The sequence below is a fragment of the Carcharodon carcharias genome, chromosome 31, assembly GCF_017639515.1.
Source record: "Carcharodon carcharias isolate sCarCar2 chromosome 31, sCarCar2.pri, whole genome shotgun sequence".
NCBI classification, from domain to species: Eukaryota; Metazoa; Chordata; class Chondrichthyes; order Lamniformes; family Lamnidae; genus Carcharodon; species Carcharodon carcharias.
In genome coordinates, this window is record NC_054497.1 from 16,810,469 (window position 1) to 16,871,364 (window position 60,896).

The 60,896-nt window shown below is 48.2% G+C and overlaps 1 protein-coding gene across 2 annotated transcripts; it reads right to left on the reverse strand.

Annotated features, from left to right (window-relative positions):
* Positions 1–2,347: 2,347 nt before the first annotated feature.
* LOC121271796 (sodium-dependent neutral amino acid transporter B(0)AT2-like) lies at positions 2,348–33,195 on the reverse strand. Of its 2 annotated transcripts, none has more exons than XM_041178078.1 (12): positions 33,053–33,195; positions 20,239–20,478; positions 17,727–17,884; positions 13,909–14,035; positions 13,599–13,774; positions 12,150–12,260; positions 10,403–10,644; positions 9,797–9,977; positions 9,305–9,506; positions 7,671–7,830; positions 6,237–6,399; positions 2,348–3,077 (listed from the first exon to the last, which is right to left on the reverse strand). In XM_041178078.1, the coding sequence occupies exons 2-12, from the start codon at positions 20,423–20,425 to the stop codon at positions 2,724–2,726; spliced, it is 2,061 nt and encodes a 686-aa protein (XP_041034012.1). In that variant the 5' UTR covers positions 20,426–20,478; positions 33,053–33,195; the 3' UTR covers positions 2,348–2,723. The 2 variants fall into 2 exon arrangements, with proteins under 2 accessions (XP_041034012.1, XP_041034013.1); XM_041178079.1 differs by lacking the exon at positions 33,053–33,195 and adding an exon at positions 29,498–29,518.
* Between the last annotated feature and the right edge of the window lie 27,701 nt (positions 33,196–60,896).

The following is a 60,896-nucleotide window of genomic DNA, read 5'->3' on the forward strand; positions in this document are numbered from 1 at the left end:
CTCAAACACAATCTGTAACCTCATGGCCTGGCATATACCCCCCTCCACCATTACCATCAAGCCAGGGGATCAACCCTGGTTCAATGAAGAGTGTAGGAGGGCATGCCAGGAGCAGCACCAAGCACACCTAAAAATAAGATGTCAACCTGGTGAAGCTGTAACACAGGACTACTTGTGTGCCAACCAGCATTAGCAGCAAGTGATGGACAGAGCCAAGGAATCCCACAACCAATGGGGGTCAATCTAAGTTCTGCTGTCCTGCCACATCCAATCATGAATTGTGGTGGACAATTAAACAACTCACTGGAGGAGCAGACTCCACAAATATCCCCATCCTCAATGATGGAGGAGCCCAGCACATCAGTGTAAAAGGTAAGGCTGAAGCATTTGCAAAAATCTTCAGCCAGAAGTGCTGAGTGGATGATCCCTCTCAGCCTCCTCCAGAGGTCCCCAGCATCACAGATGCCAGTCTTCAGCCAATTTGATTCACTCCACGTGATATCAAGAAATGGCTGAAGACACTGGTTACTGCAAAGGCTATGGGCCCTGACAATATTCTGGCAATAGTACTGAAGACTTGTGCTCCAGAACTTGCTGCACCCCTAGCCAAGCTGTTCCAAGTACAGCTACAACACTGGCATCTAGCAGGCAATGTGGAAAATTGCCCAGGTATGTCCTGTTCACAAAAAGCAGGATAAATCCAACCCAGCCAATTGCCACCCCATCGGTCTACTCTCGGTCATCAGTAAAGTGATGGAAGGAGTCATCAACAGTGCTATCAAGCAGCACTTGCTTAGCAATAACCTGCTCACTAATGCTCAATTTGGGTTCTGCCAGGGTCACTCAACTCCTGACCTCATTACAGCATTGGTTCAAACATGGACAAAAGAGCTGAACTCCCGAGGTGAGATGAAATTGCCCATCCTTGACATCAAGGCAGCATTTGACCGAGTGTGGCATCAAGGTGCCCTAGCAAAACTGAAGTCAATGGGAATCAGGGGGAAAACTCTCCACAGGTTGGAGTCATACCTAGCACAATGGAAGATGGTTGTGGTTGTTGGAGGTCAAGCAACTCAGCTCCAGGACATCACTACAGGAGTTCCTCAGGGTAGTGTCCTCAGTCCAACCATTTTCAGCTGCTTCACCTTCCTTCCAACATAAAGTCAGAAGTGGGGATGTTGACTGATGATTGCACAATGTTCAGCACCATTCACAACTCTTCAGATACTGAAGCAGGCCATGTCCAAATGCAGCAAGACCTTGACAATACCAAGGCTTGGGCTGTCAAGTGACAAATAACATTTGTGCTACACAAGTGTCAGGCAATGACCATCTCCAACAAGAGAGAATCTAACCATCACCCCTTGACATTCAATGGCATTACCATCGCTGAATCCTCCACTATCAACACCGACACACAGTAGTAGCAGTGTATACCACTTACAAGATGCACTGCAGGAACTCACCAAGCCTCCTTAGACATCATCTTCCAAATCCACAGCCACTACCATCTAGAAGGACAAGGGCAGCAGACACATGGGAACACCACCACCTGGAAGTTCCCCTCTAAACAACTCACCATCCTGACTTGGAAATATATCGCTGTTCCTTCACTGTCGCTGGGTCAAAATCCTGGAACTCCCTCCCTAACAGCACTATGGCTGCAGCTACACCACATGGACTGCAGTTGTTCAAGGTGGCAGCTCACCACCGCCTTCTCAAGGGGCAATTAGAGATGGGCAGTAAATGCTAGCCTTGCCAGCAATGCTAATATTCCATTGAAGAATAAAAACAAAATAGGGTTGAGACCTCCAACTCCCCCCACCCCATTACGGGGGGAGGGGATGGGGGTGGGTGAGGGAGACATCCACCTCCCAGCTTTCCCATTATTGGGGGTGGGGGTAACCTCTCATGAGACATCCACCACTCCCACCCACCCCCCACCACCCCAGGCCATTGACATCATACCACTATCTTCAAGGACCTGTTACATTGAGCCACCCTGAACAATGCTCACAGTTACTCCCTCTGAGTCTGTTATTTCCAATCTACAGATCTAGAACCATATAGAAATTTGTTGCTTTCTTCTTCTCTCAACCTCCTATTCCTTCATGTGTCTGAGTCCCAGAACATCCCTTACATCCTGTTGCATGTGGAAGACAATTGTTTACTGAAATTAACATTCTGCTCGAGTGTCATAATTGAACATCCCAGGTATTTGATCAGAATGGCTCTCATTTTAAAGTGTTGCTATAATCCTCCCATCATCCTCACTCCCCTCCCAACCCTACCTCTCCTCCCCATCCCCACTCCCCCAACCCCAACTCCCCATTTCCCCAACCCCCCACCGCAAATATAACTCCCAACTGATTGTTAACATTATTTCTTGGTATTTGTTCCTTTCTGATAGTTTGTGACATTGTTCACATTGTGCTGGGATTTTTTTGCATCATTGGATTATTTTGAAAAATACAAATTCATTCCAGTTGGGGTTTTGCAGTTTTCAAACTTTTAGTAAAACCAGAGCCTGTTAAACAGCTGAATGTTCAGTGAGGGTACCGTGAGAAAGACGAGGGTCCAGTGAGACAGACGAGCACCCCATTGACAGAGAGTGACCACTCTCTACTGAGTTTCTTGTTAAAATTGTTTTGCAGCATATCTTTTAGAACGTTGAAGGCCCGAGGGCAGAGTCTAAAATGGACAAACAAACTCCACAGGAGTTACTAAACCTTGGCACTTAATTCATCTTTTTTGTCCTGTGACATGTCATCCATTTCAAAGGCATCCTCCTCTTCTGCCAGCAGTTCTGCCCTTTCGAGCCCTTCGTCGTCTGTATCAACTTTCAGGTAGCCATTTCTCCCAGGTGCCTCTTCCTCATTCTCATTCATGGGGACAGTGGGTTCATCACTTCCATTACCCCTGATGTAGACACACGCCGAATATGCCGGGTGCCTCTCCAGCCTGTCCTGCACCATCTGCTGGATGTACATCAGAGGAATGGGCAGACAAGCAACGATGATTAGGAGGATCATCAGGGCCAATGCCCAATCAGGATACTCCAGCAGCACCTCCTCTGCCTAGTGGAAACACAGAAAAAGTCAACTTAAGAACATAAGAAATAGAAGGACTAGGCCATTCGGCCCCTCAAGCCTGCCCCACCATTGAATAAGATCATGGCTGATCGGCCCCAGGCCTCAACTCCTCTTTCGTGCCAGCTCCTCATAGCCCTCAACTCCCCGATATTTCAAAGATTTATCTATCTCTGCGTTAAATACTTTCGGTGATCTAGCCCCCCCCAACGTTCTGGGGTAGAGAATTACAGACATTCACTACCCTCAGAGAAGAAATTTCTTCGCAACTCAGTTTTAAATGAATTATTCTGTAACTATGTCACCTAGTTCAAGATTCCCCCACTAGTGGAAACATCTTCTCAACATCTACCCTGCCAAGCCCCCTCAGAATCTTGTACATTTCAATAAGATCACTCCTCATTCTTCTAAACTCTAATGAATAAAGGCCTAACCTGTTTAGCCGTTCTTGATAAGTCAACCCCTTCATCCCAGGAATCAGCCTGGTTAATCTCTTTTGAACTGCCTCCAATGCCAGTGTATCCTTTCTTAAATATTGAGACCAAAACTGTACACAGTACTCCAGGTGCGGCCTCACCAATACCCTGTACAGTTGTAACAGGACTTCCCTATTTTTAAACTCCAACCCCCTAGCAACACAGGCCAAAATTCCATTTGCCTTCTTAGTTACTTGCTGCACCTGCACGCTAACCTTTTGTGTTTCATGCACAAGAACATCCAGATCCCTCTGTGCTGCACTTTTTGGAGTCTCTCTCCAATTAAATAATAGTTTGCCTTTTGATTCTTCCTACCAAAGTGCATGACTTCACAATTTCCTACATTAAACTCCATCTGCCAAGTTTTTGCTCACTCACTCAACCTATCTATATCCCCTAGCAGATTCCTCATGTCCTCATCAGAACATGCCCTCCCATCTATTTTTGTATTGTCGGCAAATTTGGATACATTACACTCTGTCCCCTCCTTCAAGTCATTAATATAGACAGTAAATAATTGATGTCCTAGGACTGATCCTGGTGGCACTCCACTAGTTACATCTTTCCAAATTGAAAAAGACTGATTAATCCTGACTCTGTCTTCTGTGTGCTAACCAATCCTCAATCCATGCTAATACATTACCCCCAATACCGTGAGCTCTTGTGCAATAACTTATGTGGCACCTTACTAAATGCCTTCTGGAAATCCAAATACACCACATCTACCGGTTACCCTTTATCAACTCTGCTTGTTATATCCTCAAAAAACTCTAACAAATTTGTCAAAGATGAATTTCCTTTCACAAAACCATGTTGATTCTGTTTGATTGTGTTAAGCTTTTCTAAATGTCCTGCCATCTCTTCCTTAATAACGGACTCTAGCATTTTCCCAACGACCTTTATTAGGCTGACTGGCCTATAGTTTCCTGCTTTTTGTCTCCCTCCCTTCTTGAACAGGGGCTTCACATTAACGGTTTTCCAATCTGCTGGAATCCTCCCAGAATCCAGACAGTTCTGGAATATTTCGAACCATTGCCTCCACTATCTCTGCAACCACTTCCTTTAATACCCTTGGATTCAGGCCATCAGGTCCTGGCGACTTGTCTGGCTTTAGTCTCATTAGTTTATCAAATACTTTGTCCCTCATGATAGAGACTGTTACAAGATCTTTCCTTTCATTAGCTCCTTGCTTCTCTGATATCTTTGGGATATTTATAGTGTGCTCCACCGTGAAGACCGATGCAAAATATTGGTTTAAACTTATCTGCCATTTCCCTGTTCCCAGTTATCAATTCTCCAGTTGCATCCTCCAAGGGTCCCACACTCACTTTAGCCACTTTCTTTCTTTTTATATACCTGTGGAAGCTCTTGCTGTTTGTTTTTATATTTCTTGCCAATTTACTTCATAATCAATTTTCTCCCTCTATTAGCTTTTTAAGTCATCCCCTGCTGGTTCCTAAAAAATTCCCAATCCTCTGGCCTACCTCTAGTTTTCGCCATTTTTTATGCCTTAGATTTTGATTGGGATACTCTCCTTGACCACCTTTGTTAACCACGGGTGGTTCATCCTTCTCATCGAGTCCTTTCTGGACAGGATAAATTTTTGCTGAGCGTTGTGAAATATCTGTTTAAATGTCTGCCACTGCTCATCCACTGACTTTCCCCTTAGTCTGTTTTTCCAACCTGCTTTAGAAAATTCATTGTTCATACCTCTGTAATTGCTCTTATTGAAGTTGAGGACACTGGTTTGAGATTCGAGTTGCTTGCCCTCAAACTGAATTTGAAATTCTATCATGTTGTGATCTCTACCCCCTAGAGGATCCTTAACTATGATATCTCACCTTAATCCCACCTCAAGGAAGTCTTACACTGAAGTCTAAATAAACTTCAAGTGGAAGCAACATCCAAGACATCTAATTTACATTCGAGGCAGAAGTACAGCCCCAGCCATCACCATGAGGTTTCAGGTTGCTAATATCCTGTCTCCAATGAACACAAAGTAAAACAGCACCAACAAGCATCAGGTATAGTCAGGGAGAGGATCCCAGGTGTGGCACACTTCTGCCATAAGGAGTACTCATTTGGGAGCTTTACTCTGAATCTAACCCCGTGCTGTACCTGCCCTGCGAATGTTTGATGGGGACAGTGTAGAGGGAGCTTTACTCTGTATCTAACCCCGTGCTGTACCTGCCCCGGGAATGTTCTAAGCACACTGGTATGTCAAAGAGAGGAATTGCTCCAGAGTTTTTTCAGTAACATTCATATAAATTGTAAAGATTTGAATCTAATCTATGGTATGAGGCAGTAAACATCTTGGGTTAGATATTAGGTTTCATCAGATGCCTGTGCACCACATTGCCTATACATGGACTGCAAAGGCTCAATTTACCTTTCCCACCTTTCTAAAGGCTCAAGGAGCTTTGCTCCCTGCCCCACCCAAGCAGTGGTGCACCTGTGTAAATTTCACCAGCGCAGCGATGTTGCTGTTTCACCCTCCCCACACCCTGATCAATGTTGCTCTGCAAGTTGCAAAGAGCAAGGAATCCAGCTACTCTCTGATAATCAGGACTCTCAACTTTATCTGCATTAAAGACAACCCATGCTGCACTGAACATTCCCCGTCATCTGGCTTAATGAAAATAATCTTGAGATAAGCTGCGATTGGTCTCACCTTCTCTTGGTTCCATGCTCGATATTGTGGATGCTTGATGCACATGCGGATCAAACTGGCTAGAAGTAGAGCCACCATCATGCTGGGACAGAGAAACTTCCACAGATACTTGTACAGAACAACAGGACGATGACCAATCATAGCCTGGATATCATCCATAAACCTACAATAAACAACATCTGTTACAACTCACTCAGAATTTCCGTCCAGAGTTAGTGGCTGGAGGAATAACAAAATCATCTCCATCACTATCCAGTCACAATTCCTATAAGTGTTTAATGGGGACAGTGTGGAGGGAGCTTTACTCTGTATCTAACCCCGTGCTGTACCTGTCCTGGGAATGTTTGATGGGGACAGTATAGAGGGAGCTTTACTCTGTATCTAACCCTGTGCTGCACCTGTCCTGGGAGTGTTTGATGGGGATAGTGTACAAGAGGATATTGAGTTTGTCATAGAATGTTGATTCAGTTCCCAATCTTTCTTTGCCAAGATCTTCATTCTGGAACCACCTTCAACCCATGAAAAGCTCTTACCCCCCATCCCTCAAACATGGCATTAAGCAAATGGCAAGTGATGGTCGGTACCAGGAGTTGATGCGAGGTACTTTGAGCAGGACATCTCACCCTGAAATGTGGGTGCCCAGAACCTAACCACAGCAGCACACACGTCCCCACAGCCTGTATTCCTCATAAACACCAACCCTAACCACCCCCCGCTCACCACTTTCACAACATTCCAGCTACTGTCCCAAGTGCCAGAATTTCCTCGCCACAGACGCTGACCTGTGTGTGGTACAAGGACTGACGCAGGAAAGTTTGTGTCTTGTTCACCAACTGAGATTCTAATGTCAAAAATTCCAGAGAGAAAGAAGGAACAGGAGAGAGGAAGAGAGATGAAATGGATAGAGGGAGTGAGTGACCCAGACATGATGAATAAACAAAGTATCGGCCGAATCTTCCATGGAGTGGCAATCATCTTCGGATTTTGCGAAGAGAGTCGGATCTGTCCGAAGTCTCCAATTTAAATCGGAGTTTCAGAGGATTCCAGACGCAGGGTAATTGCCCAATGACGGTGAAACTTCCCAGGCAAATCCCATGTAATCCTAGGGTGGGGCTTCAGCGGGGAGGACCCCCAGCACTTCTTCTGGGGTTCCTCCAGGGCACAATCCCCGGGAATGGAAGATCTGGGCCATAAAAGCAGCAGCAGCAGCAGGATGAGAGTGAATGACAGAGTCGACATGTGGATAGGGAAGATGTGGTGAAAAAGATAATGATCATCAGGTGGATGATCGGTGTTTAATAATTGGAGTTAGCATAAGAAAGAGCAAAAGGAAACGAGAAAAGAGAAAGAGGGAGAAATAGAAAAGATTGACAACAATTAACAGAGAGAATGAACACTGAAAATGGAGCCTGAGCTCTAAGACTGGGAACTTACCTGTCAGTTCCATAGATCCAAGCCACAGCAATCAATTCAAACAGAACCACCAAGATCAGAGGCAGTGTTGCAGAGTAATCATCAAACATGGTGACAAAGTAGTTACCAGACCGTTGTGTAAAAATCATTCCAATAACAAATGCCAGGATGCAGCAGACCACTGGAAAAAAAGAAGACAGGTGATACAAAGGATCTAGGGGACAAGTGAGGCTTTAAGCAGGTTTGAGGGGCTCAATGGCCTCCTCCTATACCCTTTTCCCTTTTACTGTGCAGAAAAAGCAGAACAGAACAGGCATTATTCTTCATGGTTCAGAGAGATTAAATCAGTGTCGAATTGGGAAGGCACGAAGCTGAATCTGAGCTCAACAACAAAAACTTATATTTATATAGTGTCGTAAATATCCCAAGGCCCTTCACAGGAGCAACTATCAAACTAGAAATTGACACTGGGCCACATAAGGAGATATTAGGACAGGTGACCAAAAGCTTGGTGAAAGAGGTAACTTTTAAGGAGTGTCCTAAAAGAGAGGGGCTTGGAGGGGTTTAAGGAGGGAATTTCAGAGCTTAGGCCCCAACTGCCAATGGGGGAATGATTAAAATCAGGGGTGTGCAAGAGGTCAGAATTAGAGAAGACCAAAGATCTCGGAGGGTTCCAGGCTCGGAGCAAACTACAAAGATAGGGAGGGGTAAGATCAGGCAGGGATTTGAAAACAAGAATGAGAATTTTAAAATTGTGACATTAATGTTCTGGGAACCAATGTAGGTTATTGAGCATAGGGGTGATGGTGAATGAGGCTTGGTGTGAGTTAGGACAAGAGCAACAAAGTTTTGGATGACCTCAAGCTTATAGAGGGTAGATTGTGGGAGGCTGAACAGGAGTATGTTGGAATAGTTGAGTCCATCGATAACAACAGCATGGATGAGGGTTTCAGCAGCAGATGAGCTGAGGCAGCACCCGTCAGGTGATGTTACAGAGTTGGAAATAGACAGACTTAGTGTTGGCGTGGATATGTGGTTGAAAGATTGCAAACCAACTGATTTAATCTTAGACTTTTACCCGGGAGAGGGATGGAGACGGTAGCAGGGGAATAGAGTCTGTGATGAGGATGTCAATGGCTTCAGTTTTCTGAACATTTTGTTGGAGGAAATTTCTGCTTATCCAGTACTAGAGTTGGACACGCAGCACGACAGCTTGGAGAGGCAGTGCAAGGGTCGAGAGAGTTGGTGGTGAGGTAAAGCTGAATGTCAGCAGCGACATGTGGTAACTGATGCTATATTTTCAAACGATCTCACTGAGGGTCAGCATGTAGATGAGAAATAGGAAGGGGTCAAGGATAGATCCTTGGAGGACACCAGAGGTAACAGTGTGGGAGCAGGAGGAGAAGCCATTGCAGGTTATTCTCTGGTTAACAGATAGATAAGAATGGAACCTGGTGAGTGAGTCTTTCCCAGTGGGACAATATTGGAGGATGATGGACTGGTCAAAAAAGGCTGCATACAGGACAAGGAGGCCAACTGAAATGGGGACAGAGGTTTTCCGGGTCCACAGTTTTGAACATTGGTCTCACTGGGTATTTGACAAACAACCTTTCAGCCCCTGCCAGTCTCAATTCAGTCACTCCAGCGCACATTACCTGTGAAAATGGACTTCCTTCTGGACAGACAGGGGAAGTTGTCAAGGAGGGGAGTGAGAATCCCCTGCATGTTCCCAAACATTGTGCTCAACCCCAAGTTCAGCAGCATCAGAAAAAACAGGATAGACCAAAATGGCGAGGCAGGGAAGTGTGTGATGGCTTCTGTGAAAGCAATGAAGGCAAGGCCTGTACCTTCAACACCCTGGGGCAGAGAGAGATTCAACAAATCAGTCAAACTTCATCAAGCAACACCTCATTTTCAGGCAATATCAATTAGGGCTGTGATAGTAATAAAATCTCTCCTCAATCACCCCCATTGTACTGAACCCCAATGGGTTAAACCCCTTCCCCATTCACTCCCATTGTACTGAATCCCAATGGATCAAACCCCTTTCCTTTCATCCCCATTGTACTGAATCCCTAACCGAATCCCAATAGACTGAGCCATTTCCTATTCATTCCCAGCTTGATAAACAGGCAGGAACAAATTACCTTTTGCATTTCTTGTTCGAGTTTGCATTGCTGGACGTGATAAGGGATTAAGTCTGATCTCCTGGAGTCAAACCATTCTCTGTATTGCTTGTTCGACACAGTTGAAAAGTTGAGAGATTCTGGAATTAAACTTGTGTTTAAAACTCCATTATCAATCAAGTCAATCACTTTGAGGCTGTTCCTGAAACACACAATCTATAAATCAATAACTGTAATCTACTAATAATTTACAAATCAAAAGCTACACACCATAAAAGCCTGAACCCGCCACTGACAATCAACTCCCAACGACTCTCATCAACAAACTCAGCACGGTCCAGAGACTGAATGGGAACATTTCTGGATCCCTCATTAAACCTCTCCTACAATTGGCAGAGCATTAACCCACTGACTGTACAATAACTTAAAACTTCATTTACACTTTAAAATCTGTTCACAGAAGCCATTATATAACCCTTTCATAAAGCTATAGATATTCAATTATAATCCCACATAATCGCTATTCAAGCCCCATATTTAACTGCTTCTTTAACAGAATAACATTTTATAAAGGAAGTGACATTGCTCAAAGCTCTCACTATCGCCGAAAGTAAACAGGTGCCAAACCTTTGCACACATTTCTGGGTGAGTACGTTAGCTCGGAATCCCAGCACTGCAAACACAACCAATGTGGCAAACACAGACGTCAGGAAGTTGATGACGGAGACGAGGTAAGCATCAAAATGGCAGTTATTGGTGCGGGTATTGTAGCTGGAATAAGCAATGACACTCCCAAAGCCCAGGCCCAGGGCAAAGAACACCTGGGTGGCAGCCTGTCGCCATACTTGTGTGTCAACCAAAATCTCAAGCTGCAAAAAACACAAACAGACTTAAATAGGGACGGTTATCTGGTTAGAATTTTACAGTAATCATAGAAAATGGAGTCAGGATTTTACCATAATTATCCCTTCACTGGGAACATAACATCACTGAATTTACCTATTAATGTAAAACTTCCACTATCAGATTCCGAGCATGGGGTTAGATACGGAGTAAAGCTCCCTCTACACTGTCTCCATCAAACACTCCCAGGACAGGTACAGCACGGGTTTAGATACAGAGTAAAGCTCCCTCTACACTGTCCCCATCAAACACTCCCAGGACAGGTACAGCATGGGGTTAGATACAGAATAAAGCTCCCTCTACACCGTCTCCATCAAACACTCCCAGGACAGGTACAGCACGGGGTTAGGTACAGAGTAAAGCTCCCTCTACACTGTCTCCATCAAACACTCCCAGGACAGGTACAGCATGGGGTTAGATACAGAATAAAGCTCCCTCTACACCGTCTCCATCAAACACTCCCAGGACAGGTACAGCACGGGGTTAGGTACAGAGTAAAGCTCCCTCTACACTGTCTCCATCAAACACTCCCAGGACAGGTACAGCACGGGGTTAGATACAGAGTAAAGTTATCTGACACTGATCTCTGTAAATCACAGACTCAGGGACAAATCAGTTTGTGCTGTTTATATATTATCATTAAGAAATGGGGTATGAATGTCACAAAATATTTTCACTTTAGACTCCTGTGGGTTTGGAACAGAAGTGTTTTGCTCCTTTCTCAGCCTCACACTGCAGCTCTTCTCAGGAGAGCCCTCAGGGGCACATTCCAAGTAGCTGCCTGCAGAAGCAATGAAGCCTCACCAAGACAGGACAGTGAGGGGTTAGAGGGAGAACAAGCAATGAACCTGCAATTTCTAAACAAACCCAATGGGGAGAATGATTGTTTGGAACTCTGTCAGAGGGCCAGACTCAACCAACTGTGGGACAGGGCTGCAGAGATCAGCTGGTTTTGATCCCCACTGTGTGTGTGTAGATGTAAGTCAGGACAGCAACAGGGAACTCATAATTGGCTCAATACCCTTGAGCAAGACAGGGTAAAATTCAGCCGAGGCACCAGGTGCACATCACACCAAGTGACCTCTGCTGGGAACCAGGGGCCCCTCCCCCCCCCCCCCCCCCCACCCCCCCGTCAGTGTCAGAGTGAAGCCCCTCCCCCAGTCAGTGTCACTGAGTGAAGCCCCTCCCCCAGTCAGTCTCCCTGAGTGAAGAGCCTCCCCCCAGTCAGTCTCTCTGAGTGAAGCCCCTCCCGGCCTGGTCAGTCTCACTGAGTGAAGCCCCTCCCGGCCTGGTCAGTCTCACTGAGTGAAGCCACTCCCGGCCTGGTCAGTCTCACTGAGTGAAGCCCCCTGCCCGCCCAGTCAGCGTCACTGAGTGAAGACCCCCCCTCCCCCCGGTCAGTGTCAGTGAGTGAAGCCCCTCCCCCTGGTCAGTGTCACTAAGTGAAGCCCCTCCCCTGTCTCCCCTTTACCTTCGGAGTGAACATGTAGCGAATTCCATCCAAAGAACCTTCCAGAAGGAGGCCTCGAATGAGGAAGCAGAAAAGGACCACGTAGGGGAAGATGGAGCTGAAGTACATAACCTGCAGGAAAAATGGTGTCGCTGGTGTTATAATAATTCTTAGTGCAAAGCATAAATGCTCAGTAATCATGTGTAAGTGTCTATGAGAAAAAAGACATCATATTTGGAAATATAACCAATCCCAATCAGAACTCAAAGGGGCCATTCAGCCCATCCCAGAACTCCCCTCATTCAAACCTACGTGGACCCAAATCTCTTGTGCCACAACCCATACCCCCAGACTCTCCTCACTCAGCTGAGCTGTTTCCCCCTCCAACACCAAGATCACTTAGTTTCACCCCTGCATTGTCCATCTCTGTCCTGAGACCTCCACCACCAAATCCCTATTTTGTCATTTCCAGTCTCTCATTCCAGATCTCTCTATCTCCACATTCCATAAACGCCGCTGTATCCTGCGTTCATATCCTGCCCTGTACTAAGCCTCACTCATCCAGCACACTTGTCCTGTTAGCTTGCTCTGTGCCCCAACATTCCATTCTAAATCTTTATTCTTGTCTTGAAGTCTTGCTGCAACCTTCTGTCTGTAACCTCCTCCAGACTTCTCATTCCCTCCTGCGGCCTTTAGCTTTCCCACTCTTGTCTTCTGTGTATTTCATCCTCTCCCATTATTTGCAGAACGTAGGACTGAGCAGGAGCGTGCCATTTGACCCTTCGAGCCTGCTCCACCATTCGATAAGATCTGTTAGTGGTCTCAACTCCACTTTCCTGTCTGCCCCCCATAACCTTTGACTCCCTCATTGATCAAAGATCTGTCTATCTCAGCCTTGAATATATTCCATGCCCCAGCCTCCAATGCGCCCTGGGGGAGAGAGTTCCACAGACTCACACACCTCAGAGATGCAAGTGGAACTGCCTAACGCTCTACATTCTGAACCTGACCCCCATCCCTATAACCTTCCCTACATCTCCCTGTAAAGCTTCTCAAATTCCAACTCTTATCCCAAGCCTTTAAACACCTTAAACTCTCCTTTCTAATTCTGCCAAAGCCCTAGTGACATTTTATAACCTAAAGGAGCTGCATCAGAGGAATTTGTTCCTCTCCATAGCAGCCAGCCAATATTCTTATTCAAAAAGGTGCTCCTCTTTTTGACAAACTGATTCTCTCTGGGGGTTCTCTGGGGCAGCAGCTACACTGATCAGCAGCAGGATCACGGTTTACATATTTCCAGATGGGACTTTCATCCAGACATGTCTATAGAATCTGATCCTCTTCCTCCTCAATTAGCTAAAGAAGGAATACTGGGATCCCTTGGACACAGACTGGGAGCCCCACCCGCCAGCAGCCGTTGTCACTGATTATGGAAGTGAAGATACTGAATATCTGAGGGTCACCCATTACCTTCCCTGAGGATTTGATTCCTTTGATCATGGCGAGACAAACAATAACCCAGGCAGCGAGCAGGCATCCAGTCATGGTGAGATCCAGACCTCCATTCTCATCGATGGAGTCAGTGATGTTCAAGGCTTCACGGTACCAAAAGTAGGTGGTGGCGGAACTCTCTAGGCACTCGGTGACTGCAGCAGAGAACAGACAGAAGATCAGGACATTGGCAACGGGAATGTGGAAGGGAGGGAAGGGGAGAGAGGGAGGAAAGTTTGTGAAGAGGTAATAATTGGGGAAGATTGGCTGTGAATGAGCCCCCACGTACCTGCTGCTGTCTGGTTGGGGAGAGAGGGACAGGACTGCCAGGGCAGTGGATACTGGAATGAGTGACCAAAGTAAAAGAGACTCCAGGCGATGATGACATTGTAATAGAGCGAGACAAGGGAACAGACCTAGAGAAACCAGAAACATGGACATCAGTGACCTCAACCTGAACACATTCAAAGCAATATGAGAGAATCCACCACCACTGTCTCCCACCACCACTATCTCCACCCACTGAGGTCTCCACACCACCCCCGTCTCTCCCCAGTGTCTCCCCCACAACTGTCCCTACATCCCCATGTTTCCCCTACAACTGACCCACCTCAGTTCACCAACTATTGTCTCCCCACCGGACTGTCCCCGCCCCAGCACCTTCCCCAGCCCCAGTGATTCCCCTCCCAACACGGCCCTGACAATCTTGCCCATCACAGATTAATCAGTGGAACGTTGTAGCATTGGCTCCCACCATTCACACCCACTCAGCTGTGTAACAAATCTATCCCGCTCTGAAGCGGCACCCCCACATCCCACTCCCCACTCACACTCCTTCCTCTCCAACCCACCCACTCACCCACCCTCTCCACCCCAGTGGACTACTAATCCAGAGACCCAGGGTAATGCTCAGGGGCCCTGGGTTTGAATCCCACCACAGCAGGTGGTGAAATCTGAATTCAGTAAAAATCTGGAATTAAAAGTCTGATGATGACCACAAAACCATTGCCGTAAAAACCCCACTAGTTCACTAATGTCCTTTAGGGAAGGAAATCTGCCATCCTTACCTGGTCTGGCCTACATGTGACTCCAGACCCACAGCAATGTGGTTGACTCTGAAATAGCTGAGAAAGCCACTCAGTTGTAACAAACCACTACAAAGTTTCAAAAAAGGAATGAAGCCAGACAGACCACCCGGCATCGACCTAGACACCGGAAATGACAATTGCAGCCCTGTCAACCCTGCAAAGTCCTTCTTACTAACATCTGGGGGCTAGTGCCAAAATTGGGAGAACTGTCTCACAGACTAGTCAAGCAACAGCCTGACATAGTCATCCTCACGGAATCATACCTTACAGATAATGTCCTAGACAACACCATCACCATCCCTGGGTATGTCCTGTCCCACTGGCAGGACAGGCCCAGCAGAGGTGGTGACACAGTGGTATATAGTTGGGAGGGAGTTGCCCTGGGAGTCCTCAACATCGACTCCGGACCCCATGAAGTCACATGGCATCAGACATGGGCAAGGCAACCTCCTGCTGATTACCACGTACGGCCCTCCCTCAGCTGATGTTGAACACCACTTGGAACAAGCACTGAGGGTGGCAATGGTGCAGAATGTACTCTGGGTGGGGGACTTCAATAAACATCACCAAGTTTGTCTCGGTAGCATCACTACTGACTGAGCTGGCTGAGTCCTAAATGACATAGCTGCTAGACTGGGTCTGTGGCAGGTGGTGAAGGAACCAACAAGAGGGAAAAACATACTTGACCTCATCCTCACCAACCTGCCTGCCACAGATGCATCTGTGTATGACAGTATCGGTAGGATTGACCACCGCACAGTCCTTGTGGAGACAAAGTCCCACCTTCACATTGAGAATACCCTCCATTGTGTTGTGTGGCACTATCGCCGTGCTAAATGAGATAGATTTCGAACAGATCTAGCAACTCGACTGGGCATCCATGAGGCGCTGTGGGCCATCAGCAGCAGCAGAATTGTACTCGAACACAATCTGTAACCTCATGGTCCACTCTACCATTATCACCAAGCCAGGGGATCAGCCCTGGTTCAATGAAGAATGCAGGAGGGCATGCCAGAAGCAGTATCAGGAATACCTAAAAATGAGGTGTCAACCTGGTGAAGCTATAACACAGGACAACTTGTGTGTCAAATAGCATAAGCAATAGCATAAGATAGACAGAGCTAAGCAATGCCACAACCAACGGATTCGGATTTAAGCTCTGCAGTCCTGCCACATCCAGTCTTGAATGGTGGTGGACAATTAAACAACTCACTAAAGGAGGAGGCTCCACAAATATCCCCATCCTCAATGATGGGGGAGACCAGCACATCAGTGCAAAGGATGAAGCTAATGCATTTGCTACAATCTTCAGCCAGAGGTGCCGAGTGGAAGATCCATTTCGGCATCCTCCGGAGGTCCCCAGCATCACAGACGCCGGTCTTCAGCAAATTCGATTCACTCCACGTGATATCAAGAAATGGATGAAGGGACGGGATACTACAAAGGCTATGGACCCTGACAATATTCCGGCAAAAGTACTGAAGACTTGTGCTTCAGAACTTGCTGCATCTCTAGCCAAGCTGTTCCAGTACAGCTACAACACTGGCATCTATGCGGCTATGTGGAAAATTGCCCAGGTATTGCCTGTACACAAAAAGCAGGACAGATCCAACCCGGCCAATTACCGCCCCATCAGTCTACTCTCCATCATCAGTAAAGTAATGGAAGGGATCATCAGCAGTGCTATCAAGCGGCACTTGCTTAGCAATAACCTGCTCACTGACACCCAATTTGGGTTCTGCCAGGGCCACACAGCTCCTGACCTCATTACAGCCTTGGTTCAAACATGGACAAAAGAGCTGAACTCTCGAGGCGAGTTTAGAGTGACATCAAGGCAGCATTTGACCAAGCATCAAGGACCCCTAGCAAAACTGGAGTCAATGGGAATCAGGGGGAAAAATCTCCACTGGTTGGAGTCATACCTAGCACAAAGGAAGATGGTTGTGGTTGTTGGAGGTCAATCATCTCAGCTCCAGGACATCACTGCAGGAGTTCCACATGGTAGTGTCCTTGGCCCAACCATCTCCAGCTGCTTCATCAATGACCTTCCTTCCATCATAAGGTCAGAAGTAGGGATGTTCGCTGATGATTGCACAATGTTCAGCACCATTCACAACTCCAGACACTGAAGCAGCCCATATCTAAATGCAGCAAGACCTGGACAATATCCAGGCTTAGGCTGACAAGCGGCAAGTAATATTCATGCCACACAAGTGTCAGTCAATGACCGTCTCCAACAAGAGAGAATCCAATCATCGCCCCTTGATGTTCAATGGCATTATCATCACTGAATCCTCCACTATCAACATCCTGGGGGTTATCATTGACCAGAAACTGAACTGTACTAGCCATATAAATACTGTGGCTACAAGAGCAGGTCAAAGGCTGGGAATCCTGTGACAAGTAACTCACCTCCTGTCTCCCAAAGCCTGTCCACCATCTACAAGGCACGAGTCAGATGTGTGATGGAATATTCTCCACTTACCTGGATGGGTGCAGCTCCTACAACACTCAAGAAACTTGACACTATCCAGGACAAAGCAGCCCCGCTTGATTGGCACCACATCCACAAACATTCACTCCTTCCACAATTGAAACACAATAGCAGCAGTGTGTACCACGAGCAAGATGCACTGCAGGAATTCACCAAAGCTCCTTTAACAGCACCTTCCAAACCCATGACCTCTACCATCTAGAACGACAAGGCCAGCAGATAGATGGGAATATCACCACCTGCAAGTTCCCCTCCAAGTCATTCACCATCCTGACCTGGCAATATATCATTGTTCCTTCACTGTCGCTGGATCAAAATCCTGGAACTCCCTCCCTAACAGCACTGTGGGTGTACCTACACCACATGGACTGCAGCGGTTCAAGAAGGCAGCTCACCACCACCTTCTCAAGGGCAACTAGGGGTGGACAATAAATGCTGGCCCAGCCAGTGACGCCCACATCCCGTGAATGAATTAAAAAATTTTTAAAAACCCACGCACCCCCCCCCCCCACCCCCGCAACCCACCACACAGCTGGCGAATCCTATTCCAGATAGCCGCGGGTTGATGTGTTTCCAAACTCCGATGCTGCCCTGTCGGATACTTTGTCCAGCTGCCATCTCCAGGAAGAATAGCGGGATTCCCATCACCACCAGCAGAATTAAGTAAAGAAACAGGAAAGCTCCTAGAACAGGAACAAAACAGAAAAATTATTCAAGGATGTTTATAGGATTAGACTGAGCCAGAGTAATTTCAGTTCTGCCGGAAGGGGCAGGTGGAGAGTCCAGAATGAAGCGACAGAAACTTAAAATTGGAGCCAGGTCGTTCAGGTGTGATGTCAGGAAGCATTTCTTCACAGACAGGGGTGGAAATGTGGAATTCTCCTGCGGGACAACTGGAGCTCTCCAGACTGAGGCTGACTGAGGTTATGGAATGGAGATGGATGGATGGAGTAAAAGGAGCTCAGAGAATCATCTAATTGAAAGATGCAACAGACAGAAGGGGCTGAATGGTCTCCTCCTGTTCCTATAAGCTGAAGCTCTGATGGGTCACTGACAATTCAGGTTCTGTACAACTGTTACCTTGCAGCTAATAACTTGGGAATAGCCCCCAGCTCTACTACTGGCTCTGTGGATACATGAATCTCTAGTGGGGTATAGTCAGTGCTGAGAAAGCCACTATCAACTAGAAGGGGCCACAGGGCGTGGGAGAGAGAAATCAGCGATGCCACACCTTAAGGAACTGTCTCTCCCTAGTAACTGTCAGCACCTTCAGGAACTGTCTCTCCCCAGTGAGCGTCAGCACTTTCAGGAACTGTCTCTCCCCAGTGAGCGTCAGCACTTTCAGGAACTGTCTCTCCCCAGTGAGAGTCAGCACCTTCAGGAACTGTCTCCCCCCCAGTGAGTGTCAGCACCTTCAGGAACTGTCTCTCCCCAGTGAGAATCAGCACCTTCAGGAACCGTCTCTCCCCAGTGAGTGTCAGCACCTTCAGGAACCGTCTCCCCCCAGAGAGAGTCAGCACCTTCAGGAACTGTCTCTCCCCAGTGAGAGTCAGCACCTTCAGGAACTGTCTCCCCCGCAGTGAGTGTCAGCACCTTCAGGAACTGTCTCTCCCCAGTGAGTGTCAGCACCTTCAGGAACTGTCTCTCCCCAGTGAGAGTCAGCACCTTCAGGAACTGTCTCTCCCCAGTGAGTGTCAGCACCTTCAGGAACTGTCTTTTCCCAGTGAGAGTCAGCACCTTCAGGAACTGTCTCCCCCCAGTGAGAGTCAGCACCTTCAGGAACTGTCTCCCCCCAGTGAGAGTCAGCACCTTCAGGAACTGTCTCCCCCCCAGTGAGTGTCAGCACCTTCAGGAACTGTCTCCCCCCAGTGAGAATCAGCACCTTCAGGAACCGTCTCTCCCCAGTGAGTGTCAGCACCTTCAGGAACTGTCTCCCCCCAGAGAGAGTCAGCACCTTCAGGAACTGTCTCTCCCCAGTGAGAGTCAGCACCTTCAGGAACTGTCTCCCCCGCAGTGAGTGTCAGCACCTTCAGGAACTGTCTCTCCCCAGTGAGTGTCAGCACCTTCAGGAACTGTCTCTCCCCAGTGAGAGTCAGCACCTTCAGGAACTGTCTCTCCCCAGTGAGTGTCAGCACCTTCAGGAACTGTCTTTTCCCAGTGAGAGTCAGCACCTTCAGGAAGTGTCTCCCCCCAGTGAGAGTCAGCACCTTCAGGAACTGTCTCCCCTCAGTGAGAGTCAGCACCTTCAGGAACTGTCTCCCCCCAGTGAGAGTCAGCACCTTCAGGAACTGTCTCCCCCCAGTGAGAGTCAGCACCTTCAGGAACTGTCTCCCCCCAGTGAGAGTCAGCACCTTCAGTGCAGGCTATGCTGCAGGTTACAGTTTTTCCTGAGGTTCAGCTGTAATTGATGATTGATGGATTCAACGTCTGTTCTTAGTTTAACCGAGAGTCCACAGGAGCACCATTACTTTATTTACGCAGAACGTTGAACAATTTTGGTTTGAATCCCTAGAATTTCTAAGGGGAGCCAGGAAGTTCTGCCCAGTCTTCTGAATATTTATCCTGAACCAACATCATTAAAACAGTTGATCTGATTTATTTTCTCATTGGAGTTTGTTGGACACAACCTGGCTGCCATGCTCCCCACAGTACAACAGTGACTGCACCTCAAAAATACTTCATTAGCTTAAGAATTCTTTGGAATGTCTGAGGTTGTGAAAGTTGCTATTAACATGCCTGTCTTTCTTTCTGGGTGTGCCTCTCAGTTTGGGCTTGCGTGACTTCCTCTGGTGATCCACCAGTGATGGTTTGGTTTCTGGCTTGAGCTTAGCCAGGGTATCATTGGCTGTCAAGCCCAGTGTGTGTGCGCCAGGTGGGTGAGTTCAGGATCAGGCTGTGCTGCCTTCCACAGGTGAACAGCCCACACACACACTCGCTATCATGAGGTCATTCTGATGAGGTGCTGGGGTCACTCAATAAGTCAACATTTTCAGGGGAGGAGTGTGGAATAAACCAGTAATAAAATATTGAAGCTTACCACCCCCATTCTGGTGGCAGAGATACGGGAATCTCCAGACATTGCCAAGCCCCACGGAGAATCCCACCTGGGCGAGAATATACTGCAGCTTGCTTCCCCATGCAGGTCTGGAGGGTTCATCCAGCACAAGTTCCGTGCTGGACTCATTCACGTCTACACCCGGTGAATCCGTTTTGCTCTTTTCCATCAGAGCACAGCGTGGACGAGGTGTGGGCTGGAGCCGAGTCCTCACAATACAGACTGGGGAGGTAAAATACAACATGTGATGAAGGAAATCCAACATTTAAACTGCCTCATTATAGGAGTGGAAAATTCCACAAGTACCAGCATCTCTTTCCAACAGACTAATGACAAAAAGTCTCTCTGGCAGAACTTAGAACACACCAGGAATAAGCCAGGTCATTCAGAACAAGTCAATTGATTCAAATTGATATTTAGAGAATCAAAATGTACTGCATAATGACTTAAATTATGATCGTGGAGTCAAGGATAACAAAATCACACTAGAGGTGCAAAAAGCTTTAAGACCCCCAATAAACAGCAGTTAACTAGACTCCAAGGCAGGATTATCAGATAAACACACATTGGTACAACCAGCTCCTTGTATCCTGGTCAGAGTGTTGGCAGTGGGACACTGCCATACTTTCAGAAGAGTTGGACCAAAGGACAGAGACCCATCAGAGCAGACCAGATGCATGGTGAGAATAAGAATGCCATCATGCAGAGACTGGCTCACAGCAACCCGAGCTGTTCTGTCAGACCAGAGAAAAGTGGAGCAACCTTTCAAAAATCAATGCAGCATAATAGTATCGAACAGGCCTCTGGACCAGGCCAGGACTGAGGCGTATGATAGTTATGGTTGTTCTGACCATTTTGCTATGTATTACAGAACTGCGCACAGCATTGACCAAAGCTCTTTTCTAAAAACAGCAACATGGCTAATACCGTATATCCTCAAAAATCCCATTGTAACAAGGGCAGCAGACCAGTGTCAACTTGAGGCTGCACTACAGTCTGCAACCACCAGAGGCCACTCCCAGCCAGCTCCACGCTATCCTCCTCCAGTACTCAGTTCCAGCTGGGACTGCACTCTTGGCTCTATTTTTATCTAAGTTCATCCCCGGAGAACGGCTTCTTCGACCATTGGCACAAAGTTACCTCTGGTGCCGCCACCCAAGGATCTAACCACGGTCCCCTCCTATTTATTATCTACACACTATCCCTTGGTGACATGATCCAAAAACACATTGCCAGTTTTAAGGTTTACACTGACAACGCCCAGCTCAACCTTCCCACTGCCTCTCTCAACCCCCACAATGTCTCGGATTCATCACACTGCCTGGATGAGCAGAAATTTCCCCAACTAAATTGTGGGAAGACCACAGCCATGGTCTCCATCACAAATTCAGTTCCCTAACTACCAGCTTCACCCTCCTCTGGCCAGTGCCTGACGCTGCAACCTTGGTGTCTCTGTAACATCCACTCATCCCTGTCTCAGCTCATCTGCCACTCAAACCCTCATCCATGCCTTTTTTAAAATCATTAGACTTCACTATTCCAATATCTCTTGGTCAGTCTCCAGCTCCCAACCTACATAAACATAAGCTTCTCCTAAACTCGACTGCCCAACTTGCATCAAGTCCCATTCACCCATTACCCTACCGCATTCCAACTTTAAACACTCCACCATTAGCAGCTGTACCGTTCAGCTGCCTGGACCCCAAGTCCTGTAAATCCCTCCATAACCTTCACCCTCTCCAGCTCTCTACCTCAGTTTCAGAGAATCACAGAATGGCTTACACATTCCTCCTTTAAGAAACTCCTTCAAACCTATTGCTTTGACTAAGTTTTTGTTCATCTGCCTTAATATCACCTGACGTGGCTCAGAGTCAAATTTTGTTCTATGATCCTGTGTTGTTTTAATATGTTGATGTTGCTAAATAAATACAGGTTGTTGTTGAGGGCTTCCATTGAGAGAAACCCAGTAGCAGCACTAAACTCCCCAAGAGACAGAATACCGAGAGTCGCCAGTCAGTGTACAGATATCTCCCTGAGAGAGAGGGGACCGAGAGACACCAGTCAGTGTACAGATATCTCCCTGAGAGAGGGGGGGGACTGAGAGGCACCAGTCAGTGTACAGATATCTCCCTGAGAGAGGGGGGGGACTGAGAGGCACCAGTCAGTGTACAGATATCTCCCTGAGAGAAAGGGACTGAGAGACACCAGTCAGTGTACAGATATCTCCCTGAGAGAGAGGGACTGAGAGACACCAGTGTACAGATATCTCCCTGAGAGAAAGGGACTGAGAGACACCAGTCAGTGTACAGATATCTCCCTGAGAGAAAGGGACTGAGAGACACCAGTCACTGTACAGATATCTCCCTGAGAGAGGGGGGGGGACTGAGAGGCACCAGTCAGTGTACAGATATCTCCCTGAGAGAGAGGGACTGAGAGGCACCAGTCAGTGTACAGATATCTCCCTGAGAGAGAGGGACTGAGAGACACCAGTCAGTGTACAGATATCTCCCTGAGAGAGAGGGACTGAGAGACACCAGTCAGTGTACAGATATCTCCCTGAGAGAGAGGGACTGAGAGACACCAGTGTACAGATATCTCCCTGAGAGAAAGGGACTGAGAGACACCAGTCAGTGTACAGATATCTCCCTGAGAGAAAGGGACTGAGAGACACCAGTCACTGTACAGATATCTCCCTGAGAGAGGGGGGGGGACTGAGAGGCACCAGTCAGTGTACAGATATCTCCCTGAGAGAGAGGGACTGAGAGACACCAGTCAGTGTACAGATATCTCCCTGAGAGAGAGGGACTGAGGGGCACCAGTCAGTGTACAGGTATCTCCCTCAGAGAGAGGGACCGAGGGGCACCAGTCAGTGTACAGATATCTCCCTGAGAGAGGGGGGGGACTGAGACACCAGTCAGCGTACAGGTATCTCCCTCAGAGAGAGGGACCGAGGGGCACCAGTCAGTGTACAGATATCTCCCTCTGAGAGAGGGACTGAGGGGCACCAGTCAGTGTACAGATATCTCCCTCTGAGAGAGGGACTGAGGGGCACCAGTCAGTGTACAGATATCTCCCTCTGAGAGAGAGACTGAGGGGCACCAGTCAGTGTACAGATATCTCCCTCTGAGAGAGGGACTGAGGGGCACCAGTCAGTGTACAGATATCTCCCTCTGAGAGAGGGACTGAGGGGCACCAGTCAGTGTACCGATATCATCCTGAGAGAGGGGGGACTGGGAGGCATCAGTCAGTGTACAGATATCTCGCTGAGAGAGAGGGAACCGAGAGATACCAGTCAGTGTACAGATATCTCCCTGAGAGAGGGGACCGAGAGACACCAGTCAGTGTCCAGATATCTCCCTGCGAGAGTGGAGACCGAGAGGCATCAATCAGTCTACAGATATTTCCCTCAGAGAGGGACTGAGAGGCATCAGTCAGTGTACAGATATCTCCCTCAGAGAGAGGGACCGAGGGGCACCAGTCAGTGTACAGATATCTCCCTCTGAGAGAGGGACTGAGGGGCACCAGTCAGTGTACAGATATCTCCCTCTGAGAGAGGGACTGAGGGGCACCAGTCAGTGTACCGATATCTCCCTCTGAGAGAGGGACTGAGGGGCACCAGTCAGTGTACCGATATCATCCTGAGAGAGGGGGGACTGGGAGGCATCAGTCAGTGTACGGATATCTCGCTGAGAGAGAGGGGACCGAGAGATACCAGTCAGTGTACAGATATCTCCCTGAGAGAGAGGGGACCAAGAGACGTCAGTCAGTCATAGAGGTCTACAGCATAGAAAAAGGCCCATCTGCCCATCGTGTCTGCGCCAGGCAAACAAGTACCTAACTATTCTAATCCCATTTTCCAGCACTAGGCCCATGGCCTTGTATGCCATGGCATCGCAAATGCACATCCAAATACTTCTTAAATATTATGAAGGTTTCTGCCTCTCCCACTCTTTCATGCAGTGAGTTCCAGATTCCAACCACCCTCTGCGTGAAAAAATTCTTCCTCACACCCCCTCTGAACCTGCCCCTTACCTTAAACCTATGCCCCCTGGTTATTGATCCCTCCACCAAGGGGAAAAGTTCCTTCCTGTCTACCCTATTTGTGCCCCTCATAATTTTATACACCTCAATCATGTCCCCCCTCAATCTCCACTGCTCCAAGGAAAATAACCCCAGTCTATCCAATCTCTCTTCATAACTAAAACTCTCCAGCCCAGGCAACATCCTGGTAAATCTCCTCTGCTCTCTCTCTAGTGCAATCACATCCTTCCTATAATGCAGATTCCAGAACTGCGCACAATACTCTAGCTGTGACCTAACCAGCATTTTATACAGTTCCTGCATAACCTCCCTGCTCTTGTATTCTATGCCTCGGCTAATAAAGGCAAGTATCCCACATGCCTTCTTAACCATCTTATCTACCTGTACCGCTACCTTAAGGGACCGGTGGACATGCACACCAAGGTCCCTCTTATCCTCAGTACTTCCCGGGGTCCTACCATTCATCCCGTATTCCCGTGCCTTGTTTGTCCTGCCCAAGTGCATCACCTCACACTTATCCGAATTAAATTCCATTTGCCACTGATCAGCCCATCTGACCAACCCATCGAAATCCTCTTGTAATCATTTACCACCCCAACCAATTTTTGTGTCATTTGTGAACTTACTGATCAACCCTCCTACATTCAAGTCTAAATCGTTTATATATACCACAAACAGCAAGGGACTCAACACCGATCCCTGTGGAACCCCACTGGACACAGGCATCCAGTCACAAAAACACCCCTCAACCATCACCTTCTGCTTCCTGCCACTCAGCCAATTCTGGATCCAATTTGCCTTGGATCACACGGGCTCTTACCTTTGTTATCAGGCTCCCATGCGGGACCAAATCAAAAGCCTTGCTGAAGTCCAGGTAGACTATGTCAAATACATTGCTCTCATCTACACACCTGGTCACCTCTTCGAAAAATTCAATCAAATTGGTCAGACATGACCTCCCCTTAACAAACTATGCTGACTGTCCTTGATTAATCCCTGCCTCTCCAAGTGTAGATTAATTCTGTCCCTCAGAATTGATTCCAATAGTTTCTCCACCACTGAGGTTAGACGGACTGGCCTGTAGTTCCCTGGTTTATCCCTTCCTCTCCTCTTAAATAATGGTACCATATTGGATGTCCTTCAGTTTTCTGGCACCTCTCCTGTGGCCAGAGAGGTATTGAAAATTATTGCCAGCCCCCCTCCCTTGCCTCACTCAACTTGGGATACATTTCATCCGGGCCTGGAGATTTATCTGCTTTTAAGCCTACCAGACCACTTAAAACCTCCTCCCTTTCTATGCTAATTTCTTTAATTATATCATAGTCCTTCCACCTGATTTCCATACCCACGTTGTCCATCTCACTTGTGAAGACCGACACAAAGTATTCATTTAGAACCCTACCTACATCTTCTGGCTCCACACACAAATTACCACTATGGTCCTTAATGGGCCCTACTCTTACCCTAGTTATCCTCTTACTCTTAATGTACTTGTAAAATAACTTTGGATTTTCCTTTATTTTACCTGCCAATGTTTTTTCATGCCCCTTTTTGCTCTCCTAATTTCCTTTTTTAAGTTCCCCCCTACACATTCTATACTCCTCTAGGGCTTCTGCTGTTTTGAGCCCTCGGTATCTGCCATAAGCCTCCCTTTTTCTCTTTATCCAATTCTGTATATCCCTCGACATCCAGGGTTCCCTGGATTTGTTGGTCCTGCCCTTTATCTTCACTGGAATATGTTGGCCCTGTAAACTCCCTATTTCCTTCTTGAATGAGTCCCACTGCTCTGACACAGATTTACCTAAAAGTAGCTGCTCCTAGTCCACTCTGGCCAAATCATATCTGATCTTATTAAAATCGACCTTCCCCCAATTTAGAACTCTGATTTCTGGCCCATCCTTGTCCTTTTCCATAACAACCTTGAATCTAAAGGAGTTATGATCACTATCTGCAAAATGCTCCCCCACTGATACCTCTACCACTTGCCCAGCTTCATTCCCTAAAATTAAGTCCAGGACCACCCCCCTCTCTTGTAGGACCTTCTACAAACTGGCTTAAAAAGCTCGCCTGGATGCATTTTAAGAATTCCGCTCCCTCTAAACCTATCACACTGTGACCAACCAAGTTAATGTTGGGGAAATTGAAATCCCCCACTCTTACTACCCTATTATTTTTACACTTCTCTGAAATTTGCCTACATATCTGCTCTTCTATTTCTCTCTGTTTGGGGGCCAATAGTACACTCCCAGCAATGTGATTGCTCCTTTTTTTGTTTTTCAGTTCTACCCATATGGCTTCATTTGAGGAGCCTTCTAAGATGTCATCCCTCCTTACTGCTGTAATTGATTCCTTGATCTAAATTGCGATATCCCCCTCTTCTTTTATCTCCTCCCCTGTCTCACCTGAAGACCCTATATCCTGGAATATTGAGCTGCCAATCCTGCCCCTTTCTCAACCATGTCTCCCTGACAGCAATGACATCATACTTCCATGTGTTAATTTGTGCCCTCAACTCATCTGCCTTATTTGTCAGGCTTCCTGCATTAAAATAAATACCATTCAACCGTGACAAACTCCCTTGTGCCTTAACTGGCCTATAATTTCTATGCCTTCCAGACTCACTTGCTCTCTCTTCTAATTTTGGCTGTGCATCTCCCCCTGCTGAACCTCCTCTCAGGATCCCATCCCCCTGCTAAGTTAGTTTAAACCCTCCCCAACAGCACTAGCAAACTTCCCCACAAGGATGTTGGTCCCATTCTGGTTCAGATGCAACCCGTCCGCCTTGTACAGGTCCCATCGCCCCCAGAAACAGTTCCAATGTCCCAGAAATCTAAAGCCTTCTCTCCTGCACCATCTCTCCAGCCACGCATTCATCAGGACTAATCTCCTATTCCTATACTCACTAACGCATGGCAGTGAAAGTAATCCAGAGATTACTACCTTTGAGGTCCTGTTTTTTAATCTGTTTCCTAGCTCCCTATATTCTGCTTGCAGGACCTCATCCCTCTTTCTACCTCTGTCGTTGGTATCAATATGTACCACAATCTCTGTCTGTTTGCCCTCTCCCTTTAGAATGCCCTGCAGCCGTTCAGTGACATCCTTGACCCTGGCACCAGGGAGGCAACATACCTTCCTGGAGTCACGTCTTCAGCCGCAGAAATACCTGTCTGTTCCCCTTACTATCGAGTCTCCTACCACTATTGCTCTTCCCCTCTTTTTCCTCCCCCCTGTGCAGCTGAGCCACTCACAGTGCCATGAGTGTGGCTGCACTCCCCAGGGGAACTGTCACTCTCACCGTTTTCCAACACAGATAAACAGTTCTTGAGCGAGATGCACCCTGGGGATTTGCTGACTACCTGTCTGACACATTTCTTCTGACTGATGGTCACCCATTCCCTCTCTGCCTGCACTTCCGTAAGCTGTGGGGTGACCATATCTAAAAACGTGCTATCCACGAAACTCTCAGCCTTGCAGATGTGCCTCAGTGTCTCCAGCTGCTGCTCAAGCTCCGAAGCTCAGAGCTTAAGTAGCTGCAGCCGGTGGCACTTCCTGCACACATGGTCGGTGAGAGCACAAGGAGCTTCTAGGACTTCCCACATGTTGCAGGCGGTACATAACACGGGACTGAGCTGCCTTGCCATGCCTCTAGTTGAAAAAAAACCCTTACTTTAAATTAAATACAGTAAAAAAATGTTAAATTATTTATGTACTTTAAATAAAAACTAGAAACCTTACCTTTCCTTAGCTTGATCTATTTTAAACTGGAGAGAAACTGGAGAAAAAAAAACTTACCCACAACTCACCAATCAGCTCTCACCTTTATGCTGACGTTACTTTTTGAAGCTTCCCCGCACTCGCGGTGGTTCCGATCTCTCCACTGCTCTCTCGCCCTATTTTGTGATGTCACTCTTTTAATTTTCAACAAGAACTGACTGCAGGACACTCTTCCCAGACTGCTTCACTGCGATGCTGACTGCAGGACACTCTTCCCAGACTGCTTCACTGTGATGTGGACTGCAGGACACTCTTCCCAGACGGCTTCACAGCAATGCTGACTGCAGGACACTCTTCCCAGACTGCTTCACTGTGATGCTGACTGCAGGACACTCTTCCCAGACTGCTTCACTGTGATGCTGACTGCAGGACACTCTTCCCAGACTGCTTCACTGTGATGCTGACTGCAGGACACTCTTCCCAGACTGCTTCACTGTGATGCTGACTGCAGGACACTCTTCCCAGACTGCTTCACCGTGATGCTGACTGCAGGACACTCTTCCCAGACTGCTTCACCGTGATGCTGACTGCAGGACACACTTCCCAGATTGCTTCACTGTGATGCTGACTGCAGGACACTCTTCCCAGACTGCTTCACTGTGATGCTGACTGCAGGACACTCTTCCCAGACTGCTTCACTGTGATGCTGACTGCAGGACACTCTTCCCAGACTGCTTCACTGTGATGCTGACTGCAGGACACTCTTCCCAGACTGCTTCACTGTGATGCTGACTGCAGGACACTCTTCCCAGACTCAGTGTACAGATATCACCCTAAGAGAGAGGGCCTGAGGGACAGCAGTCAGTCAGTGTACAGATATCACTCTAAGAGAGAGGGGACTGAGAGGCACCAGTGTACAGATATCTCCCAGAGAGAGAGTCTGAGAAATGGCAGTCAGTGTACAGATATTGTCCTGAGAGAGAGAGGACCAACAGACAGCAGTCAGTGTACAGATATCGCTCTGAGAGAGGGGGAACTGAGAGACAGCAGTCAGTGTACAGACAGGTCCCAGAGAGAGAGTGGACTGAGAGACAGCAGTCAGTGTACAGATATCGCTCTGAGAGAGAGTGGACTGAGAGACAGCAGTCAGTGTACAGATATCGCTCTGAGAGAGAGTGGACTGAAACAGTAGTCAGTGTACAGATATCGCTCTGAGAGAGAGTGGACTGCGAGACAGTAGTCAGTGTATAGATATCGCCCTGAGAGAGAGGAAGTGGGAGGAGAGGGAGATATCTATCTGAGACAGAGTAAAAAGTACATTCTCACACACAGCCACATACTCTCACTCAAACACACCTGCTCACTCTTAGACATTCTCTTACATACACAGTTTCCAACACACTCACAGGTTCCCTCACCCACCTGCACTCACTGCTCCGTAACCCGATTTTAGACGTGAATTTTCAAAGTTTATGTTCATTCTTACCCGAGGATTCGTGGCTCCAGGTTTCTGAAATCTTTCGTGCCCAGCACCAAGGAACAGCTGTTGACACATTCTCACAAACTAATCTCCAGGAAAGTCACATTCAATCACCTCCCCCTACTATCTCATCCAACCAGGCACTGCCCTAGTCTAAGCACACAAGGGCATTGAGCCAGGCTCCTGAGTGCTGTGAAAGACTGCTGGGTACGTACAGTTCTAGAATAAAACCAAATTTAACATTAGCTGCCCCGTGATTGAAACATTTGCACTTGCTCAATCAGCATCTTCTCATCTACCAGCTCATCGCTTACAGGGCAAACAGACAGCCTGGACACACAGAAGATCCCCAACAAGAATGGGACCAAGAGATAGAGTAAAGCTCCCTCTACACCGCCCCCATCAAACACTCCCAGGACAGGTACAGCACGGGGTTAGATACAGAGTAAAGCTCCCTCTACACCGCCCCCATCAAACACTCCCAGGACAGGTATAGCACGGGGTTAGATACAGAGTAAAGCTCCCTCTACATTGTCCCCATCAAACACTCCCAGGACAGGTACAGCATGGGGTTAGATACAAAGTAAAGCTCCCTCTACACCGTCCCCATCAAACACTCCCAGGACAGGTACAGCACAGGGTTAAATACAGTCCCTAGCTCTCTCTGGATATCAGTTCCTCAGTTGCTGGGCTCTGTCCTGATCCTCTCTACACAGCAAGTGCAGACAGTGTGTGTCAGCAGATTAATCTAATCATGTTCCAGGACTTACAAACCAACATAATTTCTGAATTTTGTGCTGAAAAGTTGAAGGTTGAAGAACCCATTGCAAATGTTACAATACCTACAAGATATGGGAATAAATTATATGGAAAAGAAACACACGCACAGGTCTCACAACCTTAGACTGTCACCCAGTCCTGGGTCAGACGGCACACAGTCCTGAGCTCCATGGGGTTGCACCCTAACTGCAGCAAATACCTTGTTAGCTGTTCCAATCTCCAGTCTGCCAGGGTGGCCTAGGCTATCGCTAGCCAGGTTCTGCTGCACTATTCCACTTCATTGATTTCCCGCACTGTGAATATATCTATTTCAGATTAATATTATCATCCAACAAGCACCTCAAACCATGCCAGCAGTGGACACTCAGTCACAATCACCACCAGGGTGAACCCAAGGTCAAAGACACAGGGACACTGGGAGGATGCAGGAATTTGTGTGGGGGTGGAGAAGGGGAGGGAGTGGGGAGTATACTACTGAAGACTTGTGTTCCAGAACTTGCCACCCCCCTAGCCAAGCTGTTCCAGTACAGTTGCAACACTGGCATCTACCCAGCAATGTGGAAAATTGCCCAGGTATGTCCTATACACAAAAAAGCAGGACAAATCCAACCCAGCCAATTACTGATCCATCAGTCTACTCTCAGTCAAAGATATGGAAGGGGTCGTCAACAGTGCTATCAAATGGCACTTACTCAGAAATAGCCCACTCACTAATGCTCAGTTTGGGTTCTGCTAGGGCCACTCAGTTCCTGACCTCATTACAGCTTTGGTTCAAACACAGACAAAAAAGCTGAACTCCAGAGGCGATGTGAGAGTGACATCAAGGCAGCATTTGATCAAGCATGGCATTAAGTGTGGTTGTTGGAGGTCAGTCATCTCAGCTCCAGGACATCACTGCAGGAGTTCCTCAGTCCTCGACCCAACCATCTTCAGCTGCTTCATCAATTACCTTCCTTCCATCATAAGGTCAGAAGTGGGGATGTTCGCTGATGATTGCACAATGTTCAGCACCATCTGCAACTCCTCAGATACTGAAGCAGTCCATGTCCAAATGCAGCAAGACCTGGACAATATCCAGGCTTGGGCTGATAGCGGCAAGTAACATTCACGCCACACAAGTGTCAGGCAATGACCATCTCCAACAAGAGAGAATCCAACCATCTCCACTTGACATTCAATGGCATTACCATCACTGAATTCTCCACTATCAACATCCTGGGGGTTACCATTGATCAGAAACTGAACTGGATTAGCCATATAAATACTGTAGTTACAAAAGCAGGTCAGAGGCTGGGAATTCTGCGGTGAGTAACCCACCTCCTGACTCCCCAAAACCTGTCCACCATCTACAAGGCAGCAATCAATGTGATGAAATATTCCTCACTTGCCTGGATGAGTGCAGCTCACACAACACTCAAGATTGAAACCATTCAAGACAAAATAGTCCATTTGATCACCCTTCCATCATCTTAAACATTCACTCCCTCCACCACCGACGCACAATAGCAGCAATGTGTACCATCTACAAGATGCACTGCAGAAACTCACCAAGGCTCCTTAGGCAACACCTTCTGAACCCACAACCACTACCATCTAGAAGGACAAGGGCAACAAGTGCATGGGAACACCATCACCTGCAAATGGCCCTCCAAGCCACACACCACTCTGACTTGGATCCATGCCACCATCTCAAGATAAATTAGGGATGGGCAATAACCACTGGCCTTGCCAGCAAAGCTCACATCCCACAGATGAACAAAAAAAAAGGATGTTCGAAGCTTATCCAGTTTCTCAGCTCTCACTATTCGAATTGGTTAATTATTTACTCAGTCCAGCTGTTATCAGCCGAGAGTTTCCAAGTGCTCCTGATATTTGTTTAGTTGAGTCGAATTTATCTCAGAGATTTGCAATTCGAAGTCATTCAAACTATCAACTGACAACCAGCCAGCATGAAGCTGGGTCACAGGGACAGGCGAGTGGGGAGAATGAACAGCATTTGAGGCAAAATGCAACGACAGGTAGAGGTGAGCCCAGCATTGTAGGGATGGAGGGAGCAGTCAGGCTTGGGGAGGGTGGGGTGAGCAGTCAGGGGTCGTTGATTGGGGCAGGGGAGGGTCCTGGTTTGGAGGTCCATGTTTGTGGAGGGGGGGGGGTTAAGGAGTCAGGGGGAAAAGAGCGGAGGGCATCAAGAGCAGGGGGGTGAAGGGGGGGGGGTGAGGGGGGGGGAGAAGGGGCGGGGGGGTGTAAGGGACAGGGGGATTAATGAGTGAGGTGGGGGATGAAGGGCGGGGGGGCGGAATACAGGAATACAGACGGGGGGGCGGTGGGGGGTGGGTGGGATACAGGCTCCAGGAGGAGGGGGGATAGGTACAGACTGGGGGGAGATATAGGGGAGGGGGAGAAGATACAGGGTGGGGGTTTGGGGGGACATACAGGGTGGGAGTTTGGGGGGACATACAGGGTGGGGGGAGATATGGGTGGGGGGAGATACGGGTGGCGGGTTGGGGGAGATACGGGGGGGGGGGGGTTGTGGGGAGATATACGGGGGGGGGGGGGGGGGGGAGGAGATGGGGGGGGGGGAAGAGATACAGGCCGGGGGGGGGGGGTTCGGGGAGATACAGGCCGGGGTGAGGTGGAAGTAGGGGGGGTGGGGTAGGGGCGTGTTCGGTGGGTCTGAAATGTCGGGTTTCGGGTCCAGGCACCGGGGCCGCTCCCCCCCCCCCCCCCCCCCCCCGCCCCGCAGTTTGAGGAAAGGCCCCGATTCCCGGCACCGGGTTTTACCTCAGGCCGATCCCGCCGCCGCCTCCTGCTCTAAGGGTCCCGGCTCCAGTGGAATCCGCTCCCGGGAGCCGGCTCTTAGGCTCGGCCGACACATGGCAGCAGCTTCCGGCCACGAAGCAGATTGCATCAGCCGGGAGGGGCGGGGAGAGGAAAGGCCCTGGCTCCAGGCCCAGGCCCGAGCCCCGCCCCCAAACCCTGACCCCGCCCCCAAACCCGGACCCAGGCCCGAGCCCCGCCCCCAGGCCCGGACCCCGCCCCCCAGGCCCGAGCCCCGCCCCCCAGGCCCGAGCCCCGCCCCCAAACCCGGACCCCGCCCCCCAGGCCCGAGCCCCGCCCCCAAACCCGGGCCCCACCCCAAACCCCCAAAGAGCAGAAAGTCCCCAAAATAACCCCAAACTGTCAAAACCTAAAGCTATAAAACCCCAAATCTATACCCCAAAAACTCTAAACATGCAACAACCACCAAACCTCGAACCGTAAAAAAATCCCCAAACTATCAAACCCTAAACTGAAAAAAAATGTTAAACCCTAAAAGGGGAAAAAACCCTAAAACCGTAAAAAAAACTGTAAAACCCTCAAAGAGCAAGAACCCCAGAATGATCAAAACCCCCAAAAATGATCAAAACCCCAAACCAACCCTACACTAAAAAATCTGTAAATACTCCAAAACCATAAAAACCCCAAATTAAAACCATGAACCCTCACGTTGCAAAACCCCAAAACTGTCAAAACCCCCAAAACTGTCAAAACCCCCAAAACTGTCAAAACCCCCAAAACTGTCATCACCCAAACCCCAAAAATATAACCCGCTTCAAACCATAAACCCTCCCCCCCTTTCTTTCCAATCCGGGTCAGCTGCTCGGATCTGCATGTGATCCCGAGACACTCATTGAAGGAATGGAACAAAAACAAAATTACCTGGAAGAATTCAGCAGGTCTGGCAGCATCAGCAGAGAGGAACACGGCTAACGTTTCGAGTCCAAATGACTCTTCCACAGAACTAAGGGAAAATAGAAATGAGGTGAAATATAAGCTGGTTTGACGGGGGGTGGGACAGGTAGAGCTGGATAGGGGGCCAGTGATAGCTGGAGATTGCCAAAGGATGTCATAGACAAAAGGACAAAGAGGTGTTGACGGAGGTGATATTATCTAAGGAATGTGATAATGATGACATTAAGGGTAGAAAGCAGGACAAGCAATTGACAGACAGCACTAGTGGGGGTGGGGTAGAGGGAAGGGATCGAAATAGGCTACAAGGGGGAGATAAAACAATGGCTGGAAATAAATTTTAAAATAATATAGGTGGGAAAAGAAAAATGTATTAAAAAATATATAAATTATGAGAAAAAGGGGGGGATCGGAAAAGGGGTGGGGACGGAGGAGAGAGTTCATGATCTGAAGTTGTTGAACTCAATGTTAAGTCTGGAAGGCTGTAAAGTGCCTAGTTGGAAGATGAGGTGCTGTTCCTCCAGTTTGTGTTGAGCTTCACTGGAACAATGCAGCAGTCCAAGGACGGACATGTGGGCATGAGAGCAGGGTGGTGTGTTGAAATGGCAAGCGACACGGAGGTCTGGGTCATGCTTGCGGACAGACCGAAGGTGTTCTGCAAAGAGGTCACCCAGTCTGCGTTTGGTCTCTCCAGTGTAGAGGAAACCACATTGGGAGTAGCGAATGCAGTAGACTAAATTGAGAGAAGTGCAAGTGACATGCTGCTTCACTTGAAAGGAGTGTTTGGGCCCTTGGACGGTGAGCAGGGGGGGTGAGTAAAGGAGCAGGTGTTGCACCTTATGTGGTTGCGTGGGAAAATGCCGTGGGAGGGGGGTTGAGGTGTAGGGGGTGTTGGAGGAATGAACCAGGGTGTCCCGGCAGGAACGGTCCCTTGCGGGCTCATGCAAACTCCTATGAGGGATCTCATGTTTGTGGGGGAAATGGGGGGATGGGGGGTTATTCAGAGTCAGGTTTGGTTGGGGAATCAGTAACTGGCTCAGAGGCTTAGGCTAAACTTTAGGTCACAGCTAAAGTACTGTGTACAGCTCTGATCATTGCTTTACAGGAAAGATTTGATCGCACCAGAGAGGGTATGCAGGAGATTTACTAGGATGTTGCCAGGACTAGAGACTGAGGCAGTTTGGGGAAGGTTTAAACTAACTTGACAGGGGAATGGGAACCAGGATGTAGCGTTAGAAAGGTTGTGAACAAAGGATTAGGAGAGACAGATAGTACCAGAGTAAGAAATAGTAAGATATTAAGTGGGATCAGGGTACAATGGAATGCAATAAGGTCAAATTGAAGGGCATGTGAAAGTGTAGAGTGTGGTCAGTAATGTTGCTGAATTGCAAGCACAAATAGCTTCATGGGAATATGATGGTGTGACAATATTGGAGACCTGGCTCCAAAAAAGAGTAGCACTGGGTTCCAATTATTCCTGGATGTAAGGTGTTCAGGAAAGAGAGGAAAGGAAATAAAGGAGGAATGCCAGTATTGATGACACAAAACATGACAATGTTATAGAGAGAAGATGTCCTGGAGGGACCAAGAACAGAATCCAATTGGTTAGAATTAAGAAACAATAGAGGTAACTCCCCCAACTCCCTAAAGCCAGTCCACCATCTACAAGGGACAAGTCAGGAGTGTGATGTCATACTCTCCACCTGCCTGGATGAATGCAGCTCCAACAACACTCAAGAAATTTGACACCATCAAGGACAAAGCAGCCCGCTTGATTGCCACCCCATCAACAACAATAACTCCCTCCACCATTGAATTATAGAGGCAGCAGTGTGTACCATCTACAGAATCCAGTGCAGCAACTCACCAAGCTTCCTTTAACAGCACCTTCCAAATGCAAGACCTCTATCGCCTAGAAGGATAATGTGTTATGGTGCTCTGAAGAAGAGGCATGTGGACTCGAAACGTTAACTCTTTTTTTCTCTCCACAGATGCTGTTAGACCTGCTGAGTTTTTACAGCATTTTCTGTTTTTGTTTCAGATTTCCAGCGTCCGCTTCCAGTATTTTGCTTTTATCTAAGGTGTTATGACCCTTGGCCAGACCCCAAGTTGTTGGTAAGACCTAATTAGGGACCAATAATGTTTTGTTTAAAGTAGAGAATGTTTGAGATTCAAGACACTTGCTCAGTGAAGAAAGCCACAGGATCCCACAGGTTTTGAATAAACAAAAATCAACTTTACTATACAACATCCAAAAGTTAAAAAAATTTACAATATTTATCTTATACCCTTAACATTCAGAGTAAGTATGAGGTACATGTGCATTAACAAGCCAACTGAGGTCGAACGCACCACACTACACAATAAATGGCAGATGCAACTAAGACAGAATGTATGGATTTCTCAACAACCACCCAGACGTCAGTAACACTGTGAGTCAACCAATCCCACTGAAATTCCATCTCTCTCATGAGGGATTCCAGTCTTCACCTTCAAAGATCTAACCTGGAAATTCTCCAAAATTTGATCCAGCTCAGATGGCATCAACAATGACCCACCTTTCAGGGTTTCAATCTCGTCTCCTGAGATTCTGTTCCCCTGGATTCTCACGTATACGCTCAAGCACCAACTCACAAGCACTATTTCAGATCTTTGGCCATGCTGAGCAAAACACCACTGCTCCAAAGGGGTACATTTTCCCCAGTGGCCTGCAGTACAGAGTCAATAAACATCGGCGGCTTTCTTGGATCCTCAGGGCTTCCTCTGAGCCCTCTTCACTGCTACCCGCAACTCCCTTCCTATTTGGAGCCTTTTTCCTCTGCTCCACTCTTTTTAATTGACTTGGGACCTTTTCCTGTCCCTGTTCCCTCTCTGGGTCTCTTCTTTTGGGACCTGTCCCTGCCCCTGCCTGGGACACTTGCTGACAATGGCAGTCCGCACCCGGTCACCTGACCCAGTCTTTTGCACCAAATTGCTTTATGCACAGGCAAGCTTGGGCTGGCCCTTAGACCAAAGAATTTAAAGATGCGGGATCTGCACATGTGCAGACCGCCCCCAGTCTGTGCATGTGCAGAAACGCTGAAGACTGTTGGGATTGGAGTTCCCAGCCTCTGTTCCCAACGAGCAAATAAGTGTGGCTTTTAAAGGACAGCAGGGATTTAGGGATGCGGAAGTGATTTATTAGGATGCTTCCAGTACATAAAAACAAAAAACTGCGGATGCTGGAAATCCAAAACAAAAACAGAATTACCTGGAAAAACTCAGCAGGTCTGGCAGCATGAGGACTCGAAACGTCAACTCTTTTCTTCTCCGCCGATGCTGCCAGACCTGCTGAGTTTTTCCAGGTAATTCTGTTTTTGTTTTGTTTCCAGTACATGCTTGTAATGAACAAATAAAAGTAGCATTACTGGGTGTGTTCTATAGGCAAAACCTAAAGTTATAATTGGAGGCTTTAATTATCTTAATATTGACTGGGATAGTAATAGTGTAAAAGGCAGAGAGAGAGAAGAATTTCTAAAGTGTGTTCAGGAGAATTTTCTTGATCAGCATGTTTCTGATCCAGAAAGGAAGGAGGCATTGATGGACGTAATTCTGGGAATGAGATGGGCTCAAATGCATCAAGTATCAGGGACACACCGAGGAGAGTGATCATCATGTCATAAGGTTTCGGTTAGCTATGGAAAAAGACAAAGAGCCATTAGTGTAAAAACACTTAATCAAAGGAGGACCAAGTTCAGTGTGTCAGGAGCAGACCTGACCCAGGTGAATTAGAAAGATTGGCAAGCAAATTAACGGAACAATGGGCTACCTTTAAAGAGGATATAATTTGAGTATAGTAGAGGGACATTCCAACAAAGGGGGAAAGGTTGGGGAATCAAAGCAAGAGCTCCTTGTATGATGAAAGGGATAGCAAGTAAGATGAAGCAGAAAAAGAGTGTACATGACAGATATCAAGTTCATAAAATAATTGAGAACCAGGCTGGCTATAGAAAGTACAGAGGGTCAGTGGAAAAGGAAATAAAAGAGGAAACAAGAGAGTATGAGAAAAGCCTGGCAATTAACACAAATGGGAGTACAAAAATCTTATATAGAATTATAAACAGTAAAGGGTAGCAAGAGGAGGTGTGGGGCCAATTAGGGACCAAAAAAGGAACCAGTGCATGGAGACTGAGGGTTTGGCTGAGGTACTAAATAAATATTTTGCATCTGTCTTTACTAAGGAAGAAGATGTTACCAAAGTCATAGTGAAAGAGGAGGTAGTTGAGATGCTGGATGGACTAAAAATTGATAAAGAGGAGATATTAAAAAGGATGGCTGTACTCAAAGCTTATAAGTCACCAAAACCAGATGGGATCCATCTGAGAATGCCAAGGCAAGTAAGGGTGGAAATTGTGCAGTGTGAAGATGGATGTTACCTTTTTAAATATTTTTTGGGAATATTGTGGTATTCTGTAAAGAAGGCTGTGTGTGTCCATGGGTAATTAAACTGGGGGAAGGTTCATAAAGACAACTGGGAACTGAGAGATGAAATGAGCTAGATGCATGCATTTGAAATGAGAGTCCATGGTGAAGTTGAATGTTCAAGTAAATAGGTCGGGTTTTCAAAGTTGCATTGGGTGATAGGTAAGGACTTGAATTTTCAGCTGTTAAATTTCAAAGGGAGTTTAGAAGTGACAAGGGCTTTTTATATTTACAAAGGTTTCATAAGTAAACAAAGGAAGGTTATTAAATTTTATTTCACCTGAAAGTGGAGGTAAGAGGAAAGCACAAAAGATTTTTATATTTTGGAAATGTTAAGTTCAAAGAGGTGGTTAGGACAATGGAGTCTAAGGTGAAAGGAAAGAAAGGCATTTAAGGAAAGATGTTGAGTTGAGTTGAGGTGGCTGTGTGGGGAGATGTACTGAGACCAGCTCTGTTCTGAGAAAAGTTGTGAATTTGAAGCAGCCACTCAGTTTCAGGCCAGAGAAGTTTTTGTTTTCAGAAAGCAGTCTGTTCCTGAACTTCCTTCAGTTCCACAGTAGAGTGGAAGAGAGTGAGAAGTCGTGTGGTATACTTTACTAAAGTAGCAGCAGTTTTGCCTTGGGTAGTACTACTGGATTTTTATGGTTAAAAATCTTTAAAGGAGCTGTTGCCAAGTAGTGTACTTCTGTGTTCTGATCAAGTGGGTTTTTGGGGGGAAAATTTTAACTGTGCAATTTTAATCTTGTGTGCTTAAGTTTTTTTTTCTTCTTGTTAGTAAACCTTTTAATTTTAAATTCCTAAAAGTGTTACTGGGATTCTATGCTTCTGGGATCAGTAGTTCTCCTCTCAGTTTCAAAATACAGAAAAAAAAGACACGGTCAGTAAGACAAGTTTCCTTCTGGGATTTGGTTTGCTCAGCGAATAATGTTGACTGTGGTCATAACATGAGGCACTGGTCATAATGTTCAAATCTGCCTTAGATATGGAGTTGATGCACTGGAGAATTGCTAATGTTACACCCTTGTTCAAAAAAGGTGTAAACTCAGCAATTACAGGCCAGTCAGTTCAACCTTAGAGATGGGACAAATAACCTGGGATAAAATTCACATGAACAAGTGTGGATTAATTAAGGAAAGCCAGAATGGATTTGTGAAAGGCCAATTGTGTTTAACTAACTTGAGTTATTTGACAACCTAACAGAGAAGATTGAGAAGATAATACAGTTGATATGATGCATGTGGACTTCCAAAAGGCATTTATAAAGTGTCACCGAGTAAGCTTGCTAGGAAGGTTGAAGCCCATGGAATAAAAGGGACAGTAGCAGCATAGGTATGATGTTGAGTGACAGAAAACAGAGAATAGGGGTGAATAAAAACAAAAAAACTGCGGATGCTGGAAATCCAAAACAAAAACAGAATTACCTGGAAAAACTCAGCAGGTCTGGCAGCATCGGCGGAGAAGAAAAGAGTTGACGTTTCGAGTCCTCATGACCCTTCGACAGAACTTGCGTTCGAGTCCAAGAAAGAGTTGAAATATATTTCAACTCTTTCTTGGACTCGAACGCAAGTTCTGTCGAAGGGTCATGAGGACTCGAAACGTCAACTCTTTTCTTCTCCGCCGATGCTGCCAGACCTGCTGAGTTTTTCCAGGTAATTCTGTTTTTGAATAGGGGTGAATGGTTGTTTTTTGGTCTGGAGGAAGATTTATACTGGGGTTCCCCAGAGGTCAGTGCTAGAACCACTGCTCTTCCTGATTGTATTAATGACTTAGAGTTGGATCTACAGGGCACAATTGCAAATTTTGCAGATGGCACAAAGCAAGGAATTTATGGTGACCTTTATAAAACACTGGTTTGGTCTCAACTTGTCTATTGTGTCCAATTTCTGGACTCTACACTTTAGGAAGGATGTGAATGCTTTAATGAGGGTGCAGAAGTGATTTACAAAGATGGTTCCAGGGATGAAGGACTCCAGTTACATGGGTAGATTAGAGAAGCCAGGGACTGTTGTCCTTAGAGAAGAGGAGGTTGAGATGAGATTTGATAGAGGTATTTAAAATCATGAGGGGTCTGGACAGAATAGATAGCGAGAAACTGTTTCCTTTGGTGGAATGGTCGAGAACTAGAGGTCACAGATTTAAGGCGGTTGGCAAAAAAAGTAATGACACAAGGAAATAGAGATGAGAATTTTTTTCTCTGAGGATTGTGCAATTTTGGAACTCTGCCTCAGATGGCGCTGGAGGCGGGGTCACAGTATTTTTAAGGCAGAGGTAGATAGATTCTTGTTAAGCAACGGAATCAAAGATTATCAGGGGTAGATGGGAATGTGGAATTTGAAGCACAAACAGATCAGCCATGATCTTATTGAATAGCAGAGCAGGCTCAAGGAGTTGAATGACCTACTTCTGCTCCTATTTTGTATGTTTGTATTTTTTACACAGCAAGTGGTTAGGATCTAGAATCAGAAATTGATAGATTTCTGGATACCAATGATATCAAGGGATATGTGGATAGTGTGAAAAATGCATAGAAGTAGATGATCAGCCATGATCTGTTTGATGGTAGAGCAGGCTCGATGAGCTGAATGGCCTACTCCTGCTCCTAGCTCCCATGTTCCTATGCACTGCCTGAGATTGCGGTGGATTGTGCCTTACAATTGTGACCTCAAAAAGGGAATTGGATAAGCAAATTTTTAAAAAAATTCAGGGAAAAGAGACTAGCTGAATTGCTCTTCCAGAGAACCAGCATGGGCCTGATGGGCTGAATGCCCTCCTGCGCTATAACCATTCTATGAGGAAACATCGGATAGGTTGGGTTTGTTTTCTTTGGAACATAGAAGGCCAAGGGAAGATTTCATTGAGGAATATTAAGTTCTGAGGAGCCGAGACAGAGTGGATAGGAAGGATTTCCACTACACTATCCACTGATAGTGGATAGTGTAGAGGATAGCCATAATCTCCAAAACGATATAGGTGGGATGGGGGAGTGGGCAGTAAAGTGGCAGATGGATTTTAACAGAGAGGAGTGTGAGGTCATACATTTAGGGAGGTCAAACAGGTACAGGGATTACAAAATAAATGGGAATATACTAAGAGGGGTAGATGAAGTGAGAGATCTTGGCGTACAAGTACACAAGTCCCTGAAGGCAGCAGTTCAATAGACAAGGCTGTAAAGAAGGCATATGGAATGCTCTCCTTCATTGGCAGAGGTATAGAATATAAAAGTAAGGATATAATGTTGGAATTGTATAAAACACTGATGAGGCCACAACTGGAGCATTGTGTGCAGTTCTGGTCACCACATTACAGGAAGGACGTAATAGTTCTGGAGAAAGTGCAGAGGAGGTTTACAAGAATGTTGCCAAAGTTAGAATAGTGCAGCCAAGAGGAGAGATTGGATAGGTTGGGGTTATTTTCCTTAGAACAAAGAAGGCTGAGAGGTGACTTGATTGAGGTGTACAAAATTATGAGGGGAATATATAGAGTGGACAGGATGAAATTGTTTCCCATGGTGGGGAATTCTAGAGCCAGGGGACATAGATTCAAGATAATGGCAGAAGGTGTAGGGGGGACATGAGGAAGAACTTTTTTACACAGAGGGTAGTGGGTGTCTGGAATTCACTGCCCAAGTTAGTGGTAGAGGCAGAAACTTTAAACTCTTTTAAAAAGTACCTGGATCTGCACCTTAAGTGCTGTAAGCTGCAGGGCTATGGGCCGGGTGCAGGAAGGTGGGATTAGAAAGGGCACCTGCGTATCCTTGGGCTGGCATGGACAAGATGGGCCAAATGGCCTCCTTCTGTGCTGTAACTTTTCTATGGTTCTATGATTTACTTCTCCTAGTGGAGAGGTCAATAACCAGGGGCATAGATTCAAAGTAATTGACAGAGGGTTAGAAGGGAGTTGAGAACATTTTCACCCAGAGGCTGGTGGGGTCAGGACTTACTGTCTGAAATTGTGATACAAGCTGAAACCCTCATCACATTTAAGAAGTATTTGGAAATGCACTTGGACTACAGTAACCTACAGGATCAAGAGCTGGAAAGTGGATTTAGGCTGGATAACTCTTTTTCAGCTGACACAGACATGACAGGCCAAATGGCCTCCTTCTGTGCCTTAGTGTTTCCATGTTTCTATGGACAATGGTGGCCTAGGAGGGATGGATCAGGAGCTCAGGCCAGACTGACCAAAGGTGTTCTTACAGTGCTGGAACATAGGGACAGTGATGAGGATGTAGCCACAATAAGCCTGGTTTCAGTTAAGAAAAAGGTATATTGGAAAACCAGGGAGAAATGCAGCAAGAGTTGGGCTAAGACAATGAGTGAGTTTACTAAGTACGAGAGTGAAAAAGGGGGAGGCTCTATTTACATCTTACATTGGGAAAATATTTGCTAGAGTTGCTCATGTTTATTTTAGTTCTGTATTTTTTTAAACATGAGTATTAATGTAAACGCACACATTTCATATCTCGACATACGAATAACCTTGAATCATAGTTTCCTCTACAAGGGGAACCATTTAACCTTTCCTCTCTTTTTCACCTGGTTTTATTTTTATGTCCCTTTACATATTTCTTCCAATGTGCTGAATTCCTGTCATAGAATTTCCAGGAGGAATGCACCTAGTGTCATTCACCTGCCTTCTCCCCTGCAAATTCTTCCTTTTCAGATAACAATCTAACTTCCTCTTGAATGCACAGTAGTCCATTTGGTCCACTGTCTATACTAACTCTTTGAAAGAGCTAGCCAAACAGCCCCACTTTTGTGCCCCTCTCCCATAGACCTGTAATATCATTCTCTCTCAGTATTTATCCAATTCTCTTTTGAAAATTACTGCTAAATCTGCTTCCGCCACCAATTCAAACCCATGCATTCCAGATCATCAGAACTCTTAGCTTAAAAAAAATTCTCCTCTTTCCTCTGGTTTTTTTTTTGAGAAATTGGGACTGTTTTCCTTGTAGAGGAAAGGTTGAGAGGAGACTTGATGGAGGGTATTGGAAATCATGAGGGATCTGGAGAGAGTAAATAGGGAAAAACTGTTCCCACTCATAAAAGGATCGAGAATGAGAGGGCACAGATTTAAAGTAATTGGGAAAAGAAGCCTTGGAGACATGAGGAGAAACATTTTCACACAGTGAGTTAGGGGTTAGGATCTGGTGGAGGCAGATTGAATCGAGGCATTCAAGAGGAAATTGGATTGTTATCTGAAAAGGAAGAATTTGCAGGGGAGAAGGCAGGTGAGTGACACTAGGTGAATTCCTTATTCTGAGAGCTTGTGCAGACACAATGGGCTGAATGGCCTCCTTCTGTGCTGTAACAATTCTGTGAATTACCTTAAATCTGGGTCCTGTGGTTACTGACCCTCCTGCCAGTGGAAACAGTTTCTCCGTATTTACTGCATCAAAATTGTGGATAATTTTTAACGTCTCTATGAAATCTCCTCTGAATAATATTGAATGTTATAAGGTCTGTAGAAATAACAATGCTCATGGTTTAGCACACCAATGGTTTGACCAGGGACATGGCATTTTTACTGCTCATTTCAAATCTTTCACTCTTGTCCTTGTTGGGAATATCCCTAATACTTGAAAATATCAAACGCTGATGCCACACCCATTCCCAAAACATTCCGGCCCTGCTTGCAGCTCGACAGAAACAACATCAAACAACAGGAGAGCGGAATATGATTTACTCCTTACACTAAACACATTGCCAAGACCAACCATTCCCAGGATGCCCTGAAAGCAATTTTCACATGGTTTCATGCTTTCACGATTCTTCTTTTCCATCATTTCTGCATTGATTATATCATAAATATGATGAATTATTATGCTATTATCTTTGAATCATTGACAGATCTGAATTTTCGAAGCTATGGTCTCATCCCAGGCACTGCATCTTTTGCCATTCATATGATAATCATCCCAAATTTTCCTTCTGTTTAATTTCACACCACTCACACAAACATTTAATAACATTCCACACCAATGTTCTAGACTATCACCTGCATTTAACAGCCAAACACTGAGGGCAGAGTCTGGATTCCTGCACTGTCCCCATCAAACACTCCCAGGGCAGATACAGCACAGGGTTAGATACAGAGTAAAGCTCCCTCTACACTGTCCCCATCAAACAGTCCCAGGGCAGGTACAGCACGGGGTTAGATACAGAGTAAAGCTCCCTCTACACTGTCCCCATCATACATTCCCAGGACAGGTACAGCACGGGGTTAAATACAGAGTAAAGCTCCCTCTACACTGTCCCAATCAAACATTCCATGGACAGGTACAACAGAGGGTTAGATACAGAGTAAAGCTCCCTCTACACTGTCCCCATCAAACACTCCCAGGACAGGTACAGCACGGGGTTAGAGGGGAGGCGACTGCACAGTGGTATTGTTTCTGGACTGTTAATCCAGAGACCCAAGCGAAATGCTCTGGGGACCTGGGTTCGAGTCCCACCAAGGCAGATGGTGGAATTTGCGGTCAATAACAAACCTGGAATTAAAAGTCTAATGATGACCATGAAACCATTGTCGATTGTTGTAAAAACCCATCTGGTTCACTAATGCTGTTGAGGGAAGGAAATCTGTCATCCTTACCTGTTCTGGATCCATGGGTAACTTTGAAATGGCCTATCAAGCCACTCAGTTGGATCAAACTGCTACAAAGACTCAAAAAAGGAATGAAACCAGACAGACCACCCAGCGTCGACCTAGACACCGGAAACGACAGTGGCAAACTCAGCCCTGTAAACTCTGCAAAGTCCTCCTTACTAACATCTGGGGGCTAGTGCCAAAATTGGGAGTGGTGTCTCTCAGACTGGTCAAGCAACAGCCTGACATAGTCATTCTCACAGAATCCTACCTTACAGATAATGTCCCAGACTCCTCCATCACCATCCCTGGTTATGTCCTGTCCCACCAGCAGAACAGGCCCAGCAGAGGTGGTGGCACAGTGGTATACAGTCAGGAGGGAGTTGCCCTGGGAGTCCTCAACATCGACTCTGGACCCCATGAAGTCTCATGGCATCAGGTCAAACATGGGCAGGGAAATCTCCTGCTGATTACCACGTACCGCCCTCCCTCAGCTGATGAATCAGTGCTCCTCCATGTTGAACACCATTTGCAGGAAGCACTGAGGGTGGCAAGGGTGCAGAATGCACCCTGGGTGGGGGACTTCAGTGTCCATCACCAAGAGTGTCTCGGCAGCACCACTACTGACCGAGCTGGTCGAGTCCTAAGGAACATAACTGCTAGACTGGGTCTGTGGCAGGTGGTGAGGCAACAAACAAGAAGGAAAAATACACTTGACCTCATCCTCACCAACCTGCCTGCCACAGATACATCTGTCCATGACAGTATCGGTAGGAGTGACCACCGCACAGTCCTTGTAGAGCCAAAGTCCCGCCTTCACATTGAGGATACCCTCCATCATGTTGTGTGGCATGACCACCATGCTAAATGGATAGATTTCGAACAGACCTAGCAACTCAAGACTGGGCATCCATGAGGCTCTGTGGGCCATCAGCAGCAGCAGAATTGTACTCTAACCTCATGGTCCAACATATCCCCCACTCTACCATTACCATCAAGCCAGGGGATCAGCCCTGGTTCAATGAAGAGTGCAGGAGGGCATGCCAGGAGCAGCACCAGGCACACCTAAAAATGAGGTGTCAACCTGGTGAAGCTATATAATAGGACTACTTGTGTGCCAAACAGCATAAGCTGCAAGTGATAGACAGAGCTAAGCGATCCCACAACCAACGGATCAGATTAAGCTCTATAGTCCTGCCACATCCAGTCGTGAATGGTGGTGGACAATTAAACAACTCACTGGAGGAGGAGGCTCCACAAATATCCCCATCCTCAATGATGGAGGAACCCAGCACAGCAGTGCAAAAGATAAGGCTGAAGCATTCGCAACAATCTTCAGCCAGAAGTGCTGAGTGGATGATCCATCTTGGCCTCCTCTGGAGGTCCCCAGCATCACAGATGCCAGTTTTCAGCCAATTTGATTCACTCCACATCATATCAAGAAATGGCTGAAGGCACTGGAAATTGCAAAGGCTATGGGCCCTGACAATATTCCGGCAATAGTGCTGAAGACATGTGCTCCAGAACTTGCGGCACCATTAGCCAAGCTGTCCCAGTACAGCTACAACACTGGCATCTACCCAGCAATGTGGCAAATTGCCCAGGTGTGTCCTGTACACAAAAAGCAGGACAAATCCAAAGCGGCCAATTACCACCCTATCAGTTTACTCTCGATCATCAGCAAAGTGCATTAAGGGGTCAGCAACAGTGCTATCAAGCGGCACTTGCTTAGCAATAACCTGCTCACTGATGCTCAATTTGGGTTCCGTCAGGGCCACTCAGCTCCTGACCTCATTACAGCCTTGGTTCAAATATGGACAAAAGAGCTGAACTCCTGAGGTGAGGTGAGAGTGACTGCCCTTGACATCAAGGCAGCATTTGACCGAGTGTGGCATCAAGGAGCCCTAACAAAACTGGAGTCAATGGGAATCAGGGGGAAAATTCTCTGCTGGTTGGAGTCATACCTAACACAATGGAAGATGGTTGTGGTTGTTGGAGGTCAGTCATCTCAGCTCCAGGACATCACTGCAGCAGTTCCTCAGGGTAGTGTCTTCGGCCCAACCATCTTCAGCTGCTTCATCAATGACCTTCCTTCCATCTTAAGGTCAGAAGTGGAAATGTTTGCTGATGATTCCACAATGTTCAGCACCATTCACAACTCCTCAGACACTGAAGCAGTCAATATCCAAATGCAGTAAGACCTGGACAATATCCAGGCTTGGGCTGACAAGTGGCAAGTAACATTTGAGCCAAACAAGTGTCAGGCAATGACCATCTCCAACAAGAGAGAATCCAACCATCGCCCCTTTATGTTCAATGGCAAAATCATCACTGAATCCCCCACTATCAACATCCTGGGAGTTACCATTGACCAAAAATCAACTGGACTAGGCACATAAATACTGTGGCTACAAGAGCAAGTCAGAGACTGGGAATTCTGCAGTGCGTAACTCACCTCCTGACTCCCCAAAACCTGTCCACCATCTACAAGGCACAAGTCAGTGTGATGAAATATTCCTCACTTGCCTGGATGAGTGCAGCTCCCACAACATTCAAGAAGCTTGAAACCATTCAAGACAAAATAGTCCATTTGATCACCCTTCCAACCATCGCCCCTTTATGTTCAATGGCATTACCATCACTGAACCCCCCACTATCAACATCCTGGGGATTACCATTGACCAGAAACTGAACTGGACCAGCCATATAAATACTGTGGCTACAAGAGCAGGTCAAAGGCTGGGAATCCTGCGGTGAGTAACTCACCTCCTGACTCTCCGGAGCCTGTCCACCATCTACAAGGCATAAGTCAGGAGTGTGATGGAATACTTCCCACTTGCCTGGATGAGTGCAGCTCCTACAACACTGAAGCTTGACACCATCCAGGACAAAGCAGCCCACTTGATTGGCACCACATCCACAAACATCCACTCCCTCTACCACCGATGCACAGTAGCAGCAGTGTGTACCATCTGTATATAACCCTGTGCCATAACTGTCCTGGGAGTGTTTGATGGGGACAGTGTAGAGGGCAGAAACTCACCAAGGCTCCTTAAACAGCACCTTCCGAACCCACGACCACTACCAGCTAGAAGGACAAGGGCAGCAGATAGATGGAAACATCACCACCTGGAAATTACCCTCTAAGCCACTCACCATCCTGACTTGGAAATATATCACAGTTCCTTCACTGTCGTTGGGTTAAAATCATGGAACTTCCTTCCTAACAGAACTGTGGGTGTACCTACACCACATGGACTGCAGCGGTTCAAGAAGAAAGCTCATCACCATCTTCTCGAGGGCAACTAGGGATGGGCAGTAAATGCTGGCCCAGCCAGTGAAGCTAACATCCCAAAAATGAATAATAAAATAGGTACAGAGTAAAGCTCCCTCTACACTGCCCCACGAAACACTCCCAGGACAGGGACAGCACAGGGTTATATACAGAGTAAAGCTCCCTCTACACTGTCCCCATCAAACACTCCCAGGACAGGTACAGCACGGGGTTAGATACAGAGTAAAGCTCCCTCTACACTGTCCCCATCAAACACTCCCAGGACAGGTACAGCACGGGGTTATATACAGAGTAAAGCTCCCTCTACACTGTCCCCATCAAACACTCCCAGGACAGGTACAGCACAGGGTTAGATACAGAGTAAAGCTCCCTCTACACTGTCCATCAAACACTCCCAGGACAGGTACAGCACGGAGTTAGATACAGAGTAAAGCTCCCTCTATACTGTCTCCATCTAACACTCCCAGGACAGGTACAGCACGGGGTTAGATACAGAGTAAAGCTCCCTCTACATTGTCCCCATCAAACACTCCCAGGACAGGTACAGCACCGGGTTAGATACAGAGTAAAGCTCCCTCTACATTGTCCCCATCAAACACTCCCAGGACAGGTACAGCACCGGGTTAGATACAGAGTAAAGCTCCCTCTACACAGGCCCCATCAAACACTCCCAGGACAGGTACAGCACGGGGTTAGATACAGAGTAAAGCTCCCTCTACACTGTCCCCATCAAACACTCCCAGGACAGGTACAGCACGGGGTTAGATACAGAGTAAAGCTCCCTCTACACTGTCCCCATCAAACACTCCCAGGACAGGTACAGCACAGGGTTAGATACAGAGTAACAATCCCTCCACACTGTCTCCATTAAACATTCCCAGGACAGGTACAGCACGGGGTTAGATACAGAGTAAAGCTCCCTCTACACTGTCCCCATCAAACACTCCCAGGACAGATACTGCACTGGGTTAGAGACAGAGTAAAGCTCCCTCTACACTGTCTCCATCAAACACTGCCAGGACAGATACAGCACAGCATTAGATACAGAGTAAAGCTCTCTCTATACTGTCCCCATCAAACACTCCCAGGACAGATACTGCACTGGGTTAGAGACAGAGTAAAGCTCCCTCTACACTGTCCCCATCAAACACTCCCAGGACAGGTACAGCACGGGGTTAGAGACAGAGTAAAGCTCCCTCTACACTGTCCCCATCAAACACTCCCAGGACAGATACAGCACGGGGTTAGAGACAGAGTAAAGCTCCCTCTACACTGTCTCCATCAAACACTCCCAGGACAGGTACAGCACGGGGTTAGATACAGAGTAAGGCACCCTCTACACTGTCTCCATCAAACTCTCCCAGGACAGGTACAGCACGGGGTTAGATACAGAGTAAAGCCCCCTCTACACTGTCCCCATCAAACACTCCCAGGGCAGGTACAGCACGGGGTTAGAGACAGAGTAAAGCTCCCTCTACACTGTCTCCATCAAACACTCCCAGGACAGATACAGCACAGCATTAGATACAGAGTAAAGCTCTCTCTACACTGTCCCCATCAAACATTCCCTGGACAGGTAGAGCACGGGGTTAGATACAGAGTAAAGCTGTCTCTACACTGTCCCCATCAAACACTCCCAGGACAGGTACAGAACGGGGTTAGATACAGAGTAAAGCTCCCTCTACACCGTCCCCATCAAACACTCCCAGGACAGGTACAGCACGGGGTTAGATACAGAGTAAATCTCCCTCTACACTGTCCCCATCAAACACTCCCAGGACAGGTACAGCACGGGGTTAGATACAGAGTAAAGCTCCCTCTACACTGTCCCCATCAAACATTCCCAGGACAGGTACAGCACGGGGTTAGATACAGAGTAAAGCTCCCTCTACACTGTCCCCATCAAACATTCCCAGGACAGGTACAGCACAGGGTTAGATACAGAGTAAAGCTCCCTCTACACTGTCCCCATCAAACACTCCCAGGACAGGTACAGCACGGGGTTATATACAGAGTAAAGCTCCCTCTACACTGTCTCCATCAAACACTGCCAGGACAGATACAGCACAGCATTAGATACAGAGTAAAGCTCTCTCTACACTGTCCCCATCAAACACTCCCAGGACAGGTACAGAACGGGGTTAGATACAGAGTAAAGCTCCCTCTACACTGTCCCCATCAAACACTGCCAGGACAGATACAGCACAGCGTTAGATACAGAGTAAAGCTCTCTCTATACTGTCCCCATCAAGCACTCCCAGGACAGGTACAGAACGGGGTTAGATACAGAGTAAAGCTCCCTCTACACTGTCCCCATCATACCTTCTAGGACTGATACGGCACAGGGTTATATACAGAAGATGCTGCAAATACGAAACAAAAACAAAATAAATCTTGAAGTTATTGCCTTCCACAAACTCAGGATATCGCAAAGCCTTTCAGAGCCAATCAATTACCTTTGAAGTAACACTGTTTTATCAGGTAGGAAAAAATAGCATTCAATTTGCGTACTGCAAGCAATCTCAAACAGGAATGAGATAACTTAGCAGGTGATTTGTTTTAGTGACGTGAGGCATAAACCCCGGCCAGGACACTCGGGCAAACTGCATTGCTCCACTTTCAGTAATGCAGTGGGGTATCTTATGTCCATCTGCGAGGGCTGATAGGATATCGGTTGAATATCTTGGATGATACGAGTCTCTGAGTGGGGTGTTCCAGTGAGGCAGTGCTCATTATTACAAAGCATAGCAGCGCCCTCTGCTGGCAGGAACAGGCTGTGGAGTGGCTTGAAACTTCAGCCACAGTGTTGAACTGGAGTGAATATGGGATTAAAGCCCAGCGAACAGCTCCGCACTGCTATATTAAAACTGAAAACCTCCAGGTCCTGCCACAATTGGAGAACTTTCCTGTGAATTAAAGAACATACTGTCTCAGTAGCAGAATGATATTCCACTTGGCATTGGGGGCGTCTCAGTTGAACATGAATCTGTCCACGTTTGCGACCCACACACCCTTTACAGCTGAAGCCCTGGGCTATAGCCAGGAATGAAAACAGAAAATGTTGGAAATACTCAGCAGGTCAGGCAGCACCTGTTGGACAAAAAAAACCAGAGTTAACATTCCAAGTCGATGACCTTTCATCAGAACGGTAATAGCCGGGAGCGTGATGTGGATTTTTGCTCTTTAACTTTGAAGGAAAGCTGAAGGTAATTCACCCCATTGCCAACCTAATAAGGTCAACTAGCTTAGTAAAGAGCAGGGATGGAGGTGAGGTCTTGTTACAATGTCTGGCTTGCAGGAGCAATGATAGTCTATAAACACGCAATAAGATAACTCATGAAAGTATGGAATGTAAACTTTAACAACAGTGAAACATATCCAGTTGAAATTAGCTGACCCATACATAAATACAAGCTCTATCTTTTAAATGAGACTTTAAACTGAAACTCAGCCTGTCCCCTCAGGTGGAAGTAAAACATATCCCACGGCGACTATTTCAAAGAAGACCAGGGGAGATCTTCCTGGTGTTCTGGCCAAAACTTATCCCAAAAGCAACACTACTAAAACAGATTATCTGGTTATTATCCCATTACAGTTTATGGGATCTTGCTGTGTATCAGTCGACTGCCACATTTCCCTACATTACAACAGTGACTACGCTTCAAAAGTACTTCAGGTTGTGAAGTGTTTGAGATGTCTTGATAGGGCGAATGGTATCACATAAAGGGACGCCCTTTAACCCTCACCCTGCCACATCCTGTTAACACTTCTTTCACCCCCACCAGGGTCACAAAAAGCAACTAGGTGCATTCCACCACTGCACAAAATCTATCTGCAGCATCAAGTAGCAGGACAAAGCCCCTAACACCAAAGTGCTAACAAGGTGCTGCATACCTGGAATCGAGAGCTTCCTCAGCAGAGCTCAGCTTCACTGGGTCAGCCATGCAGTTTGCACAGAGAATTCCCACAGGCCAAAGGCAGAATTTGGCAGTCAGCTGAGTTTGGGGAACCCGCACCATAGGAAACCCCAAATTCAAATACAAACCCATTCAAAAGTCAATCTCCGAGCCTATAAGATGGACACCACTACCTGATGGGAAAAATACAACCCAATCCAACTGGAGATGACCATCAAGCAATCTCAACATTTCAGGAGAACCAAGTCAGGTGCCTATAGGACAAGTGAGCACACTGCAAAGCCAGTGCCTTCACCCTGCCCTCCAACAGTGACTGCATATGGAATATTTATAATCCGATCTGCAAAATCAAGATTTAGTTTAAAATTATGTATGAGACAACACCCAACATAAATGGTGAACAATTGACTTCCTTGATGAACACTCATGGGAGAGTCATCAATCATCATCAACCCTTTGTTTGCTCTGTTTTAATCCAGTTCACTGTTTTTAAATCCCGGATAACTCTGTTTCAACACCCCCTGGTTAACTTTGTTTTAACCACCCCCCACCACAACACAACACCCCGGGCTAAGCCTGTTTTAACGCACCCCCGTCCACAGGTAACCCAGGTTGAACCTCTTCCAGTTAATGCTGCATCTTCCTGTCCTGCCAGCAGAAGGCGATGCTGCACCATAACCCTGGCAGGAAGTGCAAGCTGCAGGAACATCAGAGAGTGAAAAGCGGGTTCATGTTGGATGAAGAATTCCCACTGGATTTCACACCTGAGACACTGACTCTGTTCTGTCTGTAGATGCGGCTCCAGCTGAGACTCTGTCACTTTCTGAGTCAGAAAATCATAAGTTCAAGGCCCCATTCCAGAAAGTGAATAGATCCAAGAGAATCGATCCAGATCCTGTCTGGAAGGTGGATGTAATATATCATATGGCCACTATTTGAAGGAGAGAGGGGGGTGGGGGGGGGGTTCTCCCTAGTCTCCTGGTTATTGATATTTATCCCACAAACAATGCCTAGAATTATATAAGTTCACAGCACAGAAAGAGGCCATTCAGCCCATCGTGCCTGTGTTGGCCCTTTGAAAGAGTTATCCAATTAATCTTGGCCTGCTGCATTGTTCCAGAGAAGCTCAACACAAACTGGAGGAACAACACCTCATCTTCCGACTAGGCACTTTACAGCCTTCCGGACTGAATATTGAGTACAGCAACTTCAGATCATGAACTCTTTTCTCCATCTTCACTCCTTTTTGATCCCTTTTTTCTACATTCATTTTTATTTTTTAATTTTTATCCACATATTTTTTTTGAATTTTATTTTAATTTTTATTCATTGTTTTATCCCTTCCTTTTATCCTATATTCAATCTTTTTGCCCACCAAATCCCCCCACCCCAACCAGGGCCATCTGTCACTTGTTCATGTTGTTCTTTCCAGGGCGCTTACCCTTGTCCTGCTATTACCACATTCTGCTTTCTGACCTTAATGCCACCATCAGCACCTCCTTTAGCCAGTATCACTACCATTAACACTCCTCTGTCCTTTTGTTCATGACATCTTTGTCAATCTCTCCTTCGCCCCCACCTATCGCTGGCCTTCTATCCAGCTTCACCTGCTCCACCGCACTTAAACAGTATAAATTTCATCACATTTTTACTTCTCAACAGCTCTGAAGACTCATACAGACTCGAGACGTTAGCTCTATTTCTCTCTCCACAGATGCTATTCCACCTGCTGAGTTTTTACAGCATTTTCTGGTTTTGTTTCAGATTTCCAGCTTTTATCCAATTAATCTCACTCCCTGGCTTCGCTCTGCAATTTTTCCCTTCAAATATTTAGCCAATTAAAAAAAAAAGTTGCTATTGAATCAGCTTCCATCTCATTCCTCTTGTTTCTGTCACCGCCATTCCTGGGATCTTCTTGTGCAAACTATGACCCAAAGTTTCCGTAAGAAACTCCAAAGTCAGGCCCCGCCCTCCGGCGCTCGGAACGTCTTGATTGGTTGATATCTTTGTAGCGGTTCCTCGTCTTTCTCTGATTGTCAAATGGTTTAACCAATGATGAACAGCAATTTCACTTCCGATTGTGTGAAACGGACCAATCAGGGCGGCTACATTGTTGCAGAAAGTTCGTGTAGAAACAGGAAAAAGTTCCGCACAGCAAAGGTGAGAAAGAGAGAGGGAAGAGACAGGGAGGAAAGAAATAGAGCGGGAGGGAGGGGAAGAGGGAGGGAGGGAAAGAAAGAGGGAGGGAGGGAGGGAGGGAGAGAGGGAGGGAGGGAGGGAAAGAGGGAGGGAAAGAGGGGGAGGGAGGCAAAGAGGGGGAGGGAGGGAAAGAGGGAGAGAGGGAAAGAGGGAGGGAGGGAAAGAGGGAGGGAGGGAGGGAGGGAAAGAGGGAAAGAGGGAGGGAGGGAGGGAGGGAAAGAGGGAAGGAGGGAGGGAGGGAGGGAAAGAGGGAAGGAGGGAGGGAGGGAAAGAGAGAGCGAGGGAGGGAAAGAGGGAGGGAGGGAGGGAGGGAAAGAGGGAGGGAGGGAGGGAAGGAAAGAGGGAGGGAAGGAGGGAGGGAAAGAGGGAGGGAGGGAAGGAAAGAGAGTGAGGGAGGGAAAGAAGGAGGGAGGGAAAGAAGGAGGGAGGGAAAGAAGGAGGGAGGGAAGGAGGGAGGGAAAGAAGGAGGGAGGGAAGGAGGGAGGGAAAGAAAGATGGAGGGAAAGAAAGAGGGAGGGAGGGAGGGAGGGAGGGAGGGAAAGAGGGAGGGAAAGAGGGAGGGAGGGAAAGAGGGAAAGAGGGAGGGAGGGAGGGAAAGAGGGAGGGAAAGAGGGAGGGAGGGAGGGAGGGAAAGAGGGAGGGAAAGAGGGAGGGAGGGAGGGAGGGAAAGAGGGAGGTAGGGAGGGAAAGAGGGAGGGAGGGAGGGAAAGAGGGAGGGAGGGAGGGAGGGAAAGAGGGAGGGAGGGAAAGAGGGAGGGAGGGAGGGAGGGAAAGAGGGAGGGAGGGAGGGAGGGAGGGAAAGAAGGAGGGAGGGAGGGAAAGAGGGAGGGAGGGAGGGAAAGAAAGAGGGAGGGAGGGAGTGAGGGAAAGAAAGAGGGAGGGAAAGAAAGAGGGAGGGAAAGAGGGAGGGAGGGAAAGAAAGAGGGAGGGAAAGAAAGAGGGAGGGAGGGAAAGAAAGAGGGAGGGAGGGAGGGAAAGAAAGAGGGAGGGAGGGAGGGAGGGAGGGAAAGAGGGAGGGAAAGAGGGAGGGAGGGAAAGAGGGAAAGAGGGAGGGAGGGAGGGAAAGAGGGAGGGAAAGAGGGAGGGAGGGAAAGAGGGAGGGAGGGAAAGAGGGAGGGAGGGAGGGAGGGAAAGAGGGAGGGAAAGAGGGAGGGAGGGAAAGAGTGAGGGAGGGAAAGAGAGAGGGAGGGAGGGAAAGAGGGAGGGAAAGAGGGAGGGAGGGAAAGAGGGAAGGAGGGAGGGAGGGAAAGAGGGAAGGAGGGAGGGAGGGAAAGAGGGAGGGAGGGAAAGAGGGAGGGAGGGAAAGAGAGTGAGGGAGGGAAAGAGAGGGAGGGAGGGACAGGGAGGGAGGGAGGGAAAGAAAGAGGGAGGGAGGGAGGGAGGGAGGGAAAGAAAGAGGGAGGGAGGGAAAGAAAGGGTGGGATGGAGGGAAAGAAAGAGTGAGGGAGGGAGGGAAAGAGGGAGGGAGGGAGGGAAAGAAAGAGGGATGGAGGGAAAGAGGGAGGGAGGGAAAGAAGGAAAGAGGGAGGGAGGGAAAGAAAGAGGGAGGGAAAGAGGGAAAGAGGGAGGGAGGGAGGGAGGGAAAGAGGGAGGGAAAGAGGGAGGGAGGGAAAGAGGGAGGAAAGAGGGAGGGAAAGAGGGAGAGAGGGAGGGAAAGAGGGAGGGAAAGAGGGAGGGAGGGAAAGAGGGAGGGAGGGAGGGAAAGAGGGAGGGAAAGAGGGAGGGAGGGAAAGAGGGAGGGAGGGAAAGAGGGAGGGAGGGAGGGAGGGAAAGAGGGAGGGAAAGAGGGAGGGAGGGAAAGAGGGAGGGAAAGAGGGAAAGAGGGAGGGAGGGAGGGAAAGAGGGAGGGAAAGAGGGAGGGAGGGAAAGAGGGAAAGAGGGAGGGAGGGAGGGAGGGAAAGAGGGAGGGAAAGAGGGAGGGAGGGAGGGAGGGAAAGAGGGAGGGAGGGAGGGAAAGAGGGAGGGAGGGAGGGAGGGAAAGAGGGAGGGAGGGAGGGAGGGGAAAGAGGGAGGGAGGGAGGGAGGGAAAGAGGGAGGGAGGGAGGGAGGGAGGGAGGGAAAGAAAGAGGGAGGGAGGGAAAGAGGGAGGGAGGGAGGGAAAGAAAGAAAGGGAGGGAGGGAAAGAAAGAAGGAGGGAGGGAAAAAAAGAGGGAGTGAGGGAGGGAAAGAGTGAGGGAGGGAAAGAGGGAGGGAGGGAAAGAGGGAAAGAGTGAGGGAGGGAGGGAAAGAGGGAGGGAAAGAGGGAAAGAGGGAGGGAGGGAGGGAGGGAAAGAGGGAGGGAGGGAGGGAGGGAGGGAGGGAGGGAAAGAGGGAGGGAGGGAGGGAAAGAGGGAGGGAGGGAGGGAAAGAGGGAGGGAGGGAGGGAGGGAGGGAGGGAAAGAGGGAGGGAAAGAGGGAGGGGGGGAGGGAGGGAAAGAGGGAGGGAGGGAGGGAGGGAAAGAGGGAGGGAGGGAGGGAGGGAGTGAAAGAGGGAGGGAGGGAGGGAAAGAAAGGGAGGGAGGGAAAGAAAGGGAGGGATGGAGGGAAAGAAAGAGTGAGGGAGGGAAAGAAAGAGTGAGGGAGGGAGGGAAAGAGGGAGGGAGGGAAAGAAAGAGGGAGGGAGGGATGGAAAGAAAGAGGGAGGGAGGGAAGGAAAGAAAGAAAGAGGGAGGGAGGGAAAAAAGAGGGAGGGAGGGAGGGACTAAAGAGGGAGGGAGGGAGGGAAAGAAAGAGGGAGGGAGGGAGGGAAAGAAAGAGGGAGGGAGGGAGGGAGGGGAGGGAAAGAGGGAGGGAGGGAGGGAAAGAAAGAGGGAGGGAGGGAGGGAAAGAGGGAGGGAGGGAAAGAGGGAGGGAGGGAGGGAAAGAAAGAGGGAGGGAGGGAGGGAAAGAGAGAGGGAGGGAGGGAAAGAGAGAGGGAGGGTGGGAGGGAAAGAAAGAGGGAGGGTGGGAGGGAAAGAAAGAGGGAGGGAGGGAGGGAAAGAAAGAGGGAGGGAGGGAAAGAAAGAGGGAGGGAGGGAGGGAAAGAAAGAGGGAGGGAGGGAAAGAAAGAGGGAGGGAGGGAGGGAAAGAAAGGGAGGGAGCGAAAGAGGGAGGGAGGGAAAGAGGGAGGGAGGGAAAGAAAGAAAGAGGGTGGGAGGGAAAGAAGGAGGGAAGGAGGGAAAGAGGGAGGGAGGGAGGGAGGGAGGGAAAGTAAGAGGGAGGGAGGGAGGGAAAGTAAGAGGGAGGGAGGGAGGGAAAGAAAGAGGGAGGGAGGGAGGGAAAGAGGGAGGGAGGGAGGGAGGGAGGGAAAGAGGGAGGGAGGGAGGGAAAGAAAGAGGGAGGGAGGGAGGGAAAGAGGGAGGGAAAGAAAGAGGGAGGGAGGGAAGGAAAGAGGAAGGGAAGGAAAGTGGGAGGGAGGGAAGGAAAGAGGGAGGGAGGGAAGGAAAGAGGGAGGGAGGGAAAGAGGGAGGGAGGGAGGGAAAGAATGAGGGAGAGAGGGAAAGAATGAGGGAGGGAGGGAAAGAAAGGGAGGCAGGGAAGGAGGGAGGGAGGGAAAGAAAGAGGGAGGTAGGGAAGGAAAGAAAGAGGGAGGGAGGGAAAGAAAGAAAGAGGGAGGGAGGGAAAGAAAGAAAGAGGGAGGGAGGGAAAGAAAGAAAGAGGGAGGGAGGGAAAGAAAGAAAGAGGGATGGAGGGAAAGAAAGAGGGAAGGAAAGAAAGAAAGAGGGAGGGAGGGAGGGAAAGAGAGAGGGAAGGAGGGAAAGAGGGAGGGAGGGAAAGAAAGAGGGAGGGAGGGAGGGAAAGAAAGAGGGAGGGAGGGAGGGAAAGAAAGAAGGAGGGAGGGAAAGAAAGAGGGAGGGAGGGAGGGAAAGAGGGAGGGAGGGAAAGAGGGAGGGAGGGAGGGAGGGAAAGAGGGAGGGAAAGAGGGAGGGAGGGAGGGAAAGAGGGAGGGAAGGAAAGAGGGAGGGAGGGAGGGAAGGAAAGAGGGAGGGAGGGAGGGAAAGAGGGAGGGAGGGAGGGAGGGAAAGAGGGAGGGAGGGAGGGAAAGAGGGAGGGAGGGAGGGAGGGAGGGAAAGAGGGAGGGAGGGAGGGAAAAGAGGAGGGAGGGAGGGAAAGAAGAGGGAGGGAGGGAGGGAAAGAAAGAGGGAGGGAGGGAGGGAAGGAAGGAGGGAGGGAGGGAGGGAAAGAGGGAGGGAGGGAGGGAAGGAGGGAGGGAGGGAAAGAAAGAGGGAGGGAGGGAAAGAAAGAGGGAGGGAGGGAAAGAAAGAGGGAGGGAGGGCAAGAAAGAGGGAGGGAGGGCAAGAAAGAGGGAGGGAGGGAGGGAGGGCAAGAAAGAGGGAGGGAGGGAGGGAAAGAGAGGGAGGGAGGGAGGGAAAGAGAGGGAGGGAGGGAGGGAAAGAAAGAGGGAGGGAGGGAGGGAAAGAAAGAGGGAGGGAGGGAAAGAGGGAGGGAGGGAGGGAAAGAAAGAGGGAGCGAGGGAATGAAAGAGGGAGGGAGGGAAAGAAAGGGAGGGAGGGAAAGAAAGGGAGGGAGGGAGGGAAAGAGGGAGGGAGGGAAAGAAAGAGGGAGGGATGGAGGGAAAGAAAGGGGGAGGGAGGGAAAGAGGGAGGGAGGGAGGGAAAGAAAGAGGGAGGGAGGGAGGGAAAGAGGGAGGGAGGGAGGGAAAGAGGGAGGGAAAGAAAGAAAGAGTGAGGGAAAGAAAGAAAGAAAGAGGGAGGGAGGGAAAGAAAGAAGGAGGGAGGGAAAGAGGGAGGGAGGGAGGGAAAGAAAGGGAGGGAGGGAGGGAAGAAAGGGGGAGGGAGGGAGGGAAAGAAAGAAGGAGGGAGGGAGGGAAAGAAAGAAGTAGGGAGGGAAAGAAAGAGGGAGGGAGGGAGTGAGGGAAAGAAAGAGGGAGGGAAAGAAAGAGGGAGGGAGGGAGTGAGGCAAAAAAGCGGGAGGGAGGGAAAGAAAGAGGGAGGGAAAGAGAGGGAGGGAAAGAAAGAGGGAGGGAAAGAGGGAGGGAGGGAGGGGAAAGAAGAGGGAGGGAGGGAAAGAAAGAGGGAGCGAGGCAAAGAAAGAGGGAGGGAAGGAATGAAAGAGGGAGGGAGGGAAGGAAAGAGGGAGGGAGGGAAAGAAAGGGAGGGAGGGAGGGAAACAAAGAGGGAGGGATAGGGAAAGAAAGGGAGGAGGGAGGGAGGAAAGAAAGAGGGAGGGAGGGAAGAGAAGGAGGGAGGGAGGGAAGAGAAAGAGGGAGGGAGGGAAGAGAAAGAGGGAGGGAGGGAAGAAAAAGAGGGAGGGAGGGAAAGAAAGAGGGAGGGAGTGAGGGAAAAAAGCGGGAGGGAGTGAGAGGGAAGAAAGAGGAGGGAGGGAAAGAGGGAGGGAGGAAAGGGGAGGGAGGGAAAGAGGGAGGGAGGAAAGAGGGAGGGAGGGAAGAGGGAGGGGAGGGAAGAAAAGAGGGAGGGAGGGAGGGAAAGAAAGAGGGAGAGGGAGGAAAGGAAAGAGGGAGGGAGGGAAGAAAGAGGGGAGGGAGGGAGAGAAAGAGGGAGGGAGGGAGGGAAAGAAAGAGGAAGGGAGGGAGTGAGCGAAAGAAAGAGGGAGGGAGGAGAGGAAGAAAGAGGGAGGGAGGAGAGGAAGAAAGAGGGAGGGAGGGAGGGAAAGAAAGAGGGAGGGAGGGAGGGAAAGAAAGAGGGAGGGAAAGAGAGAGGGAGGGAGGGAAAGAAAGAGGGAGGGAGGGAAAGAAAGAGAGGGAGGGAAAGAAAGAGAGAGGGAGGGAGGGAAAGAAAGAGAGAGGGAGGGAAAGAGAGAGGGAGGGAAAGAGGGAGGGAGGGAAAGAGAGAGGGAGGGAAAGAGGGAGGGAGGGAAAGAGGGAGGGAGGGAGGGAGGGAGGGAAAGAGGGAGGAGGGGGGGAAAAGGGGCGGAGGAGGGAGGAAAGAGGGAGGGAGGGAAGGGGGTGGGAGGGAAAGAGGGAGGGAGGGAGGGAAGGAGGGAGGGAGGGAAAGAGGGAGGGAGGGAAGGAGGGAGGGAGGGAGGGAAAGAGGGAGGGAGGGAAAGAAAGAGGGAGGGAGGGAGGGAAAGAGGGAGGGAGGGAGGGAAGGAAAGAGGGAGGGAAGGAAAGAGGGACGGAAAGAAAGAGGGAGGGAGGGAAGGAAAGAGGGAGGGAAGGAAAGAGGGAGGGAAGGAAAGAGGGAGGGAAGGAAAGAGGGAGGGAAGGAAAGAGGGAGGGAAGGAAAGAGGGAGGGAAGGAAAGAGGGAGGGAAAGAAAGAGAGGGAGGAAAGGAAAGAGGGAGGGAGGAAAGGAAAGAGGGAGGGAGGGAAAGAGGGAGGGAGGGAAAGAAAGAGGGAGGGAAGGAAAGAGGGAGGGAAAGAAAGAGGGAGGGAAAGAAAGAGGGAGGGAAAGCAAGAGGGAGGGAGGGAAGGAAAGAGGGAGGGAAAGAAAGAGAGAGGGAGGGAAAGAGGGAGGGAGGGAAGGAAAGAGGAAGGGAAGGAAAGTGGGAGGGAGGGA

Coding starts and splice junctions, on each gene's coding strand:
- LOC121271796 (XM_041178078.1), bottom strand. CDS start 20,425: ATGGAAAAGAGCAAAACGGATTCACCGGGTGTAGACGTGAATGAGTCC. Junction 10,645..12,149: donor GCTACATGTTCACTCCGAAG/GTAAAGGGGAGA, acceptor TGTTTTTTGCAG/CTTGAGATTTTGGTTGACAC. Junction 7,831..9,304: donor AAGGAAGTCCATTTTCACAG/GTAATGTGCGCT, acceptor CTTTTTTTCCAG/TGGTCTGCTGCATCCTGGCA.